This window comes from Eretmochelys imbricata, chromosome 1, assembly GCF_965152235.1.
Source record: "Eretmochelys imbricata isolate rEreImb1 chromosome 1, rEreImb1.hap1, whole genome shotgun sequence".
Lineage (NCBI taxonomy): Eukaryota > Metazoa > Chordata > Testudines > Cheloniidae > Eretmochelys > Eretmochelys imbricata.
The window spans coordinates 230882185-230943986 of NC_135572.1; the positions used below are offsets into that span (position 1 = coordinate 230882185).

At 42.1% G+C, this 61802-nt stretch overlaps 1 protein-coding gene across 1 annotated transcript; it reads right to left on the reverse strand.

Annotated features, from left to right (window-relative positions):
* Positions 1–30843: 30843 nt before the first annotated feature.
* Positions 30844–50079, reverse strand: KLHL42 (kelch like family member 42). The gene is made up of 3 exons (XM_077807421.1): positions 49193–50079; positions 33086–33279; positions 30844–31304 (listed from the first exon to the last, which is right to left on the reverse strand). The coding sequence occupies exons 1-3, from the start codon at positions 50077–50079 to the stop codon at positions 30853–30855; spliced, it is 1533 nt and encodes a 510-aa protein (XP_077663547.1). The 3' UTR covers positions 30844–30852.
* Between the last annotated feature and the right edge of the window lie 11723 nt (positions 50080–61802).

The window sequence follows — 61802 nt, forward strand, 5'->3', positions numbered from 1 at the left end:
CACACAACAGAACCACTAACCCAGGAACTTATCCTTGCAACAAAGCCCATTGCCAATTGTGCCCACATATCTATTCAGGGGACACCATCACAGGGCCTAATAACATCAGCCACACTATCAAAGGCTCGTTCACCTGCACATCCACCAATGTGATATATGCCATCATGTGCCAGCAATGCCCCTCTGCCATGTACATTGGTCAAACTGGACAGTCTCTACGTAAAAGAATAAATGGACACAAATCAGATGTCAAGAATTATAACATTCATAAACCAGTCGGAGAACACTTCAATCTCTCTGGTCATGCAATCACAGACATGAAGGTCGCTATCTTAAAACAAAAAAACTTCAAATCCAGACTCCAGCGAGAAACTGCTGAATTGGAATTCATTTGCAAATTGGATACTATTAATTTAGGCTTAAATAGAGACTGGGAGTGGCTAAGTCATTATGCAAGGTAGCCTATTTCCTCTTGTTTTTTCCTACCCCCACCCCCCCAGATGTTCTGGTTTAACTTGGATTTAAACTTGGAGAGTGGTCAGTTTGAATGAGCTGTTACCAGCAGGAGAGTGAGTTTGTGTGTGTATGGGGGTGGGTTTTTGGAGGGGGGTGAGGGAGTGAGAGAACCTGGATTTGTGCAGGAAATGGCCCAACTTGATTATCATGCACATTGTGTAAAGAGTTGTCACTTTGGATGGGCTATCACCAGCAGGAGAGTGAATTTGTGTGGGGGGGTGGAGGGTGAGAAAACCTGGATTTGTGCTGGAAATGGCCTAACCTGATGATCACTTTAGATAAGCTATTACCAGCAGGACAGTGGGGTGGGAGGAGGTATTGTTTCATATTCTCTGTGTATATATAAAGTCTGCTGCAGTTTCCACGGTATGCATCCGATGAAGTGAGCTGTAGCTCACGAAAGCTCATGCTCAAATAAATTGGTTAGTCTCTAAGGTGCCACAAGTACTCCTTTTCTTTTTGCGAATACAGACTAACACGACTGTTACTCTGAAACCTGTCATTATTTATTTAAATGACCCTCAGCTATACTTGGCAGAGCATCAAAATATCTTAGGATGAACACATTTGGTGTGTGTAAGCAAGCTCTGTGACCAGTCCATAGCTGATACAGAGGAACATAACAGATGTGTGTCTAAATCCCCTAAACTTTTCAGAAATTTCAACCAATAGTTTGTAATTAAGCTAAGTTAATTGCTTTGGCTGCGAACAGTTTAAGGTCCAATTTTGCTTCCACAAACATCAATGGGAGATTCTTTTACAATGACTTCAGTGGAAGCAGGACGGGCATTTTGTGTAAGAGCATATTGTCTTTTTTGGGAGAGGGGGTTAGACTGGAAAAAACAGTTGATGGGAGGGGCACTTCTTTCATACATTTTAGCCCAAGTGACAAATGCCTGCAGTTTTGGAGCTGTGGGACCAGGTAGCTCCACAGGTGTGTGTGGCTTATTATAGAGAGATGGTAGCTTCTTCATAATTACAGTTGCAAATATGGCCAATTTTGTCCCCTTTGTTACTGCAAAAAGGAAAAAAAACCTTATGTTTTCATATTTTTTACAGTTGAGTTTCATCAACAACTAGAATGCAACCTCAATATTTACAATCTGTTGAGTGAGAGGTTTTTGAAAATAAAAGACTTTACAATGACTTTTTCGAAACTTTTATTTGGCCCCTCTTTCTGCCCAGTGAAGACACATTAGGCTACAAAAATTAAGGACAAGTAGATTTAGACACTGGTTCATGCAGGAGGAAGTTTTCAAGAGCAGGAATTATAAGATGTATAAGAAATGTACATTATTTGAAAGCCAGACGATTCTGTAATTTAAGCTGGAGAAGAGGGAAAAAAATCACAGCAGTGAAGAATATTTTCATTATCAATCTTTGAACTGAAATTTAGCTAAATTTTTAAAAAGTAGAATCCAGGGACTGGTCAAGTTGCTCCTTCTCCTGAATTCTCCAACAAAATGCCCCCTTGAAGTTGGAGGAATGTGTATTGGTTCATTTTCCAGATGAAGAAACTGAGAAAGGGAAAGTTTAAATGATTTGCCAAAGGTTACACAGAAAGTTTGTAGCAGAGCCAGAAACAGAATCTTGTTCACTAGCTGTTAGATTCAAGTTTATCAAATCTCATACAAAGTTTCAAATCTCTGTGTTGAATTAGGTAAAATCATTGTAATAAAGCTTACCCACTTGCCTTCCTAAAGTGATTTTAGATCTCTAGATGAAAAGATTTATGTATGTCCAATACATCACTAGCCACTTTTATTTTAAGATGGGGAAACAAAACTAAGCCAGTGACAGTAATAAAAAGGGATTTAAAAAAAGAGCTAAGTGCTTCCAAACCTGTGTGTAACTTTAAACCAAATATTAGCATTTAACATTAGCATTAAAAAACCTGGCATTTAGGTTGGCGCTTAACTAGTTAGTGAGGAGTTCGAATTTCCATTCTAACCCACTTTTTCTGTGGCTTGTAATTTTCTCAAATTCCATTTTGGGCTGAAATTTTCTATGCTTGACAGGGTTTTGGTTTTTTTTTTCTTTGAAAGTTCAAATGAAAATCAGTTGAACCATTTATTTATTTTAGCTCTGGGGAGAAAAAAAGCCACAAAAAATTTCCTCTGTATATGTTCTAATCAGATGTTTTGTGCTCAATGAACTCAAAACCAGCCAAACTGAGAAATTTTACTTCTTATATCTCATTGACATCTTAAAAAAAAAAAATCAAGTCAACTCAAGATTAGGAATATTAACAGTTTTAAAATTTTTTAACAAATATTTTCAGGATGTAATTTTTTGTAAGGACTATTATTTTCAAGATCCAGTTTTTAAAATCTGTGAACATTTAGCATGTGATTTTCAACAGTACTCAACTTTAGACGAATTATAGTCTCATTGAACTCATTGACTTCAATGAAAGCAGATACAGGGCAAAAACCATTTTTAAAGGCCCACCTTAAAAACAAACAAGGCCTTCAGAAATACAGTCAAAAGAGCCTGTCCCAGAAAAACTGATATGGTGTCAGTGTGCATACAGTTCAGTGCTGTCCTTATAGCTGGAAACATCTGAAAAACCAAGGGGGTTTTCAGAATTTTTTGAAAGACAAAAAAGAAGCTGTGCTCAGATTAACTTGGAGACCTCTGTGATCGTAAGGTGATGTATGGAAGAAAATACAAAGGTATGAAGGTGAAGAGTTGCTTGGGGAAAAAATTAAGGAGAGGAGAGGCAAAGTAGGGCCCCTAATTCAGCAAGGTAGTTAAGCATATGCCTTACTTTAAGCACATGACTAATATTCTCATTGGCTATACTTACTAGTACTTCCATTGACTTCTGTGGGACTGCTCACATGATTAGAGTTAAGCGTGTGGATACCTTGCTAAATCAGGGTCTAGGAGAAGATATCAAGACAGTATCTAGCAGAGATTTTGGCAAGGCAGCTATGGGGCAACACTTCTTAGTTCAGATAGCGCTCCAAGCCAACAGATCTCTATTAGTGCCCTATGGGCAAGGCAGAAAATCCTTTGTAGCTGACTAGCCCACACAATTGTAACAGATTATTACTGCTGCCAGCTAACTCCTTTATCTCAGGTGGTAGAGGCCAGCACCGAAAGTCCCAGGTTCAAACACTGCTGACAGCCTCAGGGGTTGACGGGGATAATTACCTTTGCCTAATATTTTCCTACAGGAGACGTTTTATTTCTGAAGAAAAACCCCCACCCCCATTATATTATTCTTGTAACTGATAATTACGTACTTGGGTATAGAGTAGTTTGGATGGAGCACATCCCTGAGATGGATTATCATTATAACCCTTATTTTACAGATGAGGATAACTGAGAAATAAGTGACGGGCAAGTCAGTGGCAAAGCTGGGATCAGAACTCATGGCGGGTTGACTCCCAACCTTGACCCAGTTCAGCAAGGTAAATGCATGCTTAGGTTTAAGCATGTGAGCAACTCCATGGACTTTGGTGGGACTACTCCAGTGCCTGAAGTTAAGAATGTGCCCCCGTATCTTGCTGAATCAGGGCTCCTGTGTTCAGACCTCCAGACCATGCCGCCTCTCTGTGGGTTTTAAACTTGGAGTCTTTGCTGTTCTTCCAAAGTGCTCAACGGATAGGAGAGTGGAGCTGTCTCTGTGCAACCTGTTTTTATGGTACTTATAAGTAAGTGATGTGTGGCAAGGTTGCTCTGAGGGAAATTTATTAACATGAAATACAAAAAGCTCCTGTAAGAAATCTATATCAACAGATTTTGCTACTTTAAGAAAATAGACAGGCAGTCTGAACCACAGACTCCCCTCAGTCTCTGAAGCCCACAGACACACACAGACACACTGTACAAACATATGCCGTCACATACAGACACACAGATAGTATCCCTACCCCCACACAGGGTCACAAAAAAGTGTATACAGACTGTACATTGTGTATCCAAACACTATGCCACATACTGGCACACACAATACTGTGAAGCGGCACAGGCAGACACAAGCACATGCATGTTACTCCTGAAGCCAAGAAGTTAACAGGAGTGCTAAAGAGAAAACACTCAGCACTTTACCATAATAATAATAATACTTGGCACTTCTAATGGAGCCTAAAGCTTTTTCTAAAATTAAGTAAGCACCACAAGACCTGTGTGTTGTTGGTAAGTATTATTAGCCCCATTGCAGATGGGGAAACTGAGGCTCACAGCTGTTACAAGAAGTGACTCGCCCAAGGTTACAAGTATGCCAGTGACAGAGCTGGTAATAGAATCTAAGACTCCTCCTTTAACTCTGAGTCTCACCACGACACCACACTCCCTCGTGACTAGCTAAATGCCTGACTAGGTAGCATTATTGAGGATTTCATGAAGTTGCACAATGAAATATATTCTCCCCACATACTTTGCCATGAACCTGAAGCAGCAGGCTAAGTTATCCGCTTGACTTCTCACATATTTTAATCTGAAAATTATACAGGTTGTAAGATTATCTTGTGGCATCTTGGTTTACACAGAGAAATACAAAAGGCAATTTGTGAAAGCCGGCTACCATAGGCAATGATGTTAATCTTCATTCACCCACTACAGTTGGTTAAATAAACAAACACATTTGAAAAAGAAAAAAAGACAAATTTCTCCCCCTCCCCTTCCCCATTGTTTGTTCAGTTCTAGATTCAGATGAATTTATATTTGAAATAAAACAAAGATAGGCTCAGGTATTAAACAACTTGTCTCACATTCAAGAGCAGCCCCCCCCTGACAATATGGATCAGTGATGGTGTTACTGTCACCGACCCAACTCCTACTGCAGTGCATTGGCACAAGCAGTGAACTGGTAACAGAGATGCCATTATAACAGAGACAAGAGGCAAACTAAGACTGTCCTTTTCTTTTTCTGACTTCTTTCCTGGTTGATGAGTAGGTAACTGGCAAAAGGGTTAGTATGGCTCTCTCATCATGGACAGGTTTTATTAATTGCCTTACATTTTTCTCTGTAATGTGCTCAGTTTTCTACAAATAGTAGAAAACCATAGTAGACAACATTGGTTTTAATTCATTCTTTAATTTTGGATTAGGGAAGGTGTTTTTCCTCCTCTTCTAAATATTTGTATGTAAGTGATTGTGTGTACATTTAGTGACTTCTGTACTTCCAGACATCATACTGCCTCCTGCCCAGCAGACCAAAGATATGCCAATACAAAAGCACATTTCAAACATTTAGCTTTATGTTCTGGCTGGAAGAGAGAAACATGGCATATAATCACCAAATTCTCTTAAGAAAAACAAATACTGCCCTGACTGAAAGTAATTGATTTCACCTGGTGTTCACTGTACTTGCAAAAAAAGAGTTCAAGACACAAGATACTATTTAAGGCCCCCTACCTGCAAAGACTTGTGTGTGTGTTTAATTTTTTTTGCACGGTAGTAATCCTGTTACAGTCCATGGGACTGCTCACAGTGCATATGCTTAACTTGAGGCACAAGTCTCTGCGAGATCATAGAATCTCAGGGTGGGAAGGGACCTCAGGAGGTCATCTAGTCCCACTCCCTGCTCAAAGCAGGACCAATCCCCAACTAAATCAGATTGAGGCCTATCTGTTGCACAGCAAGGGGTGGGTGACCTAGCCAGGAACAGAGGATTTACTATACTTTGGGCTTCAGAAAGAATTATTTCTATTTGGAGACAGATCCAGATCCTCACTGTCTTCAGTGAACCACCACCATTTCACACAGCTGAGGATCTGGTCTAGCAGAGGGATATGACTAACTTCTCTAACCATCATGTACACAAGGGAAGGCTTAATAAGTTTACTTTCTTTTCATTTTGCAGGGATGGAAGTAAATAGCAGTGCTGTCCTTACACAGCCAAGAGCAGGAGTGTCCCTTGGTGGAACAGGTGGTTTATTCCACATTGCAATGGGTCTGTTTTATGGAGGGGTCCAAAGGGCTGCTAAAAGGATTTTGAAATTTTCTCGTAAATGCTGAATGTTTAAGTTATGATTAAGTCATGTTTACCCATTAATTGTGCAGTAAATAAACCTGTGGCTTTACCCGTCCAGTCATAGCGTGGCAGCATGTTAATTGGGTTTTAGAAGCTGGCGTCCTGCCAACGTTATGCCGTATGGGAGGTTGAGAGGTACAATCTGGTTATCAGCAATGCTGACATGTGCTGAGCGTTATGTGGTTGCACTGCATACCCAACGGCTCTAGCACTAGTATTCCCTGTTATGAAAGGCCTGCTGTTTGAAATTCTTGGCTCTCCGTCAAACTCAGAGTCTGAAGATCAAGACTCTTTTTTTTCATTTCTATTAGTTTTTAAGAGATCCTCTTTCACACTTATTGTACTAGGGGGTCAGGGGAGGAGGGGAGGAAACAAACTCTCTATGATATAACAACCTTGGGGAAGATAAGTGGGGGATAATAAAGATCTGGCTTGCCTTTCTCCACGCATTTATCCATTACCCACTGTTTCTACTCCTTAGACATTTACCACCACCAGGTATGGGGTGAGCCCCAGATTTTGGATCTGGATCCGAACTTCAAACATTTAATATATATGGATCTAGAAGTCTGGCCACATTTCTCATTAAAATCTAGCTAGATTCAGACCCCAAAATGGGCAAAATAAAGATATGGAGGGGAAATAGATGGTCAGAGAAGATAGAGAGGGGAACAGAATGGTGAAGTCTTTTGCTCACATTGAAAAAAATTAAACAGATGAAAAGATTAAAAGAAAAAAGTTTAAGGATTTACATGTGGATAGAATCCTGGTTTTTGCTGCCATATCTCTCACCTTTTCAACCCCATGCGCACTTCTTATAGACTTTCTGGACTCTACAGGATGGAAACCTTGCTTTTTATGGACCTCATAAAGATCTGTTCAAGCAGTGCTCCCCTTCTGCAAGTCTGACACGTCGACATGATTTAAACTTTTGGTGTTCATTCAAAACACCAGGAAATCCCTGAAGAAAGTTGAGGGGTGATAGTGAGTGAGGAAGGATTCTATGGCTGGATCCTTCAACTGTTCATTTCCAGACATTTAACATTTGGGGGATGAGGGGGTTTCTGGACATTGAACAATTTGTGTAAAGGGAATAATATTGTTTTGGGATTTCAGCTGGATGCCAGTGAAACATACTTACACCCTAAACCTTTTTTTAAACAGTTTGTTTATCTTTTGAGGAATAAACAGGAAAGGCAGCTATTAAGGGGGCATTATGGTCTTGCGGAGAACATGCTCGTCTCAGGGTCTAGAGACCTTGGTTCTATTCCCTGCATGCTTTCCCAGCTTTGCTATGTGACTTTGTACAAGTGAGTTCACCCTCCCACTCTTCATGTGTCTTGTCTATTTAGATGTAAAGCTTGTCAGGCTAGGGACGGTCTCTTACTATGTCTTTTGTACATTGGCTAGCACAATGGGGGTGCTAGGTGCTACTGTAATGATAAAGAGCCCTTGTACCACAGATATCTTGTTTACAGCAGCAATGTTAGCTGAACCCCTTCCTAAAATGGGTTTAGTCTAACAGTTTATTCTCTGTTTGTCCATTTATTCTTTACCTTACTAGAGAACAGGCTAATTTTTTTATTCATCTAAAGTTCCATTTTTATCATCCATGTTACATGCACAATGTTGGCAGCGTAACCAGTGCATGCAGCTTATCTTCAAACAATGTGAAATCTGGAGGCAATTTGTTCTGATGCAAAGCCAGTGTGTTCCTTTCTAGGGAGATGCTGTCAAAGTTGATTCTCTGACAACCTACAGAGGTGCAGGGTCAGTCCTAACATTAAGAGCACATATAGAGCATCTTTCATTTGAGGATCTCCAAGAGCTCTACAGACATTAGCTAACTAATCAGAACACGTCAGTGAGATAGGTCATATTATCCCCATTTGCAAAATGGAAAACAGCCACAAAGAAAAGTTAAATGCCTCACCCAAAATAAGCCAGCGGTAGAGATGAAATTTAAACTCAGGTGTTCCTGATTCCCAGTCTACTAAACTATGCTGCCCTATTAGTAGGAAGCTGGAGTGCACAGAAGATATTTTAATAGCATTAAGAAAAAGAAAATTTCTAAACTGCCAGTGGGACTTTATTTTTAAAATGCAGGGTTAAACTCAGAATTGTCAAGGTACAGAAAGGACCCTCTCCTACAGTTGTGTGCCTAGAATATTATTTCTGGAAGATGGAGAATATATAGAGAAATGCACGAACTGTTTATATAGCACAAATTTCTGTAACATCTAGACTTCCCCAGGGTGTCTCTGCATATGGGCATGTTAGAGAGAAAATCTTGGAGTGAATGGCCCTTTCTAATTAGTCTTGATGCAACTCTTCTTAGTTGAAAGAGATATTTAAAAATACCTCAAGCCTATGTGCAGTTAAGCACAAGGGTTGCAGCTACGATTTTAATGGGTCCCCAGGACCCTGCTTTGAAGTGATGACTCACAAAGAATATTTTGTCAAGCCAACTGTGCCATAAAAATATTAAGCGCGGTTTCAAATAGTAAAGGTTTTATTATCCTGCTCACTTCCTGTCACAAAGCATTGCATTAAATTCTCCTTTTAAGGGATTAATGACCTATTTGCCGAGTTCCATGCTGCATTTGTGGTTATAAAAGCCACTAAAAACCATGTTATCAGCACCAGTGTTAATAAAGATATTGGAAAGTCAGTCGAGCACAAATATATTATAAGCCAAAGCATTAATCCAATTGCATTTACCCAGAATGTTCTTTACTGTTCCCTGGTGACCTCAGAGCATAGTTACCATTTTGTGGAAACCGTCAAGAAAGATACACATTTGAGAGAGTACAGGGAAGCAGCAATCAAAATCTGTGTAATGTAAATCCCAAACCCTGACACACATACACAGGGGTCATGCAGAAGAATAGACTGTACATCAGGATGTCAACACAACTACCAAATACCGTAACCTGCCGCCACCACCACAATTAAAAAATTAGCAACAGTCACCAGTATTTTTACTGACAAATTTGCAAGCCCAAAACAGACGATGAATCTTGTTTACACGATAAAAGGCCATCAAAGTCTGCAAAGTTACCATTGCAAAAGAATGGTAAATTCATACAGCTCCTGTTTATAAAACTCTAAATAGGTCTTGTTACAATATCTACCTTTTCAACCACCAAAATGAAAAAGCATATAAAATTTCTGAATGCATTAAAAGCTTAAGAAAGCAACAGCAACATACTGTGTCACATGGATATAGTGTCCTTCATTCCAAAGGATCCCAAAGCACTTTACAGACTAGACGCCATTTTTAAATACTCTGCAGTTGATAGCAGCAAACATTGCAAACCAGCCTAAGGCCAAGGAGATTTTGACTAAGAAGTATTGGTACCAACCCCTGGCTTTACATATCTTGATGTGGGATAACACCAATGTATAGCACTTACTATAGGTGGTGCTTTTCATCTGTCAATCCCAAAGCACTTTGCAGGAGAGCGACTCATTTTCCCTGTCCTAGATAAAGAAACTGAGGTGCAGTGACTTTCCCAAAGCGACACAGCAAATGAGTGACAGAGCCCAGAACAGAACACAAGTCTACTGATTCCCAGTGCGAGGGACCTGCTGTCCGCACAATGCAGAGAAGATATCCGTTTTTAAGGTCTTAAATGAAAGACTCATATACATGAAGATGCATGAAACTTGATTTATTTACCTCGGAAAGATGAGCAAACTACCCAGTAATTTGCACTAGAGAAAGGAAATTATGGATTTCTTCCTCTTGGATTAATTATCTTACTATTTTTACTGACAGTAAATACAGTTACTAATAGTGTTCAAATATCCTGGGTCAAATATCATCCCACCTCAGGACAAGATCCTCCTTGAAAGTATTATCTTTCTATTCGGCTTTGAAAGTTTAGCCACTGATCTGCACCTGTGACATTCAACTTAGCCCTCAAACAGCAACTCATCTAGTGTCCCTTAAGCTAAAGCACACAAGTCTTGGATGCTTTGTTAAATGCTACATTTGGAGCAAGTACTAAAAAATACAATCACAATTCTCAACATCTCTGATATAATTAACATTAAAAATGAGACAGCTCCACAGAGGTAAAATTGGACCTTCAATAAGTTGAGAATTAGGAGAATGTTGTCCACTTTTACCGAGTGACAGTTGGGAAGTGTGGCCATTTATGGTGTTGGACATTAAAAAGGGGTTGAAAAACTATACTATATTTAGCATTTCTGGGCCCAGCTGCTATAAAGTCTTGACATTTGCAACACCAGGAGCAGGCTGTCAGAGACTGTGAGTGCCGCCTAGATTGTCAGAAAGATTTCTAACCTAATTTCCTACTCAGAAGATCTTTCCTATTCAAAGATTGTGCAGCCAGTTCCTGTACCCATGGACATCAATGGGAGCTTTGCCATTTACTTTAATGGGAGCAGAATCTAACCCTGGGCAGTAGTATATTTTTTTCTGATGCTTAAAAACCAATATTACAACAGGATGGAAGCTGGTTGAAATACTTGGACATTGGGCCTCTCTACCACAGAGAGTCTCCAGCAATGTCCACTTTAACACCACGATGGCTGCCAGCAAAAGGCTCTTAAAAATAAAAAAAGCTGATTTTAATCAAAATCTTTCCTTTAAATCTAGCTTTGACTTTATACATAGCACAAAAGTGCTTCTCGGCACGGACATTTTCAGGATGCGGTCCTGAGCCAAATACCGTAAGCGCAGCCTGGTCATCAGACTGCAATCTCGTGGCCCACCTCTGAAGCTGTAATAAAGCTGCTGCACTTTGCCTCCCACCCTTGGTGAAGCCCACTAATAACATCTGCTTTATAGCAGCCACTCCTACAACCTGCTATTTCCTTGGCTCTGCGGCTGTCACAGAGAGGATGTGCTTTTCTATGCTGCAGGTCTGGTGGAAAGTTGTCAGACTTCAAGCCAAATGTGAAACCAGCCAGTGCTGAATAAATGACTTGAACGGCTTTCTCAAGGGACCCCTTCCAGGATCTAGAAGGCTTTATAGCCAGATTTGGCCAGTGTTTGTAGCCAGCCTTCCTCAGAAGCAAATTAAAAATCAAAATACAGACACCATTTCAAAAACATAGAAAGCTAGACTCAAACATCCACCAAGTGACATACCTGTATAAAAATAACCACAAGGTTGCAAATTCATACTTTCCTACTTGGTAAGACCAACTGCAACCAGGAATAAACCAGGAAACGCGTGGGGTGGACTGTAATATTGCCTTAAGAGAAAGCATCAAACTGGAGGCAGAAAAATCAGAAAAAGAGGGGAAAAAAAACATTTAGCTGGATAATTTGGATACTCTCATTTAAAGTAAACCAAATGGTGGGTGGCGCAGGAAGTTAGGCCTCTCACCTGTGCCATTTCAATCAATGGGAGCAAGAATAGACCCTTGCTCAATATCCCAGTTGTATCTATGGAGACCAGCGACGAGTTTAGTTCCTGATTCAAAAACAAGGGTCTACTGAATGAAGCACACTGACCCCCCTCTCCATTCTGGTTCTGCAGGCAGGAATCCTAGCACGAGGGTCTCCATGCTGAATGCTGGCCTCTCCCACACGTATCACAAACGGAGCAGGGATCTGAGCAGTCCATCCTGAGAGGCCTATACGCTCTCTCCTTGCCCATAATAGGGTGGGAAAGGGAAAGACTTGCTGTGATTCCTACATCCACTACCAAATAGGGGAAAGCTAATGGCTCCCATTCAGTCAGGAGGAGGGAACAATGTACAACCCTCCCAGCAGCCTGGAGCAAATGGATGTGATTTCCAACAGTTGTGTGGCTTGGTGAGAGGGACTAAGTGGCGGCCTTGCTTTGAACTGTGCTCAGTAAAAGATGACAACTCTAGTTTTATTATTGATTTCTGTACAATTCAAGCATTAAGATGAAGCCATTCCCACCACCCTGAAACTCTTCAGGGGGCAGCGGAGGATCCTTTTCAATAGAAGCAGCAAGATACAGAATGGACGGAGAACTCTCTAGTCAACTCTTTCTTTCTTCCTCCAGGAATTGTTCCTTTTCAGTAAGGTTCTATGCCTCTTGGCATCAGGGAATGAAAGTTAGTCTGGTCCAACATCTGGGGATTTGTTTCAGTCTTGGAACAATGCCTAAAAAGCATGGCTAGCCTGAAGGACCATGGACATTATTAACTGCTCTACAGCATCTCACAAACCACCAGTGCTAGAAACAAATGCCATCTGTCACTAGAAAAAAAAAATCGAGGATCTCAAATTCCCTGTAATAAGAGAATGTAAGAATGGCCATACTGGGTCAGACCAAAGGTCCATCTAGCCCAGTATCCTGTCTTCTGACAGTGGCCCGTGCCAGGTGCTTCAGAGGGAAGAGCATTTGTGACATTACAGGTCACCTGCTATTTGACTTTTACGTCATCACTCTCTGATTACTATCATTTCCTCTCTCATTCCCATTTCAATACTACACTTGATTTTCACAGCCACTGTCTTGTTACAGCTAGACAGCAGTGTTACGAAAGTCTACCCTGTAGCTTTCAAATATAACGAATCATTAATTTCTAACTCTGGAGACAGCAGCTAAAAATCATATCTGAACTGAATGGAGGGCGGGGAAAGGAAGATTAGAATATGATTTTTATCTGGTCTCACAACCTACCAAGGCTGGAAATATGCAGATAAGACAAACAAGCTCTTACTACTGTTAGCCTGCCCTCTCTCACATTTTGCTTTAATCTACGTTATCAACTTTTCAGGCTATTTTACTGCCTGTACAGTACCTAGCTAAAGCTTGTAACCTGAATGGGGCCTCTAGGCACTGTTGTGATACCACCAATAAGTAATACACTTTATTAAACAGTGCTTCTCGACCAGAGATGCAAAATAGATCCCCTCTTCTCCATCATTGTGCATCTATAAGTAATTTCTAGAGGTGCCTGAGGGTTCACTCATGTACACCTGCCTTGCCCATTCCTGGCTAACTTGACTTTGGTGGACTACACCCACCTTTCTTCCTCCAGACCTAACGTTTGAGTTGATAATGTGTAGTGTGTACATTTGGTCTTAAATATTGGCAGAAGGAATCTGGACCAAAGGCACCCTACTGGAAAGGATCTGCTTAAAAGCCCATTATGGCCTGTTGAGTTGAAGGAAGCATTCAAGCATAGAATGCATAACGATTGCATATAGCTCATGGGTCATATAGTCCTCCCGTTACCAGAGACTAGACTTTGGTCCTTTCTTTTCCTGTTTATTTGGGGGGGGGAGGGGGGATTTTCTGGGAGAAAGGTTTATTTTCTCCCTTTGTTAAACAAGACTGAATACTGTATAAAAATATTGAACAGAATGGGCAGAAGCAACTAGCAATATTGATATCTGGTTTCTGAAGAAGGGAAATTGCACTAAAAGAAGATTTAAAACCTAACGCAGGCAACTTGGCTTTGATCAGCAGCTGAAGTCAGTGTGATTGGATTTCTAAGAACAAACTTTGCAGAGGCTTATTGGAGACACCGAGAGAAGACCGAAGTTGTCAAGAGCAAAGACTTGAGAAAGAAATAGGAGCAGGAGACGTTCTAGACTTTGAACACTGCTTTCTTAAAAGACAAAGAGCCAACTGCCATTATAAAATGTACATAGATTATGTTCGAATATTTTCCAGTTCATTAGGGCTGATCTTGGTCATTGGATTTTGCACCAATGCTTTGGTTTTCACACTCTTTGCTACATACAGTTCCGTACAGAAAAGTCAACTAGACATTCTTCTCCTAAGCATGGCTGTGGCAGACCTGCTTAGTCTTACCCTGATGCCCTTCATTCTTGCTTCTGCTGTCCAGAACACCTGGTTTTTGGGAGATATATTCTGCAAGGTTTTCCAATTTGGCCTGGCTTTCTCCTGGGCTGCTAGCATCTATTCCTTGTGTGCTGTCTCCATTACTAGGGCTCGAATTATCATGAGACCTTACAGAGCTCCAGAGAAGACTACCATGATCGTGATGCTGATTGTGGTTTGGGCATTGAGTTTTATCATCAGCTTATCACTGCGCAACCATGCCACAATGGAAACAAGGCTTGCGACAAACATGACGTTTTGCCTACCAGCGCTCTACTCAGAGCACTATAAGATTATCCTTAGCCAGTTTATTCTATATTATTTGATCCCAGTCTCGGTGATTGCATTCAACTACATCCGACTTGCTCTTTTCCTGCACAAGAGTCCCATGATGTCTTTGGTGAGTTCTAGAAATACCCGAAGAGCCTCAGTAATGATTTTTTGTACAACTGCTGCCTTCTCCGCATGTTGGCTTCCAGTGTATATTTTGGAGTTATGCATCTACTTGAGAGTCTACCACCATGGCTACGCCTGGGACACTTTCTATTTCATCTGTAATATTCTTCAGTATCTTCACCCATGCATCAACCCAGTGCTGTATGTGTTACTGTCCAAACGATATAGGAATAGCAAAACCAAAAGGATCTTGTGTCGCCAAAAAGTTAAAGTGAAGCCTCAGGTCCACAGCTTAACAGAACCCTCCTAAAACACTTGCATGCCTCGGGAGTGGAGTTCCAAACACGACAGCAGGGTGTGTAATGTGTGTATGTTTATCATTATTTATAACACATCATGGATTCTGAAATAACGTCAAAGACATTAAAGACTTTAGTGAGTAAGAATACAAAAACCCTAATCTACAATTCCCCCTCCCCCAAGCAGTAGGGGAGAACATCAGTATGCTGGGTGAGTTGAACTATTATTTAATCCAATCTTTAGAAAAATTAACAATCCCTCAGCAAGATATTATTTCCCTTTTCTTAATTCTTATTTTGTTGAATGTGCTAGTGGAGCTTTGCTTCTGTACTGAAAACCAAATTCTGCCCAATATCCCTGCAACTTCACTGAGAAGGAATGGTGTCAATAGGGTTGGACTCTGGGCAGAACTGGCCCAAAATGATTAATTTTAGAGACTATCTTTTTTGAACGTGATTCAGTTCTTCACAATCAGATGCCGTGAAGAACAGGACTTGCCCTGGTCTACACTGACCAGTCAGTCAGTTCTGCATTGCATCAGCTAACTCAGCCCTTCCATTCATGTTTGATACGGTTTTTAGTGAGAACAAGCCCTTAGAAATGTTTAAACTGTACAGCAGAAATCAAAATAAATATTCTTGTTTTCCATCTATTAAGGATCTTAGATGGCACCCCACCCTGTGGTATCTGAACAGCTGTTAGGTCTGTTTGTGTTACTGCAGGAGTACAGATTCCATTAAACATTTGTGGGGAGGAGAAATATTTTTTCTTATAGCTTAAAGTCAACAGAAATACTGAACCCCCATCCTCCCATGTTTGTGGCACCAAATAATTGTGATCCATTCTGGTCTAAGCTGTGGTATTTCCATCTTACTCATCTTCTAATACATGCTTGACCAAATCTGTGAGAAACTTCTAATTATCCTGAAATACTTTAAAAACAGAATTAAAAGTCACAAACCCCTTCTTCTCATCCTCCTGCCCCAAACCAAAGACTCACACAACACCTGAAGAGATAAGGGAAGTTTCTGCATGTTTATGTACACAGGTAGGAAAAAACTGCTTTAAGATTGTATATATTAAACTTTTCTTAAAGAAACTCCTGCAACAGAGTCTCAGTTCTGGGATAGCTTTATTACTGAAAAAGAACTGATAATGTTTATGACTTCACATTTGCTTTTTGGCATAAACATCCTCTGTGAGTTTGATTACCTTGACTTTAAGAGACTCCACCAACATGCAAGTGAATGAATGCGGGGAGCCAAGCATCTCAGAGGCCAGTGCTCTGCTCTGGGGTCGCTTTTAAATCATGTGGTATGAGAGGGGAGAGGTGTGGTGGGCAAAGACAGGAGTGGGAATAAACTTTAAGATTAAGCTATGGTAACCTTCCATAACAGTTGTATGACTGTGTTATTATTGTGTCTTACTAGATTGCTTTTAATCACAAGAATACAATGGCTCCACAATAAAGCCGTGGGGAAATACAGCGTATTCTTATCAGCACTCTAGTCTCGGTGGAATATTTTGACTGGAGGAGAGTGCAGTGCCCATCAGTGCTTGTTGACGAGCATGACCTTTTTTGAAGTTAAACCCTCCCCCATAAGATTGTACAATCCAGCATAGAGACAAAAACTGTAAAGACAGAAGTGTTCAAATCCTTCTTTAAGATAGGCAGCAGTATGAAAACTTACATAAAGCAAGTCAGAATTCACTTTTAAAAAAAGGGGGAGGGAGGTTCCTTAGTTTATCCCAGATACAGTCACAACATGGGTAGCAGAAGTAGATCTTCATAGATACTGTGTTGGCAATGTATTTCAATCAAGAACCAGAAAACAGGCCTAATTCTGCTCATGTTAGGGTGACCAGATGTCCCAATTTTATAGGGACAATCCCGATTTTTGGGTCTTTTTCTTAGATAAGTTCTTATTACCCCCAACCCCCTGTCCCGATTTTCACATTTGCTGTCTGGTCACCCTAACTCATGTGCAATTCTGCTGATGCAAATGAAAAGGCAGAGGTGCATGCCAATACAGAATTTGACCAGTGCTCTCTAGTTGGGAAGGGATAGTTACTATGGTGCATTACTGAAGTACCTAGATGCCTCAGTCTTGCTAAGGGGCTGCATGTACACAGAGTAACAAAACAAAACAATTTTGCTTCTGTTTCTATTCATTCACACCTTATATTCTGTACAACTAAACAGAGGCACAAAATATCTACACATTTATCCTAGATAATAATTCCTTCCACTTTGAGCCACCACTATTGTGAAAGCAGGCTGGGCAGTCACTGTAGCAACATCTGGACTTTTAAGAAGAAGACCGCAGCTGTGCTGGGACACCTTAGATAAATATTTAAGTATTTACTAGGGGAAATGTATTCTATATTGGGAGTTTCTAAAATGCATATTATGCATTTCAAAAGCACTATACTGAACCTATGGAATATTTGTGTGAGTTTTATTATGGATGCATTACTGGAATGTAATGCTACTATTATAGTGAATAGAATCAGACTTATTGATGTCTTGCTAGACAACATGAAATATGGCGTTTCTATGGCATTCACTATGTATGAGACATTGTGTCAAAAGTTTAAGTTTGGAATTGTAAGTATTTTGGTGTAGGATGTCTAAAATGTATGTATTGTCAGGTAACATCAAATTCTGTCCAATGTAGTGTTTTATTCTGTTAGAAATTTGAGATAAGATGTCTTTCTATATTTGAACTGGTGGTTTATATGGCTGGTGTATAGTTTTCTGTATTGGAAGGGGCAAAGGTTGAATTAGCCAGCAGGCACTCTGTGTCAGCCAGGGCGACAGTGCATGAACAGTGATTATGTGGCAGTAGGAACTAGCTGTTGGTCTAAAAGTGAACTGTTAAAATATAACACCTATGGCTCTTTAAAGGTGAAGGTTTGCAAAGGGGCAAGGGGAAATATCTGTGAAGAATCTCTCGTGCACACACAGGCATTGACTATTTCAACCAGAGAACCAGTACTTCCCCTGCTGCACTTCACCATTAAGAGGTGACAAGGATCCAGTTCAGATTATGGCACAAAATACCCTTATCACCGCAGCAGGCAAAGCTGACTGAGGGCGTTGAAGGGGACTGCATTAGTGTGAACTCAGGGCCTTTAAGTTTACACCTAGACAGTCCCCAGGGGGGAGTTACAGCACAGCACGGTGGTCCACACTGTTATTCATACACCCCTAGTTCAAACTGCAGGGCAGTGGGGATGCCCTGACATTCAAGCAGAAAGCAAACTAACATTCCTCATGTCATTGTTCTGCTTCCATTAAAGCAGAAAGGTAAATCCTAATCTGAGCCTACAGAGTAACAGAAAATTCTTCATCCAGAAATGCAACTTTACGTAATCCACTAGAGACAGTAAGGCTTCATTAAGCTGTCAGCCACATGTTACATTCAAACAGGTTGGAGAACAGGAAATGTTTCTTCACGTAACATACAATTAGCTTTAAAAATACAATATGCCGCAAAACATTCAGATTCAGCATGAGATTTCTGCCACTGGCACTCCCAGACACCATCTTGATCACTTCATTTATTGCACTGAATCTTAATCCATGGTAACCTGTGGAGGCAAAGCCAGTGGAGAGGGTATTTAGAAGTCTCTGTGCCTACTGTGGTTGCTGGGAGACAGCAAGCCTAAGCCCACCCAAAGCTAAAGGGCTCGAAGTCTCTGTAGATTGTGAAGGACAAAGTGCTGTTCAGAGTCTGATAGGACTGTACAAAAATCTGTCATCTGAACAGTCTTCTGCAGAGTTGTCTGGGAACTCATCTTCCTCCAAGGAGGGATCACCAAAACAGGTACTTCATCCTGGAGAGGGAGAGAGGGATAATCTGGCTTCAAATCACAGGAGGCGCTGATTGGTCTGTGACAGGGACTAATTTATATTCCCCTATCCCAAATCCTCTCAAGAGTGTGGCTGAGACAAAATCCACCGGAACCGTCCCATTGTCATGGCAACTATGAGCGAATCCAGAAGAATCACCCTGCAGAGACTCTAAGGCCAGAAGGGACCACTGTGATCATCTAGTCTGACCTCCTGTGTAACACAGGCCATAGAACTGCCCCAGAATGATTCCTGTTTGAACAAGAGCATATTGGGGAAGGGGGAGGGATGAAATCTAATCTTGATTTTAAAATTGCCATTGATGAGAATCCACTGTAACCTTTGGCGCCCCTCCCCGCCAGCCCCAACTTGGACCTGTGCCAGATTTCCAGTGGCCAGAGGAGAGGCGCCCCTCCCCCAGCCCCAACACAGACCTGTGCCAGACTTGCCACAGCTGGGGGAGAGGAGTCCCTCCCTCAGCCCCAAAACAGACCTGCCCCAGATTTGCCACAGACAGGGAGACACACCTCTCCCCTGGCTGCTGTGGCGACAGAGGGCTGGGGGGGTGTCCTCTCTCCTCTCCGCAGCCCCAGCCCCACTCCACAGCCTTCACAGAAAATGTGCCTTAAGTCACTAAGCAGGTGTTTGGAGTGCTAGTCTTAATGCTGCCTTCATGTTAGTTTTTGTTATAGAAAGCAAAACAAAATGCAGCCACCTGTAAAGTTTTTTTTGTTGAAAACTCAGTGGCTAAATACTGGGTCACGTAACGATTTAATATTTCCCATTGCCCTTCTAAACATGCAAGAGTGGATACAGGAGGACTCTGGACAGACTATCAGAAACGTGTGAATGGTCAATAAAGATTGCAAGCCTGAGTCACATGTGGAAGAGTCACTCCCTCCAAAGGGGGGCATAGCTTTCACCCTTTTTTTTTTTTGTCAATTTCAGGTGGTGGTGCCTGGAAGTGAGATAAAGAGCCTTGGAGTCCATACAGTCCTGGTGCTAGAGGGAGAGGTGTGGAAGGAAAGCACAAGGGGCTCTGAGCCTGCCTCCTCCATTCCAAAAACTACCATTAACCAAAGGAAGGATGCTAGGGTCTCCCCTGCCTCAATAAGCTCCCGGAGTTCAGGAGTGGCAAAGGAAAAAGCCCCAATGTTTATTGAAACAAATACTGACTCTCACAGAGGGTGTCACTGCCTTGTGGGGTGGGCTCTTGAGGGGGCCTCAGCTTCACCTGACTGACTCTCCTTAGTTTGCTCTCAGTGAAGTCAGTGCTAGGACCCTCATATCCATTTAAGCCGGTCATCTCCTCCACTCTCCCAGTGGTTTTCTTGGAGGCAGTCTGGTGCAGGGCTGCCACCACCTTGCTATCCCAGATCTTTCTGCCTCCCTTTCCTTCACTGCACTCTCGCCTTTATAGCAGGTCTTTATTTCTTTGTTGGTTGCATCTGTGAGTGCCTGCCTCCATGACTTTCAGCTCTGGCAGCTGCGTGGGGTTGTGATCAAGTTACTTTCTTGTAAACAGGAGGAACTATCCTAGCTGCTCTATGTTCAGTCTGGGGTTTGTAAACCCTCCTTACAGAGGGCAGTAGCAGGATGGACAGACACATGGGTAAAAATAGCCAGTATCAGAAAACAAGAGATTTTTGCAGGCAAGGCCTTTCCATTTCCAGCCATTTCTATTTCTCTGTTCACCTCTGCCAGTTGCACAGCCACTGTCCCTGTTTATTGCTCAGCCTTATACTTAACCAAATTGATTTGGGGGAGCTTTTCCAGCCAGATTATGTATATTTACGGTTAACCAGTCAATAGCACTTAATGAGCATTACACAAGGTATTTTTAAAACCCTTATCTAGAGTCTACAATATACTATCTGTGGAATCACAGGAGATGGCACTGCACCTTCACAGACTAATAGTTTTCTGCCTCAATGTTCCTTCAAGTAAGGTTTTGGGATGGCCTACCTAACTTGCCCAAATTTTATCTGCTCCTTTGAACAAGAGAGCATCACTTTGCAATGAACTTTTGGTAAAACCAGGGTAAAATTTTCAAGCATGCTTAAGTGACTTAGGGCTAGTTTTTCAAAGGTATTTAAGCACTTAAGGATGCAGATAGGCACCTAGTGGGATTTTCAGAAGCACCTAGCCCCCTCCCCCTTCTTTAAAAAAAAAAAGAAATCTACCAGGCACCTATCTGCATCTCTAGGCATTTAAATATCTTTGAAAATAGCCCCATAGCTCCCCCCACTGGTAAATGTAAGTGATTCTACTCACCATCATCTCACCCCCTGGCATCAGGTCATGGTGTTGCAGGGGGTCTTTGCCTTTTGTGCCCCTGCTGATCACCTCTTTGGCCCTGTGACATGTCTAAGACACTAAGTTATATCTTGTCCAACTCCCCCTCAGGGTAACAAAAATCTAAATGTCCCAACAGGACATCCTTTCACTCCTCTCTAGCTAAGCCTCCACCTTTCCTCTGGGCCCTGTCCTCAGCCCCACCCTGGCCTCAATAGTCAATGGGGTCACTGTGGCTTTTTACAGGAACTCAGATCCACCCTCTGTTCTGGGTTCCAGCCCAGGGACACCATGGTGAGCAAGCAATTCTGGTCCTTTAGATGTGCTGCTCCTACATAGGTCCCTTCCTACCTCCAAGCCCCCCAAGCTGTTTCCCAGAAGTCTGGGGTTAATACAGCCTCTCCTCTGGTTCCCGGGCTTCTCCCTAGGTCCTCCCAGCTCCTCCCCTGGTACACCAATCTACACAGCTGCCTGACTTGTACCTGTTCTAGGGGCTCACCACAAGTACTAACTCCAACCCCACAGACCCTCTTCTGCCTCCCCTCACCAGACCTTTCCCAAAGAGTAGAACTTCTTACCTCCTCTCTCTGGAATCTCCTTCTTTCTGACTGAGTTCTCCTTTGTGTAGCCTGCCTTGACCCTTACACAGCTTGGGTCACTTATAGTAATTAAGCCACCAGATCACATCAGCTGAGGGGTAACTGCTAGGTCATAGGCAAGACTGAGCCCTGGTCCCCTTAAAGGGCCAATGAGCCTGTGACAGTGAATATATATATTTCTTTCAGCACTTAATATTTAGTTATGCCTGTTTACAAAAGTAACTCATTCTGGAGCTTCAATCCAGGTGCCCAATTCAAAACGCCTTCAAAGGGCCTAATTTCAGAAAGTGTTGAGCACTATCCCCTCTGAAAACTCCAGTCCCTTTCAAGTGTCTCAGATTGGGCACCAAAAAACTGGGGCATTCCAACTCAGTAGTCACTTTTGGAAATCTTGGCCTTTATTTATATGTCTGTGTATGTTTATTTCATTGCACATTCTTCCATGCATAAATCTATATACAGTGTGCTTCACATTATACACTTTATCCCTGTTCATATTTCTTTTCCACCTGCACATTATTTTTTTTATTTTTCTCCTGTTTTTTTTAAGCTAGACCTGTACAATTTATTCTCCTATAAACAAAGCTAGCTAAACTCTAATGCTATTGCCATGTGTTAATTGAGAATATATAGAGTAGAATTTTCAAAAGCACTCAGGCCTAGATCCTCACAGATATTTTGGTGAAATCCAAGGGAGTTAGGTGACTACATATCTTTGAGGGTCTGTGCCCCAGCTACTTATTTTGCTTCCAATGAAGTCAATGTTAAAACTGCTATTGTCTTCAATAGGAGCAAAATTAGATCAACACTAAGTACTTTTGAAAATCCCAACCATACTTTTACAACAAGCTCTGAATATTCTGCTCAACAAAAACTGGTCAGTTGGCTTAATAAAATCATGATGCCAATGAAGCCATTGTCCTAATTCTCACATGTTCAGAGGAATACACTGCGCTGAGAGAGAGATTCATTTTTGTTTCATGAACTTCTTTAACAACAGGCAAAGAGAACAAAGCATTCACAGGGGTTATAGTTGCATGGTTTCAAAGACTACAACAGATTCAGAGAAGAACCTGAAGGAAATAAGGCACAGGAAACATAAACTAGAAGACCGTAATTCTCAGCTGTTAGGGCACAAGCAAGATTTAGGCTTGTCTACACTTAAAACACTACAGCAGTGCAGCTGCAGTAGCACTTCAGTGTAGACGCTACCTCACCGACAGGAGGCGTTTTCCTGTCAGCATAGGTAATCCACCTCCCAGAGAAGTGGTAGCTAAGTCAACGGAAGAATTCTAGTGCTGTCCATATGGGGACTTAGTTTGGCTTAACTACACCGCTCAGGGGTGTGGATTTTTTTTTTTTTTAGTATTCCCTATATCCATTGTTTAGAGTCACGGTACTGCCTTCCTGCCAAGTTGTTTCTTGTCCATTTTTCCAATTCAACGGGAGTGCTCTTTTTCTGAGAGCAAGTTATGGGTCTAATCCCGAGAGATGCAACACACCTGCAACTCTCATTATCTTCCCTGGCAGCTGGAATGAGAAGCTACACAGAGCTCACAGGTCAGTGCTTTGCTTTTTCAGAGTCATGGATCAGCAGCGCTCTCTCAAAAATTGTTCCAGTAAAATGTGTGAGCAGTCTTCACCTTTTCACGGGATACTCTTACGCAAAAAACATTGTCCTGATCCTGAGAGCCATTGTTCATTTACATTCAGAGATCTGCATTATGAGGGCTTATCAGCCTTACTTCAAGTATCAACACACACAACACACACAGGAAAACTAGAAGAGTCATGTGGCAACGAAGTTCTCCTGAAGATTTAAGGGTGTATATTTCCCCTGTCCCAACATAATCAATGTAAGGTTAGAGTGCCAACATAAGCATCTCTTTAGACTTAATGGAAGTTTACCGGGTAAATTCACTGCACGATGGACCTCATCCAAAACTCCCTGAAGACAATGGGAATCTTTACATTAACTTTAAAGGGCATTGGATCAAGCCCTATAAATACCAGAACTCTTAGATTATGAATCTGTTTAAAAAAAAAAAAAGTCTCTCCACCTGCCTTACTGTACATTTGCCATGTCTTTCTTGTTATTTATACAAGTGGAAGTTTGTGACTCTTCACCTCACCTATCACCTATACATGCACCATTACAAGCCAACACATATCTCATTACAGAGACATCCATGTGAGTCATTGAACTGCTGGGAAAAGTTGAAAGCAGGTTCCTTGGATTGCCAGAGATTAGCTCTGAGAGGGAACCCCCAGTTTAAGAACATCATGTTCCTGTCACACCTCTGACAGTTTCTTCCAAATGTACAGATTCCTTCCCACAAATGTGTGTTGTTTCTTTGTTTGTTTTAAACTGACTGAGACATGTATGGGAAACTCTGTTGCTACATTTGAGAACAGTTTATGCCTGGAGGATGGACAGCTGCTGTTGCTAAGTATCTGTTTTCCAACTACCTCCTTGCCTCCCCTCCTAAAACCTAGTTTCTGTGGACTTTGCTGGGGCGATCATCCACTGAAATTTAGAAAACCACAAATACAAGTTCTTATCCACCATGTAGCTCTGGTCTGCACTTGAATACAGTAGCTCAAAGCCCTGCCTGTAGATGGCAGCACTTTCCTCACTCCTGAAGCTCCACGGGAACTGCAATACAGTATCATACTGTATCACATGTATCTAACATTCCTAAACTGGGGACTTCTTTAAAGAACAGCCAGCACTGAAAGTAAGGTACATTTAAACAACCCCCCAAATTAAATTATAAAAATTCTACAATTTAAAATGTGAACATTTTGAAATGACAATAATCCCCAGGAATATTAAGTGTTGCCACTCTATATCTCAATAGTCTCCTCACTAAACTCTCCACCCCTTCAAAACACTAAGGATTCTACTACCTTTACATTGAGTAACACCGCAATCTGTAAATAGCCCAGCTGAGTTCAACAGGGCTATTTGTGGACTGAGGTCCTACTCAACATGGGTCAAGGTGGCAAAATCTGGCTATAAAAGACAGTTTTCCATGACAAGGCCAACAAAAGCAATGTGGAATTGGTAGACTAGGACATTTTAAAGATGTGACTTGTCAAAAAAGTTAGGAAAGTTTGTATAGAGTGAACAGGGAAAAAAAAATAAAACCCATTTTTTCTTCATTTTATCCAATTCCCCAAATCCATAAATCCCTATCTGCGGATCAGATATGACATGTAGAGTTATTAGGGGGTAGCAAGTGGAGGAGGAAAAGGGAAAGGAAGAGGAAATATAAAGATCAGTTTTATAATGGAAAGTTAATTTCAACTTTAACCATGGAGCACCTATCAACACTCCCTAATATGTCTAGCTCTTCTTTACAAAGAGCTTGAACAAGAAAGAGAGAGTGCACAGATCAGCTTCAGCAGGAAGAGTTGATAAGCATCAAATACTGCACAGAAGGGGGCAGGCAGTTCTGCGTCCACAGAAGGATGAGTCCTGCATCAGAAATCGGACCTTGGCAATGATTTGGAGGCTGAGGACAGGAAAGAGCTCAGCTCTGAGCACTGGCATGCAGTGGAAGTGAGGCATTTGGGCCTCAGAGGGGGGAAGGAAGGGAGCAACTGCACTACAATAGAAACACCTTCCCCTCCAGTTTTGTGTCAGTTAAGATGGTACATGGTCTGTTGTTCTAAATGAGAACACCAGAATAGTAAGCGTAACTGAGGAGGGTGGGAGATCCAGAGGAGAAAGAGAGAGATGGGTTTGTGTGTGTGTGTATGAACAATATAGGATCACTGGACCCAGAATGACTGGTTAGGCTCTTTTCACATTCTAGCACGGTTGGAAGTGAAGGGTCCATTTTATTAATTGAAAAATATTACTTTATTACAGTGCATCTGTCATCTCTAGGCACAGTGACAAATTTTTCACACACATTGAAACAGTCACAAGTTGCAACTAAAAAAAGGGAGTGCAGAGTTAGAAGAGCTCACATGTCCTTACATTAGTGAACCTTGGCGAAGTCTGTGAGCTCTGACAAACTACAAAGAGCTGAGTGCCCTCATCTGCCACTGGAGAGCATGGGACTTGAGGGCACTCAGCATCCTGCAGAACTGGACCTTCCAAAAGGCCACAGTGCCTATTCTGCAAGCAACAAACGGAATAGTTTCAGTTGAGTTGAGCTTTTTTGATAGGCAGAGTTCACATTTAAGAAATTCTGTGTGTGTAATAGTTCTAGCTACAGTAAAAAAACAAAGCATATTAAAAAATGCTGAAATTCTTATGGCATCCTTAATACAGTACTTGTTTATTGGTAATGTCAACACCATCAGGAAAAAAACAAAACACACGCACCATGATGCATTAAGGTACCAATTTTAAAGGTGGTGAAAGAACAGTCTCACAAAGGCCAGACTCCTTTTCTAACATCTTCTCCCCCTTTTGAATAAGAAACATAATTTGCACTGAAACAGGCACCGAGCATATCAGAGAGAAAACATACAATATGTACAGAATGTCAACATTAATTAGAATATCAGGGGGAAATGTTTGAACTCTCCCTACCTTAAGGTTTGTGTTTTGTTTCTAAAACTTACTGTGGGTGTTGGGAGCCACCCTTTGGTCATCCTTGTAAGTGCAAAATCAATAAAATCTAGGACAGACACTCAAGCAGCTATCAAGAATTCCTTTCTGAAGGCAGTAACCTTATGAACTCACCACACCAATCTTTACCCTTAAAGAGCTGCCCCAGATCATACCACCACCTACTTCATGTATCTGCCTACCAGGGAAGGTAGGGAGGATTCATCACTGTTTGTGAAGCTTCTGAATATGTAGAGTGCTGAGTGTTATTACATGCTATGTCTTCCGTTCTCTTTTGTGCCCCTGACAAGGACCAATATTCTCACAGCATCTGAATAACTGTTGTGTCATTTCTCACTAAAATGAGGATTTGATAAAAGCAACATTTGCTGCTATGCAGCCCTCTCCTCTGCTAAGAGTCCAAAGTCAGAGAAATAAAAATGCTCTACCGGGGCTACATACTGCTCCACTGTTTCATCCTGGTTATTGGTAAGAACAGCACAGTGTGAACGGCAGATGGTCAATTTGTAAAGGCTGATAAATTGGTATAATGTAATTTTAGCAAAACAGGCGGGACAATGGATGTAGCAAGGCAAAAACTTCAAAGAAGGGAAAATACAGACATGGAAGGTCAACTGGCAAGGCAGGGAGGGAAAGCTATGGAAATTGGCCAGGGAGATTATTTAGAAAACAAGCTTAAATATCATCCAAATCTTATTTCACATTGAAACCACAGACCATAACTTGAAAGGCAGAAACTATAGGTGTGATTATCTTTCTTTGCCTTCGTCTCAGTGATCTTTACACTGTCTTCTGTTGTATCGTCAGTTTTTACTATCTAGTAGAACTGGCCCATGAAGCAAGGACAGTGCCCATGAGGGAATAGGAAAGCTTGATGCCTGGGTACACAACCCTGAATAACCTAGACATGAAGGGCAAGAAGAGATACTGAGGATGGATGGCTAAAGCATGAAAGGCAGGTGGGGCAGGGGAACTGAGATAAGCTAGAGCTGATTATGTGAAGAAAAGAAAAAGAACCACTCTGGTTCTTTAAAAGAAATAAAAAGAAAAAAAAGAAAAGTTGACAAATGGAAAGACAATTCTGTTAAGAGATACAGAGACTGTAAACACTTCTGAAGATAACTAATCTAGAGCAAGGTGGGATTCCTAGCTGCCTTCTGTCCTAACACCTCCCACAAGACAGTTTCAATAATGAAATAAATAATAAAAGCACGTATGTAGTTCTTTACATGTTCAAAGTGTTTAATCAATTAAACTTCAACACCCTGGTGGGTTAGATATTACTATCCATAGTCTGCAATTGGGGAAAACAGACACAAAGGAGCTAAGTAACCTGTCCAAGGCCACACAGTAAGTGAGGGGCAGAGCGGGGATTAAGACTCATGAATTCCCAGTCCTGTGCTCAATTAAGTAGACCACACGGCCTCTCATTTTAGTATATTTATATAGCTGCCATTCAATGGAAGTTTAGTTGTCCCTTAAATTAAGACTGTTTTACCCACCAAGGGAGGTAACAGAACGTCTTGCATCCCTCAACAACATTTCCATTGACTGACTAAGAAGCAGTTTGTTGATGAGCTATGAAAAGAGCCCCTCTGCCAGTCTGCCTTGCCTAGAAGGGCAGTAGCTGCTAAATGATACCGTATGTGGAAAATTAAAGCAACGGAAAGAAAAGGAGACTGGAATGGGACAGTCATTAGGATTTCTTCTCTGAGGTGTGGAGGGCCACACACCACGAGTTCCTCCCTGAAAGAAAAAATGGTTTGTGCAATGGTTATTTCAGCCCCGTTCAATAAGGTCCCACATGGCATTATCACAGCACTGCCCAGCCATTTGATCTGACGAGAACTGGGAGTTGCGGGGGCGGTGCCTGCGGACGGTCAACATCAGCAAAATGCCTCGCGGCCTGCAATCAGATTACCGCATGCGGTCCACGGATCCCAGGTTGCCCACCACTGCGTTAAAGCCTGTGCCAATTCAGATGTATTTGTAGTAGAGATGCCAATGTCCGCATACTCCCCAAAATCCATCAGTCATCTACTGTCTCAGCTACCATTTCCATCTAACTCACCGCTGTTGGCTCACCAGACCTTGAAAATAGTCATCTGATCACAGAGCACTGAAAGTAGGCCCTGCAGAGAGAGATTTTCTTCATTTGGTATAAAAGAATAATAAAGTTGACTGTACATTAACCCAATATAGTAGGAGGCCACCGTGAAAGGAACAGTCACTCCCAAGAAACAAAACAAAGCTCTTAAAACCCTAGCTTGGGTTGGAAATCATTGGATTAATGGACACCAGATTTGAAAGTTGTCATTCAGAGATATTACTCTGGGCAGGGGGTGAATCTGGAAGCGATAGCTCTTCACAAACAATTTAGCACATAAGTCACTGAGCCACAGAATGCAGACTGACTGACTCCGCAGTGAAGAGATCTCCAATGTATTGTTCTGATGGTGATCAGGGGTGCCTTTGGGAGATGCTAGGGGGGGAAAAAATCTAGTACTGCAGAGAACTGAAGGCAAACAAATCATCAAATAATGTGTGTAAGGGCAAGCTGTCGTGGAGTAACGGCCTCCTGCTCATGTCTACCCTTAGACACAAACTACGTGGTTTGAAAATATAAAACCGGGATTTTATTCAACGATTCCATTCCAGTCACCTTATTTCTACCCTGGAGTAGATGGGATTGCTTAGCCTGCTTGTGCTGGTGTAACAGAGGCAGCTGCTCTTTGTGTGTCACATTTTCAAAACCATGGCCACTCACGTGTTTGTGCATCCAGTTGGACTGCGGGCACTACCCTGATTGCGTACACCTCCTGATTGCTGTAGTCAGACTTGTGCCGGCAGTTCATCTTTTGTGGGCATAAAACCTGCAGGCACATATTCTCTCCACCCAAAAAAGAGGCTTCTCTGTTGACTGAACCACTGCAAGGGATAAGCTTGAATTCTCCATCTTCCCCTGTCATTGAACACACAAGGATAAGTGGCCCAGTTCTGGAACTAGCAGCATCTGTGGTGTGTGAGAAAGCTCTGGCATGGGCTCTGCAGATGCCTAGTAGGATCCCTAAAGGAAGCTAGGTCTCCCCTAAGGCAAGAGCCTGTCATGTGTAAGACTTTCATGATTGTCCAATCTCTCCCCTTTGCCTGGGGAGGAGTTGTGAACACCACCCAAGCAGACAGACTGAACAGGCCCCTCAGAACTTGTCAACTAGTGAGAGAAGAGGATCCAATTGGACTAAAAATCCTCCTACGCAATTTGAGAGGGGCTGTGAGGAGAGAAAGGGAACCCCCTTCCCCAAAAGTGACTCTTCCCAAATCCCCCAAATTAACACCTATGAAAAGTCAGAGGTCCAGGTCTCATGTCTGCTTGCCCCTTCTTTATGGGGCAGAAAAGGGATTACCATAGACCACAGGCTAGAGTAACCCATATAACACCATCTGGTGGGAAGGTAAAGGACCAGGATTCACATAGAGCTGCTCAGGTGACAGTTCATTTACATGAGTTCACCTCTCCTCACCACACCTCTGAGCTGCCCTGCACTCCTTTTGTACATGGGGCTGACCAACCCCAGGATGGAGCCAGCCTGCTTAGCCTTCTGGGGCTCATGTGCATTCTACTGCCACGTAACCTGACCCCCCAGTTCGTTCCCTTGTTTCCACAATTTAGTCTTAATGGTTGAGTATTTGGAGAAGCTAACTGAACAAATCAAAAATAAATTTCAAAATCACTTCTCCAGCTAAGCAGATGTTCCTCATTTTGAGTTTAGTGCCCCCTGATTGGTGCTTTTTTTTAAATGTAGGGAGTAGTTCAATGTCTGTCACCAACTTACATTAAAAGAACATCCAACACCCAGAAGAGCTCTTTTAAATCTTTGTGCAAATGTGCCCAGTGACTATGTGGGTGTTTCATAAGAAACCATAGGGAGATTTCAAATCCCCAAAGGCCATTTATGCCTTTTGAAAATCTCCCACACACCATTACTGCAGAAAAGATAAAAATATTAAGGTACAAATCATCTCATACTTTGTGTATCTAGCAGGATATTGCCAGACCAAAACCCATATTTAAAAATAATTCCTTATCTTTGATACTTCTCTTAGTTTATTAAAACAGAAATAATTTTGAAAGGCTATTTTCCTTTTTACCATGTATCCTGCTTTTTTTATCTTTTGAATTTCATTAAAATGGGGCTGTAAAACCAGACTGATCAGTTTCACTTTATGATACCTATAACAGGTACCAACACAGTGCTGTTGTATCTGGATTGCACACACTGCTTGGCATCATTTAAACTGAAGACAACAACAAAAAGTAGTTGAAATTTTCAAAAATCCTGAAAATCTCTCTATTAATATTGAGTTTTGTAACCTTTTTTTTTTTTCTTTTTTTAAAACAGAACCAATATTTTATGCATCGGCTATGTGACCACGTCCCATTCAGAAATGAAAATAATTTATTTTTTCCAAAAAGGACTCATGAAGTGAAAGGGGGGGAAATGGTGTAATTACACTTCTATCATATTGGGCAAATATACAGAGCAGACCAACATGTTTTGTCCAAAGGCCGGAAAGCGTCTCAGTGACTCCCAACTGTCTGAAAAAATATTATACTTAAGAAAAATCCGGTGTTCCAAGCTTGTAGATGGCGTAATATCTCTGCTCATTATATAGATCCCATCATTATGGAGAGTACAAGTCAAGTTGAGACCTGATTTGGACGTGTTCTCCTTGAGGTAGAGCCATTCTCTGGTAGCAATGTTGTAAGACTGCACTGTTAACATGTCCTCACTTTGGCTGGATTTTTGGTTAGGTCCCAGTTCATGAATACAACCCCCTACCAGGTAGATGGTTTCCTCGACAGAGAGCATCTGCTGTTTGCGAATGTGGACATCACACAGCTCAAAGTTGGTCCAGCAGTCAGAGATGGGACAGTACTGCAAAATGTTCATATTCCTGTCTGAAAAAAAGGAGAGATGTTTATGCAAAAACCCAAACACATCAGTAGAGGACTATCATATGTCAATCAGACAATCTGTAATACTATCTGTTGTTCACACTGGTTCTAAATAATCAATGTGTCTTCCAACCCTGCTTGTCATGTGTTCTCTTATTTACAAGGAAGTGTTAGATTGACAATCTTTTCCTTTTTCAGACTGGAGTCTCTGATCACTTTTTTCTTTTGCGGAGGGTAAGATTTAAAACACTTTTGGCACACTGATTACATGATCCAAGTGGTATGAAGGGAGCTGGGGGCTTAGTTGAATAATTCCTACGTGTTAGCTTGTGTGTTTCTTTTTAATCTTTGATCACTGACTGATACTTGAAAATTGCTCCACTTCCCCCTGCAGAAGATATTCTCAGATCTCAGCCAATGCATCCTGTAACTGGGGGGAAGGGAGGGAAAGCAGAAAACTCCATGAAGTCCCCTAGACCTTACCATGCAGTTTAATTTACTTGTAAAGCACCGAGACATTACAGTGAATGGTGCTGTGGAAAACTATAATGTGGACAAATAGAGAAGAGCTAAGTATATTTGTTTTCCTCCACAGTTCTAATAGAAACGACAACAAGGGAGTCCTTGTGGCACCATAGAGGCTAACAAATTTATTTGGGCATAAGCTTTTGTGGGCTAAAACCCACTTCATCAGATGCATGGAGTGGAAAATACAGTAGAGGTATAAATACACAACATATAAAAAGATGGGAGTTGCCTTACCAAGTGGGGGGGTCAGTGCTAATGAGCCAATTGAATTAAGGTGGAAGCGGGCTATCAAAACCAGACTCCAACGAGAAACTGCAGAACTGGAATTAATTTGCAAACTGGACACCATCTAATTAGGCCTGCATAAAGATCGCGAGTGGATGGGTCACGACAAAAAATAATTTTCCCCCTGCTGATACTCACACCTTCTTGTCAACTGTTTGAAATGGGCCACCTTGATTACACTGAACTCATTAGCACTACAAAAGTGATTTTTCCTCCCTTCTTGTCAACTGTTGACTTGACTCTCTGTTTTTCCTGATACAGACTAACAGTTCTAATAGAGTAGATGCAACCAGTGTTTCCTTTTTATTTCTTCCCCATCCATGCACCACAGTCACTGATCACGTCAGCAGGAATGCACACAGCTCTGCTTTTGTCATTACAAAGTACAGGAACACTGCACCGCAATGGGAGACTAGAGCAGTGACGGAAGAAAGCAGGTTTCTATTTAACTGTATCACATAAAAACAATTGCTATTTCTGTTTATTTTCTTGTCAGAGCAATAGAAACACCAGCTTGTAACAGTTAAAAGGTGAACTGAAGTGCTTTTATTTTATTTTTTAAATGAAAAAGCTTGTTTGCGATCTTAGATCGCTAAGAGAATACATTACAATAAGGAAGCTATTTTAAAAGAAAACAAAAGGTTTTAGCTGCTGAGACCTTTGTTTCATCTGCAACCACTAAACCCCTAAAAAGGAGAAGACTGATTTGCATGTCTTGAAGTGTTTTAGGATTTGCAGAGGTGCCGAGCATATGTAATTCCTTTAAAAGTCAGGCCACTTTAACTACAGGCACCCTGGTTTGTAATTTTTGGCTGTCAATTATTTTCTATCCAAGTGTTTACTCTTAGGTTATTTTCAGTATTTATTTTTAGAGCTTTCCACTTCATCTTTAAAGGCAGATTAAATTTTGGTCTTGAACAAATTGGTTGTGGTCTTTAAAAACAATAGGGTTTAAAAGAAATGTGTCTTACCTCTTGTAGTATATCCCCCAACAACATAAATTTTGCCCTTGCATTCACAAGCTGAGAATTCTGCAAGAGGGTTTGGCATAGATGCCACAAAATTCCACCAGTCGTGCTCTGGGCTGTAACACTCCACATTGGAAAGGGACTGACCACCAATGGCATAGAGCTTCCCATTTACAGCCAAAAGCTTAAAATTGGACCTAGAAGACACAGATTGGAGTAATGAAATGGCTAGCATGAGAAAGAAAAAACAAAGAAAGGAAAGGACATTATTTTTATGAAGGTTCCAAGGTATCATCATCACTTATACCATCAGCCAGTATATTATAGTGTAAACTGTTTTGTCTGTGTCAAAAATAGATTGTAAGCTCATTGGGAGAGGAACTGTGTCCTTTATATTTGTAGACGGTTGAGCACACTGAGGACACATAGGAAAAAATAATAATGATGAGCTTTTTTAACATTTTATACTTAGATTTCAAATCAATACAGTTTAAATGTAGCTATTCAGCAGAGTAATCTGTTCTAGCTGTGTTGTGTTTTATGTGTGCGTATTCTGTTATGAAGCACACACACACACCCCTTATTCCAGTCACAGTTCCTGGAGTTTCATGCAAAAGCAGATTAATACCTGAAATTGAGCACTGTCCCTGGTCTGTGATAGTGTCTCAATAGGTATTTATTTTACTACAGGGTGAATGACACCCTGCAGAAGACGAAGATGAATATCTCCTCTCTATATTTCTCTCTTTACTTTCACCACCACAATCACCCTGAAAGTAACACATTTTGGTATTCTTCCCAGCAGTCAAGGGCTAGATATTTTCACACCTTCTTCTGAAACCACAGATTAACACAGGATGCTGAGCTCAATATACCAATAATCTGTTTTTGGGGTAACAGTTTCAAAGTTCTATGTTTTCCCCTCCCAATTTAATCCACTGTGTCCTGTATATTTCACAGGCTGCAGAGGGAAACTTTCCAGTGATTGCGGTATCACTTTGCAACTTGTGTCTCTAAAAAAAAAAAAAGCATGGAGAAACATTCCAAAGACCAGAAAAAAGGGGAGATAGGAAGACACATAAAAACTGAAGCAAAGGAGCAAGATGGGAAAGAGATCCAGAATGGGATCAATGGATAATAAAATTGCTCCTTCAGCACAACTTGTTCTGAGCCAGATCCAGCAAATTTTACTCAGGCAATTCTCCTAATAAATTCAATGGGTGAAATTTATCTCTGTGCACTGGACCAGCATAAGGCCAATGCAATATCCCATTCAAGCCCGTAAAGGCTTTAGTGGTGCATTAGCTATGTGCTGTCCTGTACACCGAAAGGCGAGTTCCACTCAGTGCGAGCATGAGGTTAATACAAGCCTGTAAGAATACTGCCTAAGTAGATATGCATGGTTTTGTCTGAACAAAATGAATGCTGTCTGGCAGCAGACTGCCCTGCAATTTTTTGTATTAAATATATTTGGGGAAGTGAAAAGGGGGGGAGGAAGGAAGTCTCCTTCTAGGTAGGATCATTTTGTTCTTGTAATCCTGAGACGGCTCTGGAAACGAAAATGCTTCTCTGAAAGAATTATTTGCTTTTGATTCTGTTTGTGCTGTCGTTTATTATTAAGTCACTCTGCATGTCTCGGGTCTACAGTCATTATGTTTTCCAGTTTAAAGAATCTGGACTTAAGTGGCAATAATGGGTATGAAATGAGAGCAATTACTTGCAAAAACATTCGAGTTTCAAAGAGGAGTACCTATTTTAAAAGCTATAGCAGGAAGAAAAAGAATAGACACACATATGCATTACTGGAGTTCCATATCTGAGGAACTATAGGTTGACTATAAGTACATTTTAGAAATTAAGCATATCCTTTAAAATTACTAAAATGTTCGCAAGTCTACAATGTGTTTGTCTGTGTGTTATAGAGGGACAGGAGCAGAGCTCTGGTCTTATAAAATTAATTAACTTGGGCATATACAATGTCTTTCACCTGACGGCCACAAGGCACTTTGCAAAGTTGGGTATTAACACCATTTTTCAGATGAAGAAAGCTAAGATACAGAGAAGACAAATGAATAATCCAAGGTCACGGGGTCATAATGGAATAGAACTCATGTCTTCTTAGTCAGACTTAGCTGCTCTAATCACAAGAAAATGTGGCCCCTTGCTGCTTTAGTTGTAGGGAGATCATTAATATCACATTTGTCTGATGGCATCTGTATAACTGGAGGCCTTGTTGCAAATCTAGGGAAGGTTACTTTGTGAATGACGTATGGCACAACCTTCAACTCCTATTAGCCTAGAAGGGGTTCCCGTCATATATTCATGTTAAAGTGTTCAAATTACATATCTGATTTCAGCATTGGTTAACATGATGTTCAGAGCATACCCCTCAAATACGGGAAATCTACCTACAGCACTAACTAAAATATTTATTTTACTCACAGGCACTGACCATACTTTGTCAACGCTTGGACCCTAACTTAATAGAGAGATTGCCTTGAACAACCACTTGCCTTTGTGCGCCAATTACAGCAATTGCTTTTATGGAAAACTAATGTTAGGAAAGGATTTAATGCCTTTTAATCTTTTTTTAATGTGCTTCAGCAGCTAGAAACAAGGAAAGCAAGCACCATACAACAAACCACCTTCCCATAACCACTAGCCAGTGTTCCATGGACCACTGTTTGGGAACCACTGAGTTCAGTATTGGGTCAAATCCATTCCTGATGTAACTCCACTGACTTCAAAGGAGTTACACCAGGAATCATACCTTTCAAATGCCCCTCATTTGGATGTCACACATTTTAATCCCAAGGTTCCACACAAATTTGTTGCCTCCTTATTTTTATAGCTGAAAACTATTTACATCAGCGATAGAGACTCATGAAAGTGTGATTACAGGAAGAGGCATTTACGCTACAGGAATAAATCCCACCGCATTTTAGGTTTCCTGCATGAGTACAGTATATCTCCATTTATGCCCAAAATCCTCTTGTCCAATCCCTTCTTTGCCCCCCATGTCTCTCATGCTGGGGGACAAGGAAAGGATTTGGCTAATACAGAGGTTTGGGGAATAGAGCAGAGACCGCCCCCCCACCCCGACAGGACTGCGAGGAGGACGAGCCCTCAGCTGTGGGGGAGGCCACCCTGATGCTGAATGGCCTTCTGTGGTCTTGCTGTGATGGGAACGATTGAGCAGGTCCATGATAGTGGAGCTGCAGAGGGCTTCCTGCACTACCAGTGACACCCAATCTCTGCAGGAACAAGGAAGGTTGTGGTCTAAGTGGGACAGAGCAGAATCCTGGTGACGGTCTCTGCTACACCCCGCACCTTGCGCCTGCAGGAATCAGGTGTCACCGGCCCTCCCGCAGCACAGGAAACCCCCAGCCAGGACTGTGAGGAAGAGTAGGACAAGCCCGCAGCTGAAGGGGAGGCAATCCTGTTACTGAATAGCTCCTACCCTCTTGATTATCTAAACAAAATCCATGTCCCCCATGACATTCGGATGACTGAAAGTACACTGTAGTTTGTTTCTACCTTTCATTTTGGATCTTTCTCATGTATTGCATCCTCCATTGGAGCCTTGGCCCAGCAAGAGATATGCCTGGGATGAATCTGGCCTAAAAGCTTTTAAAGTGGAAGTGTTTGCAGTAATTCCTGACACACAGGAACTGGGAGTGAGGGGATGGAAGTGGGGAAGAGGAGATCTCTTCAGGAGGCAGCCTGAACGTCTCCTAATCCTCTATGATTTCACCAGGAGCAGCTCTTGTCTCCCTGTGGAAGCCCTGCAGGTGGCAGCAGCTCAGGTACAGCATCTGCATGCTCCCAGGCTGTTGTTTACAAGGGCCTTCCAACCCTGGGATATTATCTACCAGAAAAAAACACAACACATCACTCATTTTGGAGCAAAATAACAATTACAAATACAGTCCAGGATGGCTCAGAAGGCAGGGATTCTAAGGGCATAATATTTAGTAAATTTCATTTGGCAGTGTCACTAAGTAAAACAAAAGGGACAAGGACTCTGTTTATCACTACATAATCCCTAAAGTTCCTTGTTATCTCCCTCTCTCTTTCAGAGGTAGTGCTTTTTCTCTCTAACTCCACTGGGCCCCAAGAGCATGACTTACCATGAGAAGTTACTTCCTCATAACCAGGGATCCTAGTTTTCTGTCATAAAAAAGCCAAAATTCTCTGATACCCCCCACCCAATCCACATTTTTCTGTGATTAAAAAGAAACAATGAATTTTAGTTTCCCTAGCCACCATATATATAGTTATCAGTTGAACACAATGTTTTATTGATACACAGTAGAACCTCAGTTATCCGAGCCTCTGGTGTCTGGCTCTCAGTATTAACCGAGCCACTAGCTGCCTGGGGCTGACAGGAACAGAGCTTGGGCAGTCAGCTCCTCCCCCATCTTAAAATAAGGGATAGAAAGCTCTTTGCCAGTTCTCCTGATAATCTGACTTTTTGATTATCCAATCCGGCCCCGGTTCCAATTAGATTGGATAAACGGGGTTCCACTGGAAATTTAAAACACATTCAAAAACCAACCACAAGAGGAGGAGGTTGTTCACACTGAATAAGTGACACTGATACTTTCAGTAAAATTTAATTCATGTATGTTTTTATTGTTTCACAAAATGTAAAAACTAAAAATTGTCTGAAAAAATGCAAATTCCATGTTTTTCTGTGGCAAATGGATTTCTAGGATCCCCGCTCATAACACTCAAGCCAGTTCTATAGAGATGATGTTTCAGTACAACAGTGCTTGTTGAACAACATAACTACAGAGGTAGTAAGTATGATCTAGTGAACAGGGCCCCGCACTAGACTGGCATTCAAGAGACTGGGTTAAACTCAGCCACAAACTTCCCGCATGACACTTATCAAGCCACTTAACCTGCCCTGTGCATCAGTTCTCATCTGTAAAATGGGGATAACACTGCTCTACCACACACAGATTTTTATCTTCGCAACACCTATTACTGATTGTGAGGCACTTTGATACTGTGGTGATGAGACACTTAAGTAGCTGGCTAGATCACAGCTATAAACTGGACTGGAATTACAATAATCTTTAGGACCTCATTATAAAATCCAGGACATTTTTAAGGGCAGGGCAATCCTTTTATTAGTAGCCACTCAGCACAATGAATTAACTTACTCCTCAACTCACTTCTTTTGGCCATGAAGTATTTCAGCTCACTTGGGACCAAATGCAGGGCACATCAAAAAGTCAATCAGAGTCAAGCCACCAACTTCAATGGGTTCAGGAACCCTGCCTCAGTGTATGCAACATTGATCCATGGAGTATTATAGTACCAATTGATCCAAGCTCCCGTCAACAGAAGAACATGTGACTGCCCTTCCTTGGAAGCATGCTGAGCAAATGGCCTGTTTATTTGACTAAGACTCCACACACTACCCCGGGGGGGATTCTGCATCACTGCACATATACAGAATTCATGTCCCCTGCAGATTTCTTTGCTTCCCTGCAGAAAAATGACTTCTGACAGAAAAGCTCAGGGAAGCTGCAAGAGCGGTCATGCGCCCCTCCCCAGCAGCACAGGCAGGTTGGCTTGGAGCAGCCTGTAGAAACATAAATCAGCACTGGGAGGGCAGGCTGGGCAGTCATACGAAAGAAAGAGAAGAAGAGACATTCTATCTCTTTCGCTCGCTACTGCAGCACGCTTGGCGTGATGGGGCAGGGCTTCAGGGTGTTTCTGAGGAGATAGGCGTGGAGCAGGCTCTGTCCCCTCAGGCACAGCAGAATGTAGCAGCCTGCCTGCTTAGTGAATTTTTCCCATTGTCTTTGTGAATTCCTCAGGAGTATAAAACAGGTGTAAAAGTTTTAAGGCTCCTTCACATTGCCAGAGGGGAATAAGGGACAGTTTGGCCTTATAAATGTTTATGGTGCTTTTGTGATTACAACTGGTCTAAATTTTTGGACTGAAAAAATTTCCTATCATCAAAATGTATCCATGAACTGTTTGCTACTAACATTTCTGGAGACGGTCAGCAGCCATTATAAATTGTGAGTTTGATTCCCCAGCCCTCACTTTCTCTTGCCTATGATGTAACACTGAGCATATGGCTGCATATATTTGTTGACTAATAACTAGAAATCAAGGGTCATCCCTACCTACCTTACTATTAAGCAAGGGCGTTTGGGGATTTCCTCCAATGCTCCCCACTCCCATTCTCCACCCACTGTAGCGTAGTTTAAATAAATTACTGAAATAACAAACCAGAGTGACTACATTGTGTTATTTTGACAAATAAAATATGACGAATTTTAAAATATTGTGCACAGAATTTAACTTTTTGGTGCTCAATTTTTAAATTTTTTGCACAGAATTCCCCCAGGAGTAACACACTAAAATATAATGTACAAATGAACCATACTCTTATTGCAGCATCTCTCTATGTAGCATAAATGTCATGAAGTTCTAGGACTGATTTGGCTGAGGCAGCGTCTGCACGTTTGTAATACAGTCCTCCACTTAGAGGTGGGACCGTTCAACTGCTATTCCATTCTGACGCATGGCACACATCTTCAGACATGTGATTAAAAAGACAAGTGTATAGGGGATGTTGTAAAGTACATGAGACTTTAATACCACAAGCCCGATCTACTCTATGCAGGCATTAAACACCGCAGGGCATGTTTTGTAAAAACAGACCTTTGAAAGAGTCCCCTTGGCAACAATTCCCCGCTCTCCATGACTGTTTGGTCAGAGTGTTGCATGTTCACTGGCTGCCACTATATACCCAAGAGGCAGAAGCACTTCTGTAGAATTGTCTCAGGTTGTTGAGAATCCAGGATCTCAAGAGAATAGAGACGACTGTAGGGATTATGATTGCAGGATTACTCTTGTCATCAGTTCCTGGGGTGAAACTCTCCACAGCTAGCAGCAAGACATCGTCAGGGAAGGGCCCACATGCTGAGAGTCCTATGATGTGGTCTTAGTTTGCATGGCAAACACACTATTTTCAGCAGAGCCCCTGCCAGATTTCAATGCAGAAGTTGGATGATGCATAGTGAATGAGACAGGGCCCTCTGGAATAGGAAGAATGGTCTTTGGTTTAAGAACTTGATGAGACCTTGGAGAGCTGGGATTTATTCCTGCTTCTGCCACAGATTTCTTTTGTGATTTTGATCAAGTCACTTAAATCTACGTACTCCAGTTCCACATTTGTAAAATAAGGATAATAATACTCCCCATTCCTCACAGGGTTATTGTAAGGATAATGTCTCTGATGCTTCATTCATTAATGCTTATATAATGCTAAAATTCTCTGGCAATAAATCCCATAAAAAAGTCAAGCAAGCAAGCTACAAAGAGAGAAGAGTCAGGCTTTCAAAAGCTTGCCTGCTTGATTCATAACTAGGATGGGAGTTTTTGAGGCGGGAGAGTGGATTCATTGTTGGGCCTTTTATGTTGTAATACTTGTACTTTCTTGTATGTTTCATTGATATAAGATGTCCATGTGTTTGCTTATATTTTATGGTGCCAAAGGCCAATCAATCAATGCATTCACATTAGAGTAGGATTGCTTCTGCAGAATCTGATAAGAGAATAGAGCTAAGATTTTTTTGTTTTGTTTTTAAAGGTGCCTAAAGTTAGGTGCCTAAATCCATTCTTAGGCACCTAAATAAGTGGCCTGAAGTCACAGGGCATGTCTACGCTACCCGCCAGATCGGCAGGTGGCGATCGATCCAGAGGGGGTTGATTTATAGCGTCTGGTCTAGACACGATAAAGCGACCCCCGAGCACTCTCCCGTCGACTCCTGTATTCCACTGCCACAAGAGGCGCAGGCAGAGTCGATGGGGGAGCGGCAGCAGTTGACTTATCGTAGTGAAGACTCTGCAGTGAGTAGGTCTAAGTACGTCGACTTCAGCTACGTTATTCACGTAGCTGAAGTTGCATAACTTAGATCGATCCCCCCTCAGTGTAGATTAGGGCACAGAGTGCTGGGCACTTTTGAAAGCAAGGCCACTTACTGAGGAGCCTAAAGATGGGTTTAGGACCCTAACTTCAAGCACTCTTTTTAAAAAAAAATCTACATTTTTATCCAGTGTCATTTCTCTCATGGAGTGAAAAAAAGAAAAATGATGTTAACACAATATTAAGATATCACCATTTCTTTTAAAGTCTCAAGAAATGCATGCTTTAGAGTCCCTACAGCAATATTGACTTAGGCATGTTGCACATCCTTTATAGTTTGTGATATACATTAAAAAAGAGTAAATTACAAGTAAACTCTGACTATGCACATGACTCAGGGACATCTGAAACTTTATCATAATATCAATTTCACAAACTAATTTGGGATAACCCAAAATTTAGATAATCAGATTGTCAGGTTTATCTGTATTATCTTATACAACAAACAAGGAAAATGGGAAGAGAAAAATACACTACATATATGCAACATGTCCAACTTGCTGCTGCTGCACGAACCTTTAATTTTGCATTTCCTGACTTTTTAAACATTTTAATTTGCACAGGCTTAATATTTCTGCACTTAGGCATTTTAAAGATGAAAAAGAAAAAGAAAGAATATACAGCACCAATGCATGTTTCTCAGAAGCAAATTTGCTTCTTGTAAATACTTAGAAGACTAGGGATCAACTTCTCTCTAGGTCATGAGGATAAGGGGTTAGTCTTGGGATTAGTTCCCCACTCAAAGAGGCAGAGGAAAGAGAAAAAGGGATGCCTGCAGGGCCTGATCCATGCAGTGATCCTGGAATTAGGGGTGCTGCCGCCCCCCCGGCCTGATGTAGTAATAACAAACACCATATACATGGTTTCCATGATCAGCACCCCCACTATAAAAATAGTCCCTGCACCCCTGGATCCACATAAGCATGAATAAAGAAAAGGAGTACTTGTGGCACCTTAGAGACTAACCAATTTATTTGAGCATGAGCTTTCGTGAGCTACAGCTCACTTCATCAGATGCATACCGTGGAAACTGCAGCAGACTTTATATATACACAGAGAATATGAAACAATACCTCCTCCCACCCCACTGTCCTGCTGGTAATAGCTTATCTAAAGTAATCGTCAGGTTAGGCCATTTCCAGCACAAATCCAGGTTTTCTCACCCTCCACCCCCCCACACAAATTCACTCTCCTGCTGGTGATAGCCCATCCAAAGTGACAACTCTTTACACAATGTGCATGATAATGAAGTTAGGCCATTTCCTGCACAAATCCAGGTTCTCTCACTCCCTCACCCCCCTCCAAAAACCCACCCCCATACACACACAGACTCACTCTCCTGCTGGTAATAGCTCGTCCAAACTGATCACTCTCCAAGTTTAAATCCAAGTTAAACCAGAACATCTGGGGGGGGAGGGGGTAGGAAAAAACAAGAGGAAATAGGCTACCTTGCATAATGACTTAGCCACTCCCAGTCTCTATTTAAGCCTAAATTAATAGTATCCAATTTGCAAATGAATTCCAATTCAGCAGTTTCTCGCTGGAGTCTGGATTTGAAGTTTTTTTGTTTTAAGATAGCGACCTTCATGTCTGTGATTGCGTGACCAGAGAGATTGAAGTGTTCTCCGACTGGTTTATGAATGTTATAATTCTTGACATCTGATTTGTGTCCATTTATTCTTTTACGTAGAGACTGTCCAGTTTGACCAATGTACATGGCAGAGGGGCATTGCTGGCACATGATGGCATAAATCACATTGGTGGATGTGCAGGTGAACGAGCCTCTGATAGTGTGGCTGATGTTATTAGGCCCTGTGATGGTGTCCCCTGAATAGATATGTGGGCACAATTGGCAACGGGCTTTGTTGCAAGGATAAGTTCCTGGGTTAGTGGTTCTGTTGTGTGGTATGTGGTTGTTGGTGAGTATTTGCTTCAGGTTGCGGGGCTGTCTGTAGGCAAGGACTGGCCTGTCTCCCAAGATTTGTGAGAGTGTTGGGTCATCCTTTAGGATAGGTTGTAGATCCTTAATAATGCGTTGGAGGGGTTTTAGTTGGGGGCTGAAGGTGACGGCTAGTGGCGTTCTGTTATTTTCTTTGTTAGGCCTGTCCTGTAGTAGGTAACTTCTGGGAACTCTTCTGGCTCTATCAATCTGTTTCTTTACTTCCGCAGGTGGGTATTGTAGTTGTAAGAAAGCTTGACAGAGATCTTGTAGGTGTTTGTCTCTGTCTGAGGGGTTGGAGCAAATGCGGTTGTATCGCAGAGCTTGGCTGTAGACGATGGATCGTGTGGTGTGGTCAGGGTGAAAGCTGGAGGCATGCAGGTAGGAATAGCGGTCAGTAGGTTTCCGGTATAGGGTGGTGTTTATGTGACCATTGTTTATTAGCACTGTAGTGTCCAGGAAGTGGATCTCTTGTGTGGACTGGACCAGGCTGAGGTTGGTGGTGGGATGGAAATTGTTGAAATCATGGTGGAATTCCTCAAGGGCTTCTTTTCCATGGGTCCAGATGATGAAGATGTCATCAATATAGCGCAAGTAGAGTAGGGGCTTTAGGGGACGAGAGCTGAGGAAGCGTTGTTCTAAATCAGCCATAAAAATGTTGGCATACTGTGGGGCCATGCGGGTACCCATAGCAGTGCCGCTGATCTGAAGGTATACATTGTCCCCAAATGTGAAATAGTTATGGGTAAGGACAAAGTCACAAAGTTCAGCCACCAGGTTAGCCGTGACATTATCGGGGATAGTGTTCCTGACGGCTTGTAGTCCATCTTTGTGTGGAATGTTGGTGTGGAGGGCTTCTACATCCATAGTGGCCAGGATGGTGTTATCAGGAAGATCACCGATGGATTGAAGTTTCCTCAGGAAGTCAGTGGTGTCTCGAAGGTAGCTGGGAGTGCTGGTAGCGTAGGGCCTGAGGAGGGAGTCTACATAGCCAGACAATCCTGCTGTCAGGGTGCCAATGCCTGAAATGATGGGGCGCCCAGGAGTTCCAGGTTTATGGATCTTGGGTAGTAGATAGAATATCCCAGGTCGGGGTTCCAGGGGTGTGTCTGTGCGGATTTGATCTTGTGCTTTTTCAGGAAGTTTCTTGAGCATATGCTGTAGTTGCTTTTGGTAACTCTCAGTGGGATCATAGGGTAATGGCTTGTAGAAACTCGTGTTGGAGAGCTGCCGAGCAGCCTCTTGTTCATATTCCGACCTATTCATGATGACAACAGCACCTCCTTTGTCAGCCTTTTTGATTATGATGTCAGAGTTGTTTCTGAGGCTGTGGATGGCATTGCGTTCCGCATGGCTGAGGTTATGGGGCAAGTGATGCTGCTTTTCCACAATTTCAGCCCGTGCACGTCGGCGGAAGCACTCTATGTAGAAGTCCAGTCTGCTGTTTCGACCTTCAGGAGGAGTCCACCTAGAATCCTTCTTTCTGTAGTGTTGGTAGGGAGACCTCTGTGGATTAGTATGTTGTTCAGAGGTATTTTGGAAATATTCCTTGAGTCGGAGACGTCGAAAATAGGATTCTAGGTCACCACAGAACTGTATCATGTTCATGGGGGTGGAGGGGCAGAAGGAGAGGCCCCGAGATAGAACAGCTGCTTCTGCTGGGCTGAGAGTATAGTTGGATAGGTTAACAATATTGCTAGGTGGGTTGAGGGAACCATTGATGATGAAGATGATGTCTGTCTGTATCTGTGCAAGTTTTTTCATGCAGTTGATAGATTTCCACTCCATACGGCTAAATGCAGTGCCTTGCATAATGACAGGTTTCAGAGTAACAGCCGTGTTAGTCTGTATTCGCAAAAAGAAAAGGAGTACTTGTGGCACCTTAGAGACTAACCAATTTATTTGAGCATGAGCTTTCGTGATCCATCCACACGATCCATCGTCTACAGCCAAGCTCTGCGATACAACCGCATTTGCTCCAACCCCTCAGACAGAGACAAACACCTACAAGATCTCTGTCAAGCTTTCTTACAACTACAATACCCACCTGCGGAAGTAAAGAAACAGATTGATAGAGCCAGAAGAGTTCCCAGAAGTTACCTACTACAGGACAGGCCTAACAAAGAAAATAACAGAACGCCACTAGCCGTCACCTTCAGCCCCCAACTAAAACCCCTCCAACGCATTATTAAGGATCTACAACCTATCCTAAAGGATGACCCAACACTCTCACAAATCTTGGGAGACAGGCCAGTCCTTGCCTACAGACAGCCCCGCAACCTGAAGCAAATACTCACCAACAACCACATACCACACAACAGAACCACTAACCCAGGAACTTATCCTTGCAACAAAGCCCGTTGCCAATTGTGCCCACATATCTATTCAGGGGACACCATCACAGGGCCTAATAACATCAGCCACACTATCAGAGGCTCGTTCACCTGCACATCCACCAATGTGATTTATGCCATCATGTGCCAGCAATGCCCCTCTGCCATGTACATTGGTCAAACTGGACAGTCTCTACGTAAAAGAATAAATGGACACAAATCAGATGTCAAGAATTATAACATTCATAAACCAGTCGGAGAACACTTCAATCTCTCTGGTCACGCAATCACAGACATGAAGGTCGCTATCTTAAAACAAAAAAACTTCAAATCCAGACTCCAGCGAGAAACTGCTGAATTGGAATTCATTTGCAAATTGGATACTATTAATTTAGGCTTAAATAGAGACTGGGAGTGGCTAAGTCATTATGCAAGGTAGCCTATTTCCTCTTGTTTTTTCCTACCCCCTCCCCCCCAGATGTTCTGGTTTAACTTGGATTTAAACTTGGAGAGTGATCAGTTTGGACGAGCTATTACCAGCAGGAGAGTGAGTCTGTGTGTGTATGGGGGTGGGTTTTTGGAGGGGGGTGAGGCAGTGAGAGAACCTGGATTTGTGCAGGAAATGGCCTAACTTCATTATCATGCACATTGTGTAAAGAGTTGTCACTTTGGATGGGCTATCACCAGCAGGAGAGTGAATTTGTGTGGGGGGGTGGAGGGTGAGAAAACCTGGATTTGTGCTGGAAATGGCCTAACCTGACGATTACTTTAGATAAGCTATTACCAGCAGGACAGTGGGGTGGGAGGAGGTATTGTTTCATATTCTCTGTGTATATATAAAGTCTGCTGCAGTTTCCACGGTATGCATCTGATGAAGTGAGCTGTAGCTCACGAAAGCTCATGCTCAAATAAATTGGTTAGTCTCTAAGGTGCCACAAGTACTCCTTTTCTTTTTGCAAATACAGACTAACACGGCTGTTACTCTGAAATAAGCATGAATGTTATATCCAGCAAGATACTAAATGCCTTCAACTCCCACAGACTCTCTCTAGTCAGGGGAGAGGTATCAGCACTTGTGGATGATTTCAAACTTCTAAGATGACCCTTTTCAGTCAGGGGCACATAGCTCAAAAAATCTGTGTTCAAGTTACCATGCATTATTTCTACAGCACCGTAGATGTATATAGCAATTTAAGGATAATACATACATTAAATCATTTCAGATACAATGAATTAAAAAAGGGTGGCAGGGGAGGAGAGCTGGTCAGGAGTGGGAAGGTGCAGGTGAAAAAACACAAAAGATCTTGTTTTGAAAAGCACACACTTGTTATGCACCAGAAGCATAGGATGTAGTAAATCACTCCTGTCACGCTCATCTTACAACTAAAGGCTCCAGTCCTGCAATTTGATCAATGTAGGATCCATGCTCAGGTATTGACTTCAATGAGACACTGCATGGGTTGACCCTTATGCCTATGCAGAATTCCACTGAAGTCAAGTGTTCTGCACATTCACAGAAGTCTACCTGCAAAGATGAGAATGCAGAATCAGGGCCTATTAAAATCTTCTAGTTTTCAAAAACTCAATGAGGACTATTTACATGCCAAATTTTAAGAGATCAGCTGTTTTTGCTGTAACTGTTTTGTTTTGTTTTTTAAAAAGACGAATGTTGAGAATGTATGTATTCAATAAATATATTCAGTTTTATAATAAGAATTTAAAAAAGAAAACCCAAACTTCCTTAGTTTTGTCTAGTCTTGCAGCTTTAACAACTTGTAAAATAGTGTAATTGCATAATTCTATTGATAATGCTTTGAAGCATGCACCAGCTGGAAACATATACAAGCTGTAAAACGTTTACCTTTTTTCTAATTGTCATTATCAATTACTTTATGAAAAAAATCAATAAAAAACTAATCCCAAAAAATACTGAGTTACATGGTTTCAGAGTAGAAGCCGTGTTAGTCTGTATCTGCAAAAAGAAAAGGAATACTTGTGGCACCTTAGAGACTAACAAATTTATTTGAGCATAAGCTTTCGTGGGCTACAGCCCACTTCATCAGATGCATAGAATGGAACATATAGTAAGATTGTATGTATGTGCATGCATATATATGCACACACACATATATATACATACAGAGAATATGAAAGGGTGGAGTAAGAGGCTAAATTCTTAAAACTACAATACCCACCTGCTGAAGTGAAAAAACAGATTGACAAAGCTAGAAGAGTACCCTGAAGTCACCTACTACAGGACAGGCCCAACAAAGAAAATAACAGAACGCTACTAGCTGTCACCTTCAGCCCCCAACTAAAACCTCTCCAGCGCATCATCAAAGATCTACAACCTATACTGAAAAATGATCCCTCACTCTCTCAGATCTTGGGAGACAGACCAGTCCTCGCTTACAGACAGCCCCCCAACCTGAAGCAAATACTCTCCAGCAACCACACACCAAAAACTCTAACCCAGGAACCTATCCTTGCAACAAAGTCCGATGCCAACTCTGTCCACATATTTATTCAAGTGACACCATCATGGGACCTAATCACATTAGCCACGCCATCAGGGGCTCGTTCACCTGCACATCTACCAATGTGATATATGCCATCATGTGCCAGCAATGCCCCTCTGCCCTGTACATTGGGCAAACCGGACAGTCTCTATGCAAAAGAATAAATGGACACAAATCTGACATCAGGAATCATAACATTTAAAAAACAGGTAAGAGAACTCTTCAACCTCTCTGGCCACTTAGTAACAGATTTAAAGGCGGCAATTTTGCCATAGAAAAGCTTCAGAAATGGACTCCAATGAGAAACTGCTGAGCTTGAATTAATATGCAAACTAGATACCATTAACTTGGGTTTGAATAGAGACTGGGAGTGGCTGGGTCATTACACATATTGAATCTATTTCCCCACATTAAGTAACCTCACATCTTCTTGTCAACTGTCTAAATGGGCCACCTTGATTATCACTACAAAAGTTTTTTTCTCCTGCTGATAATAGCTCATTTTAATTAATTAGCCTCTTACTCCACCTTTTCATGTTCTCTGTATGCACATGTATCTATATCTGTTTCTTCTTACTATATGTTCCATTCTGTGCATCCAATGAAGTGGGCTGTAGCCCACGAAAGCTTATGCTCAAATAAATAATTTTGTTAGTCTCTGAGGTGCCACAAGTATTCCTGTTCTTTTTGAGTTACATGGGCCACTTCCACTGACAATTATAATACAATTATACTACAAAAGCTACTTCATCAGCTTTTAAAAACAATATAAGAAGCAGGAAGAGGGGGTTGATGATGGAAGGAATCAATTTCTGGGAAAACAAATTTTCCCCAGGTATACTAAATGATAAGCTCTCTGGGGCAGGGACAGGTTTTATAGCATGCACATACAGTGCCTAGCACAACGTCTAACTACCACGATACAAATAATACTCTGTTTGGTGGATTTGGACTCTTGACGTTCTGCACTCCATACATGCATGCCATTGATGCCAATGGGATTTCTATGTGTGTAAGAAGTCCAGATTACTGAGCCAAAAGGCGCCATGCAGAGACTGGGAGAAGACTTTTACCTTCATTATTTTACCAAGAATTTCTGTTTTAAACAAAGACAGATATTTGGAGACTCCAAAGCCTATTGGATCCTAGAGGCCTGATTCATCACCCCTCTGCTCCTTGGGTACTGTCATTAACACCAGCAAAAAGGAAGAGAAGGGAAGAGTCAAGCACTGCTTAACACTGATGGAGTTGACTCCACAAGGAGCAGGGCAGTGGTGAATCAGGCCCTGCACCTTGTGTAGGTGTTGATGAGACTCACACTCAATAGGATATATCTTGGTAATGCACCATGTGGGGGTTTACCTCTTTTGGTTCATTGAAGCCATCTGACTCCATTCATTTATGCAGGGATTATAACAGTGGGCAGCCGATATCTCTTGACTGGTGATCCTATAGCCCCCGATGACAAACAGGTAGTTGTCCAGCATCGCCGACCCGTAGCCTCGGACGTTCACGAGATCCAGGGGCAGGTTGTTGGCCAAGGGCAGCCACCTCTGGGCCACCTCATCATACCTCAGCATAGACCAAGGGGCTTGCTCTTGCAGGTGGCGGCGCGGGGCCAGGCCCAGAGAGGAGGCACCCACAAAGTCTCCGATAGCCAGGAGGGTGGCGGTGCCCTTCATCCGCCTCTCCATCAGCTGCTGCCGGAGGGCGCTGGGCAGGAGCAGGTGGGGGCGGGCTTCAGGTCTCCGCAGCACCTGATGGTAATGGGCAGCCATGAAGTCCAGGCAGGCGTCCTGCAGGTCCTGGAGGCCATAGACCTGGGCCAGGCGGTGCAGCTCCAGGCAGTTGCCCAGCCTCACCTGGGAGAGGAGCAGGCGCAGCAGCGGGGTGACCTGCAGGTAGGAGGCGGCCTCGATCAGCTCCTCCAGCAGAGGGGGCTCCTGCTCGCCGCCCTCCTCCTGCTCCAGCCGGGCCAGGCACGAGGTGTTGATGAAGTCCAGCACCAGCTCCAGCCCCAGGGCGCTGAGCCCCCCGCGCAGCTGCTGCTCCTCCTGCCCCTGCCCTGCCTCCCGCATGCCCGAGCGGAACAGGGCGCGGAAATAGTCGCTCTGCTCGATCAGCTTCCTCTTGCAGACCGGGTAGCACCTGTCCCCCAGCCGGATCCGCACCACCTCCTCCTCGTCCCCCTCCCCGTCCGCCCCAGCCCCAGCCCCAGCCCCAGCCCCAGCCGGCTCCGCGCGGGACATGGCCCCGCTCCGGCTCCTTCCTCGCCCGCTGCCGGGTTGGGAGGGGAGCGCACGCCGGGAGACGCAGCCGCGGCGGGGGCGGGGGACGCAGCCAGCGTCGGGGCTGGTTCCTCTGGCGGCGGCCCGGGCCCCGGCCCCAGCCTGCAGCGCGCAGCCCTAAAAAGGCAACGTCGGAGCGCGCGGGCCGGGCTCTGCCTCAGGCCGGAGCCCGCGTCTCTAGGCACCAGCAGCCGCAGCCTCCCGGCCGTGGGGGGGGGGAAATGGGGAAACAGAGATTTAAAACGCTCCTCCGGTTTGTGCGCCTGGCTGGGCCCCCCCTCCCGCTTCTCCAGCCCGGGCCGCAGGGGGCCAAGGGCAGCCCTGAGCAGTGCCCCTCCTGGGTGTAAGGAGCTCCGCAGCACGGAATGGGTCTGAGAGGCTTTTAACCCTGCCTTCAGAGCCATTTAAAATGAGGGAGTTTCTGGTCCAACAGCCTCTGCTCTTCCTCCCTCTAGAAAGGGGACCTGGCTGCTCTCACGCGATAAGGCGCCTATCCAAAGCCGCTGGTTAACGGAGCTGATGGAAGAAGAGAAGGGTGGACTTGTAGTTAAGGCACCATACTGCAACTTGGGCCAGCTGGGTGTAATTCATAGCAGTGCCCCAGCCTTCCTGTTTCATCCTGGGGATAGTAGTCCATTTCCCCCACTCTGTGGCTGTCTTGGCTATATTGATTGTAAGCTCTTTGGGGCAGGGACTGCCTCTTAGCTGTGTTGTTTGTATGGTGCCTAGGACAGTGGGCCCCTGATCTTTGTTGAGGCTGTGACAGCATCCACCCTTATCCCTTATACACAATTATAATAATCTTTGTACAAGGTGTGCCTTGTAAGGTATCATTTGAAAACTCATAATTTGCCGATGTATGATAGTAACAACACAGTTTCCAAACCACACAGTGCTGCCCAGGCAAAAGTCTGTCCCAAACAAAGGAATGTGTGCTTGCCTTAATTTGCATTCAAGTGGGAAACAGAGTCATTAAGCAGAAAGAGAAAACAAAAGAAGCTCAAACAGGTAAAAGAACCCAGAAGGGAACATCCTTCTACACAGACTCTTTTTCTTGTAGTTCCTAGCTGGAAATGTTTTTTCAGGAGGGGGACTGAAATTCTAGAAGGAGGGGGCAAACACCCGAAGACACCCCCCGCCCCCTGTCTGGCATCACACTTAAGAATACAAAGGAAAACAGTCACTGGATTTGGGGTGAAAGGGGTCCTGACCTGAAAAGTTTGGTGAGCAATCTTGCTGGAAGCATGTGGTGAGAATTTTTGCTTGAATCTAATATAGTTTGTTAAACTAGGGACTAGAAAGCATTTCATCTTTATTACTGACTTTTATAACTAATTGCTTGTACTCACTTAAAAGCTCTTTGTAGTTAATAAAATTGTTTATTGTTTTCATCTAATCCAGTGTGTTTAAATGTAAATGTCTGGGTAATTTCATTTATCATAATAAACTGGTGTAAATTATTTCCTTAAAGAAATAACAAACTTAATGAGTGACATGTTTTTTATAGCCGTGAATTTGGTGGGGCCCTAGCAATACTGTAATGTAAATAATAATAGGAAACGTTACTTTTTGGAAGATCACCATCTTACAGATGATAGTTTGTTTTGTTTCCTTGGTGGTTGTACTCCTTGGGATAGAAATAACAAAAAGTATTGAAAAACTATGCTACGTGGCAATAAGAGTTTACCACTTAGAAGTAGATCGTACAAATACTTATGCACATGCTTAACTTTATGCATGTGAGTAATGTCATTGATTTCAATGTGATTAGTCACAAGCGTGCAGCACATGAATATTTGCAGCAACAGACATGAAGTGAGTTTAATTCAAGTACAACCACATGTCAAGGGTACAGAGTGACATAAATTGAAGATGAAAAAGACCCATCGGCTTGTGTAGTCTGTCCTCATCACAGCACTCTGAAGATGGGGAATGGGAATCAGCACAGCACATCATAGCATTGTAATACAATACGGTTACACCAAAATGTAATATCTCTGTGGCAGACTGTACCCTTGCTCACTATGGTAATAATCTTTGTACAAGGTATGCCTTGTGAGGTATCATTTGAAAATTGATAATTTGCTGGTCATTATTGTCCTGGTAAGATACGTGTGGGAACACTGTATGCAAAGTTATAAGATTCCACTCTGTGGTGTTACTAACACATGTTCCAAGTCTGGGGAGTGGCCAAACCAGTTCTTTAGAGACAAAGGGCAAGCTGATATCTCAGCCAGGTATAAACAAGGCCAATGGGCTATTAAGGGGTGGGTGGGTGTGAGAGAGAGAGAGAGAAATCTACATTTTAGCAAAGAAACAGCATGGAGTTCCTGACCACGTAGACAATGCCATGCTCTCTGCTGGAAGTGCGTCATAAAGGGGAGAAGAGGACTATAAAAAGGAATGGGAGACACCCCATAACATCCCTCTTCCTTGCTCTCTGCCTGCTGATTCACTGCACCAGAAAGAACAATGAAGTAACCACTGAATGGGGGAAAGGGTCCTGGCCTCAAAAGCTTGGCCAGTAAGACTGTTGAGAGCATGTGGTGAGAAAAACTTTACTTTGAATTTAACCTAGTTTGTTAACTTAGGCATTACTTGTCTTTTATCTTTCTTCTTCTTGTAACCATTTCTGTCTTTCATGCCTCATTACTTGTACTTACTTAAAATCTATCTCTTTGTAGTTTTAATTGTTTTAACTAATCCAGTGTGTTTGTTTGGGAAACTCCATTTGGGGTAATAAGATAAGTGAATATCATTTCTATTAATTTAATGATGGACTCTATATAAGCATGTATTGTCCTGGAGCAGGCTGGTCAGTACAGTACATACATTTCTGGGCGGGAAATCTAAGGCTGGGAGTGTGTTGGGGTCACCCTGCTGTATAAATAAGGCTGATGAGAGGCATTGTGTGGCTGGCTGCAGCACACACACAGACACAGCTGGGAATGACTTACATGTTGGAGGCTGTCTGTGAGCAGTCCAAGGCTGGAGGCTACAGCAGCAAAGCAGTGTAAAGTGCACCCCAAGTTAGAGGGCAGGAGTGACACAGCTACTCATTAATCTGGATTATAACCCGTATGTCACAATTTCACAGGCTTCAAAAGATACTTCGGGGCATGTTGATATTTCCCAAGACCGGATTGCAGGGTGCTGGATTGCCCCATGAAATTTGGGATGAATACAGAAATATTTAGAAGTAGTAACCCTGCTGGATGTGCGGGAGGCATATCTGTATTTAGAATGGACAGCCATTTATTAGCTACATATTTACTCTTTTCCCACTTTGTCCCTTCCAAAAACTTTCCTAGACCAATGTATTGCAATAGAATTAAAGGCATGCCCCTATTTTTCCTCCCCACATGTCTCATTAGTAAATCAGTCGGTACCCATTACACATCTGGTGTTTAGGGCAGCGACAAAGCTCCTCCACGCCTGTCTGTTTCTTTCAATGGTTCCCTAGCTGTGCCCCAGGTTTTTCAGCTCAGCCTCCATAGTTCTGCACCATGTTGTTTGCAGGTGACTTTGTTTTCACTTGCCTTCAGGTGACCATCTTATTGCTATTGTGGTGATAGAATCAGTTTCCATCTGAAGCACAGGGCCAATCCATCTCCAGCGCTTCCTGGTAATGATGGTGCTCATATCTTCTTGGCTGCACTGTGTGAATAGGTCTTGGTTTGATATTGTTCTGGGCCAAAAGATATGGAGAATTTTTCTGAGGCAGGTTGTATGGAATGAAGACAGTTTGGACTTTGTCATTCCCCAGCATTTTGCACTATAAAGTAGTATTGGAAGTACGCAGCTCTGATAGATCCTGAGTTTGGTTTTCCTGTTGCATTTTGATTATTTCCAGATTGTAATTAAGCTCCTGCCGGTGTTCCTGGCTTTATTTATTCTGTTCTGCATATCCTGACTTGTTCCACCATCTTGGCTGTTGGTGCTGCCCACGTATGTGTGACTGTCTCATTAGTAGCATTTACCTATTGCCAGGTTATCTGCAAAGTGGGTCTTTGCTCCAGCCATGTACCATGGTGGCTGTGATATCACCAGCAAAGTGCACGGCGAGACTTACCAGAGAACAGGAACTGGTGATCTGTGACTTCAGGGGACCTGACAAAGCAAAACAACCCCAAAGCCTATTTAAAATCTCTTGAGCACTGAATGCCCCACAGTTCGCATCTTAAGGAAGGAAGGATGGTTCTTGTTTGGTTTGTTATTGCCTTAAAAAAACCTACTGACAAACAATCCAATGGTGTAAATTACCCCAGGGTTTCAATAGAACATAGTAGCAGAGGTGCTTGTTTGTCTCCATCTTATAATATCAGCCATTGTCCTTGCTCAATGCTACAAGTCAGTAGGATCTAGCTGCAAGAATAGACAGACTAAAATCACACATTTAGAATAAAAGTCATAAGATTTTGCTTGGAATAGAAAATACATTGTGAGCTCAGCAAAATCCTCTCCTCTTTCCCTCTTCTAATACTCCAACAGACTGACAGATTTAAATCACCTATAGCAAATGCTCAAGATCCGAACATAAAGTTTAAACAAAAATATTCATAGTAACATTTGCATTTTGATTGTTTTGTGTTCTGTTGTACCAGAATGCACTTTACCAGGTGGAATGGGAGAGAATCTCCAACATGTGCTTTCACTTTGATTTTGCTTACATGGAGGTGGGAGAAACATTAGCAATTTTAGAACCCCTTTCCTTTCCTTTCCTTTCCCATGCCAACTCTGTCTCCATAGGGAAATGATCTGTGTACTTAACAGGTTTACAAGAGTAAGTTTTCAAAGCCATATTGGGTAAAGCAATTGTGTCAGTTCTGCTGGTGAGGGGAACCTTTTTTCTATTTCTTCAAGGCTCTCTTGAGTAATTCAATAGTCATGCCCCATACACAATGGCAACAAAACATTAGCCAAAACCATTTGAGAACATGGCAAATTACAATGTGGAGGACCTTGCAACAGTGTTAGCTAATTGCTAACCCTCCCAAACTCTTCTTGAAGTCAATGGGAGCTGCAGGTACTCAGCATTTCAGAGAAATCATGCCCAAGGAAATGGGGGCTCATTGGTGTGACGGTTCTTGGGGTACCCAGTACTGAGAGTCACCTTGTTACCGACTGCCTCAGCATGAGGGAGTCTTCCCTAGTTTAGTACTGTGCAAGGCTAAACAATTAAGCCTTGCACTGCATCACCAGCTAAAAAGGGTGGAGTGACAACGCCCCCCTGCCCAAATGGGCCATCACAGAGAGACATGATCCTCTAGTGACTAATTTTTACTCCATGTCCTTAAAGTATGCTTTCAATATAAATAATTTTCTTAAATATTACATATATCTCACAATGATTATGAATCTTGACAAGTTACAAGCTTTCTGTAGATACCTTACACGTTACTATTCATGGCTAAATATCCTGTATGACACATGCTTGGTCTAGCGAGTTTGTCAGGTCTGAGGTAAGAATTGTTTGCAAAGAACAGGGGACCCTTTCCCAAGGGAAATCTGCATCACAACTGTATTTTAATAGTAGTATATAGCCATGTGACAGCTGCTGCCTTGGCCAACATGCTAAGGACTGAATCAGGGACCTCCAGAGCTAAAAACATTACTCTCTACAGCTTAAGCTAAAGAGGCAGACTATATAGCTGAGAACGGTAACATACTGACATCCTCTGTGGACTGGGTACAGAGGGGGACATGTAACACATACTGTGATGAGTGGGTTACATACTTCATCTGGGAGCCCAAAGGCAGAGGAAGTTTGTCCCAAGCCTCTGAGGCCCATGCTGCTTTGAATCCCAGAAAAGTCCTCACTCATGGGCCAGGTCAGCTATCATCTTGGCTAACAGCAGGCACTGAACCAGGGCTCTCCAGAGCTGAAAACACGAGCCTCTACAGCATGAGTTGAAGAGTCGGTCTCTGTAGCTGGGGGCTGTAACAAACTCACACATCCTCTTTGGAATGAGCAGAGAGGGGGACGCACCACAGCCACTGACAAAGGGGAATACAAGTGGCAGCTTGAGGACTCACATGAGATCAAGGCTCTACTGTGCTAGATGCTGGACAAGCACATAGTAAGAGATGATCTAGAGGGCTTAAAATCTAAACAGACAAGACATACAAAGGGTGTGAGGGAAAAGTATAATTATTCACATTTTGCAGATGAGGAGCTGAGGCATAAAAGAGACCAGGCGACTTGCCCAAGGTCATGCATTGAATCTGTGGCAGAGCAGGGAAATGACCCCAGATCTCCTGGGTACCAATCCAGTGCCCTAACCACAGGGGAACATTGATATATTTTTTATTTATTTAAATAAACCTTGGATTTTGGCAATCTGAACACAACAGCACTGTGCTAGTACGTGCGAACCAGAAAGTGAGCTGTTATAAACAGAACGTAATTCTCACCAGTCTAATATCACTGTCTAAGGTAAAGGCAGTGTAAAAAGTAAACAAGCAACACACATGGGGAAAAGTAAATTAGATTTTAAAAGTTCTTTTGATGTTAATAATCTAAGATGTGAGCACTACCACGTGAGAGAAAATGTTAAATACATACGATTTTCACACTGTCTCCACCATAAAAAGTTAGTTACATTCTTCCCTAGTGTAATTCTACTGCCAGTAATTCCTAGGGAGGAATTAGACCCAGTGATTTAAGGTCTATTGGAAATGGTGAGTCAAATGCTGCCCCTGCTTAGCATTTTGCTTGTCATATGATACAAAACAGGCATATCTGGAACATAGGATGCACACTTCAGTATTTCAGCCTTAAGAAGATCAGAATTGCAAAAGGCCATGTCTTCTGAGAGAAGCTAATTGGAGTAGATTTTATTTCAACTGCAGGCTTTATGGTTCTTGAAGGATGGGCTGCTAAACAAGGATAATCCCCTTCTCAAATTCCCAGCCAAACAAAGCGCTTCTTACAGAGTTCTCTCAACATTGTTATTCAAAAAACACATTTTTAAGTAGTTGGTTACATTTCATTCCCATTATTTTCAGCTTATTTTATCTGCCTTTTGATAGGCCATTTAATATGTTCTTTGCCTGCAATGAAAATTGTTTTATAGCACACGTTTGAAAAGAATGCGACAGGGAAGACAGACACATTGACTTTCTTATTTGTTACCAAGCACTTGACCTGTCTTTCCTTCATTCTTTATTTGTACTTATTACTGTTCTCAGGTGGCTGTTTCTGAAGGCAAAAACATGTAAACTGTTCTTGTCTTGGTAGGTATTCTCCATGGATCATGAGAATGTTCAGTCACTAGAGAGTAGAAAGGAAGCATGTGTGCTTGAATCACGGCCTTGACTCTCAATCTGTTGAGCATATTAGGCAAAAGACTCCAGTTTGTGACTGATTCAGGTGAAAAGTGTTTCCTAACAAATTCTGAATTGGGATCAGGCAGATAGAGCACTGTCTCTCGCTGCTCCTGCAGAGGGAATCACCTGTTAGTAGGCACTTTTGTTTAGTGGCAGTAACAGATACATCCCAGGCTGGGCTGGAATTCCCTTGCTTGGTCTCTAGGTCTGTCTAGACTAGGATAAATGGTGTGGTTTAAAAACAGGATGGTTAACATATTTTAAAGTCTTAGTGCAGACAGGGCAAGTTGTGTTTCAACACATGATATTTGGAGAAGGGGGGCATTCAATAAACTATCTGAACTGTGTGCAACTTTCTGAGGAATGTGGTTGCAGGTTTTGTAATGAAAGTTCTAGGTTCTGATACAAACTCCAGTGCATTAATTAGTGGATTTGCTAAAGTTTGTGCCCCTTTGCAATGAATTTAGGCCCCGTTTAAAGTGAATCTAGGCAGATTTATGGTTTCACATGTGAAGCTGGTTATACATCGTTATAACACAAAACCAATTAAGACTCAATCGGCTTTGACTTCAAGTTTGTCAGGGTTCATTTGAATCTCAAAGTCAGAGAGACTCTCAGGGTGTGCAAACCTCCCCTTCTCCCTCCCACCCTTGGAACAATGTTGAGGGAAAGGTTCACAGGAAACTCCATAAACAGAAACTTCAGCATTTCACCTAACTCCACTATTTAGCTGAGATGAGTCTGAACCGAAACCTTGGAGTCTGATCACCCCAAACCTTGAGGAAGTTTGAATCCAGTTCCTGGATTTGTGACTGGATAGTCTCTCTATGCTGGGCTGAATCCAAACCTTCACAGAAAGCTAGGTCAAAAATTTTTAAACTGAACGGTTTTCCAGCGATAGATGCAGTTTCATCAAGATCAAAATGTTTCACAGGAATGTGTTGATTTCAATGACATTTTTAATGAGGGAAAAAGTCTAAATGGTTCATTTATATAAGATAAAATGTTTTGGTTTGACCTTCTGGTTTTGATTAATTTTGTTTTGACTTTTATAATATATTAAATATAAAACAAAGCATTTAAACATTATTAAAAAAAATACATTTCAACACTGTCAATGATACAATTAAGAATTATTGAGACAAAACGATTCAACTGTCCTGAATTTAAATTATTTAAGAACTTTTGTTTCACAGTTAGCTTGAAATGTTAGCTTTTTATTGCAATTCAGAACAACAACAAAATAAACAAAAAACTCAAACCCACCAAAAAATCAGCAAAGGTAGATTTTGCTGTGAATTTGAAATGCCAGTTTTTGACCAGCTCTCCCTTCAAACTTTGAGGAAGTTTAGTTCTGAGCTTTACAACTTAAGGACATAGTTAACTCACTTCAATGATAGTATATATTTCAGTTCCATAAACTTACAGAAGACCTGGCAACAAATTAATGTCACTGTTGCACTAAGGAGAAGCAAAGACAAACACATTCCAGAGCAATGAGATATGCAAAAACTTTTAACACAGATTCTGCAAGCAGACGGCTGGACCATTGTCTTCCCCAGGGCTCCAGATTTCTATAGGGGTCTATCCCCACAGACCTGAATGTGGGATGGAGGCATTTACTTTTTTATTCTCGTTTGCAAATGCATTCTTATTTCACACATTTCAATCCCCTGTCCAATACTTATGTACAACTGATGCCAGAACATCACGCTTTAGATTCAAACAAACAGCTACATCGGCATGTGGAACTCTAATAGTAGCAAAAAAGTTTATTTTCCTTTTTTGCTTGGGTTTGGCATAAAAAGAGTTAATGCATGAGCACCATCTTCTCTAGGGAGCTCTTGGGTTGTGCCATTATCCCTGCATGCAGGTAGAAAACTTCAGGTAGCGATTTCCATTTAAAACAGGTATTGCTACAAAGTACATTCTCCCCCTTTGTTGTTGCTATGTTTACAAATCTCTCTGCATAGCAGGATCATAGATGACTGTAATCTCAAAGAAAATAAACAATTGCCAATTTGTTTCCTAAGAGTAAATCTTAGAAGAAAGATCTATGAAATACTATTGAAAATAGGAGGATCTGATTGGACACTGACCAGGCTCTCTTTGCTCACAGAAAACAGCTCTACATCCCTCCCCCTGGAGCACATGGAACAACCAGACTTTCTGCAGGTAAGACACTGATGTTTGCTTCTTGTGAGATTTTGGGGATATCTATATTCATTTATCATTTAAAAATCTATTCATGCATCTCCCCATAGCAGAGTCATCATTAAATGATGCAAAAATTGGCAACAAAGCTGCAATTATTTAATAGGCAAGTGAAGTGTTTGATTTGTTGGGAATTGTCCAGAGTAGCTTCAGATACCTTGGATGGTAAAATCCATTTACATTTCTTTAAAGGAAAAAAAAAAGTGAGGATTCCTTGCAGTTATTCTTGCTACAGATATTTATCTAGAGTGGGGGAGGAGAGAGGAGTTAAAATTAATGCAAAGGAAAATGGATGCTATTACTGTAGCCTGAATGGAGCACACTGCAGAAGAGCAGAAAAATTATACAGAGGTAATGAGATGGGGAAAAAACCTGTGGCAACACCTATACTTTACCAGGCTGGAAAGGAATTGAAAGTGTACGTTGAAATTGAATATTTATATGCAGAAAGCTACTTGTTACACACATGGGGTCCGATACGGCAAACACTTACTATTCTCATAAGTAGTCTGCTTTGGACCTGTCCTCTGTATAGCATTTAGTTACAGGCTTAACAAAAGTGACAGTACTTTAGCATTTGTCACCTCATTGAAAATGTGATGCATGAAAATTAGTCATTACCAGGTCTGAGTGACACTTCAACCTCCAGACATGTTTAGGTCCCAGCCCTGAATCTTGTAATGTACAGAGCCACAGTGAAGTCAGAGAGGCTCTGATTGGTTACTGGGCTCCAACCACATGGAAGGAGTTATAGGACTGGGGCCTTAGCTACTAATTCCTTTTACGAAAAGTGTAAAAAATTGTTGATTGTACATCAACTGCTGTGCTGCACAGCAAATGTATAAAAGAAGAAAGTGCAGCGGAGTTGAATTAGTATAACAAGGGTTTCTGCAAATATGTTTACTATTCCTATAAATGTGATGGGCCTAATTCTGATTCCCTTCCTGATGTAGAGAAGTACCTTATTCTACAAATAACCCAATTTATTTCAATCGAGAGTAAGGTACTATTCATTGTAATGAGGAAAGAATATGAATAATTTGTTTTGAACCCAGTTCATCCCACTTGCTGCATCCTTCCTCAAATGGTTCAGAATATGGTAAGTTTCCCTTAATGGAGAAAACAACAGTGGGGAAAAAAGAAGCCCTCAATAATTGTACGTGCCAGTCCTACAAAACAAAACAGGCTCAAAATTCAAAATAAAATGCTGGAGAAAATGCTATGACATTCTCTACTTCTGGGATTGTCCAAAATCAAGAGACCTCTGGCTAAAAGTGGAAAATTAATGCAAGAGTTATTTCAGGGGTATATACTCCCAACACTGAGTGTTAGGGGGTTAGGTAAATGATTAGGTTAGGATATACAAAAAATTGAGCACACACAAGTATCTGTTTGGAATCCTTGTGACTGTAGCCAATAAAGGTATTCAGTAATTATGGCTCCTGTTCCGCCATTGGATTCATGTGAGCAGACCTGTGCTGAGCCCCATTAACTTCAAAGGAGCTCTATACAGACATAAGGCTGCACGTGCACTGACCTACTTGCAGGATCAAGGCCTGATGTTGCAAAGAATACCTAAAGGCAACATCAATATTTAGTTCACAAGAAAAATTCAATTATGTGCATATAACCTTGATGTTTTTAGGTGCAACCAGAGGAATTTTCTTGATGCTATCTTTGCTGAAAAATCACATCCTCTTATAAAATACATATAAATAGCAAAGGATTGCTTTTCTACTGACATCCTTCAAATCTGTACATACAGTCCACTGATTATAAACTATCTGGTGTACTGTAACATCTTTAAGCTTTTTAACAGGGCTGTCGCGCGCACATACACAAAGGAGGAAATCATGGAGCGGAGCAGATGTTCAAAAAGCAGGGGTTAGTTTTTGCAGGGCAGGTATGTGAAGAACTGTACTGACTCCAGCTGCTCCCTGTTACAATGTGAGCACGTATAATGTCAGACCTTCTACAAGATCAAACATAAGCAGAGAAGTCCATACAAACTGAATTCTTAGTCTTGTGGAACTTTGAGATGGAAAAGACCAATTAACTATTCAGTCCATCTGATGATACGTGCAGGATGCACCCTCCTTGAGTCATTGCCAATTGTTATTGTTATCTAAACAAATAAAATA

Excerpts from the sequence above, each read along its gene's own strand:
- KLHL42 (XM_077807421.1), bottom strand. The coding sequence starts at position 50,079 with ATGTCCCGCGCGGAGCCGGCTGGGGCTGGGGCTGGGGCTGGGGCTGGG. Across the intron at positions 33,280-49,192 it reads GCTTCAATGAACCAAAAGAG|GTCCAATTTTAAGCTTTTGG; the intron begins GTAAACCCCCAC and ends TGTGTCTTCTAG. Across the intron at positions 31,305-33,085 it reads TGGGGGATATACTACAAGAG|ACAGGAATATGAACATTTTG; the intron begins GTAAGACACATT and ends CCTTTTTTTCAG.